Source organism: Populus alba, chromosome 14 (genome assembly GCF_005239225.2).
Source record: "Populus alba chromosome 14, ASM523922v2, whole genome shotgun sequence".
Lineage (NCBI taxonomy): Eukaryota > Viridiplantae > Streptophyta > Magnoliopsida > Malpighiales > Salicaceae > Populus > Populus alba.
This window is the reverse complement of record NC_133297.1, coordinates 15,915,077-15,987,165: the sequence shown is the minus strand read 5'-3', so window position 1 is coordinate 15,987,165 and position 72,089 is coordinate 15,915,077. Positions and strand designations below refer to the sequence as shown.

Here is a 72,089-nt window from a genome sequence, read left to right as displayed (position 1 = left end):
AACCCAACACAGGTCATATATTTTATTACATTTCGCCTTCAGCTATATCCCTGCTACCCAGAAACCCTATTTATCAGAACCCTACATGAAAGCTTCAGGGGAACAACGAAAGAAACATTACCAATAACATATTTTGCGCTCCTTAATATTATCTTCAAGTCGATAAGCAGGTGAGCGGAAACTTCCTTTGTCCCTGACGATTAATCTCCGAAACAGTACAAAAGAAAAAGAAAAAGAAAAAGAAAACACCAACTTTTCCTTATGAAACGACACTAATTTTACGTTCCTCTATGGCACAACCTCATTACTCTGAAACATCTTCATATGGAAGACCAAGCCGAGATCATCTAGCTTAAAATTCAGAAATTTTTAATTTTTTTTCCAAATGGCTTCAAAATCTAATCTACATTGAGCCACAAAAGACTAGCAATAACATGCCTACCGACGTACCACCTATTTGAATCTGTATTATATAAGTAAAATACTCCTAAAGTCTACACAAAGGCTGCAAACTGAAGAGGATGGCGCTTTTTATTTTTTATTTTTTTCCATTATCCTTTAAAAAATAAATGTACAAGAAACTAGTAGAGGTGGAATATTCGAACAAACTTGGTCTACCTTTTTAAATATTTTCAAATTAATCTACGAGTTTGACTTAAAAACCCATATTTTCAAATTTTTAAACATTGTGATATTGATCAATTCAGATAGAAAAAGTTCAATAACGTGACAAGTATTTGGCAATGTTGCTGGTCGTGTGAGGGCCTCCTCCTGAGTTCATTTCTAGTTTTTGCTTTTAAATTTTCTTCTCATAGAATGTGCCTCTAATGATGCCTTCAAGTTTGCTTTAAGCCTATGGGCCAACAACGTGCCTCCACCTACCAAAACTTCTAACCCCACTCTCACTAAAGCCAGTGCCGGCGGACGGCGCAAAAATGATGCCTGAATTGTTGATATTATATGGAAGTACGTTTTTTGAACATTTAAAAAAATATATACAGGGTGTGGCCATTATTATAGTATATCAGTAAATACACATTACTATATATTTTGTAGTAAAATGATTATTTTACTTTGAATAGAAAAAATAAGAGCTTTAGTTGTGTTTTTTTCACTATCTGAGTAGTCATTATGAAATTGTTCAAGAGTATCTATATATTTTCGAGTTTTTTGCATAGTAAAATATGTTTTTATCTCTAAAATTAATAAAATTTAGAGTTATGGATCAAAATTTTTTTTTGACTTTTCATAAACTTTTAAACATTATAAATACTTCTTTATCTCATGATAAAAAAAAAAAATTGAGCTATTGGACAATTTTTTTTCCTTTTTCATGTACAATTAAAATATGTATTTGACCTTAGAAAATACAAAAAAAAAAGAAAAAGTTTTGACTTGGAGGGTGCTTTTGTACTTTCACACGGGTTTTTCAGGTAATTACTAGAGTCAAAGGGGTGTTTTGGTATAATTTTCATGTTGAATTTTTAATTTTTTAATTAAGAAGATTGTTAGCACATGATAATCACATGCCAACGAGAGGATGATGTTTGTATCATTTAGGTGCTGTATTCGACACTACCTAGTGGCCAAACTTGATCTTTTGTTGTCTTTTTGGATGTGCCGACTTGTCCTTTTCCACATGGTATGTTGTGTGACAATGTATGGGGGTCGGATTATCGTCGAAGGTCGTTTCATTCTATTTTTCTTATTTTCTGTCTCCTTTCAAATAAAGTGCACGATTGTCCTATTTGATTTTGGTTTTTAAATCTCAGTCCTTATTATTTTGATCTTTTAATTCGTTCTTATTTTTTTATAAAATTATTATTTGTTTTCAATTTAGTCATTCAATGAAAATTTCTCATATGTTTTTTTTTTTCATTTTGGTCCTTGTTCTTTTAATTTTTTTTTCTTTGGTTCTTTCGTTAAAGGTTTTTTGGCTTTCAACTTCATCCTCCAATCAAAGTTTTTATTTTTTTTATTTGACCATCATTTTTTATATTTGTTTTTCATTTTGTTAAAGCTATTTTTCAATGAAATTTTTTTGCCCTCTAATTATTTTTTTTTATTTTCACCCTCATTCTTTTTATTAAATTTCTTTTTAGATTCTATTGTGTAATTGTTTTTTTTACCTAGTTTCATCTTTCAACATTTGATTTGTTGATGAGGTGATTTTGTACAATCTTATCATTTTATATTATTTTTTTTTTTTATAATATTGATTTTGTGATTATTTTCAATTTATTTTCTATGAATTTATCATAGTCTCTTTATCTAGGTCATAGGTTTCACATGACTTTTTTTGTGTTTAATTTTTCAAGATATTATTTCAATTCATCTATATTGTTTTATACAAATAAATTTTTTTTTTCAAAATAAAAAATATTTATTTTTAAATAATATTTATGATATGTTTAGCCTTGCATAATGTTTTTTAGGGTGTGGCCGGGTTTATTCAATTAATTTTATTTATGTTTCTATTTTTATTATCTTTTATTGTTTTAAATAAAAAAATTTAGTAAACATAATGGGGTAAATGTCTCATTTTCTATAATTGAATATCTTGTTCTATTTTCATCTCTTATTTTTTAAAAAATTGTTGGTTATTGTTAACAATTTTTTTTGTTTGTTTACATAGTTGATTATTGATTTATTTTATTAAATACTTACATAAAATTTTTAATTTACACTTTATTTTTTTATATAAAAAAAACAAATCAAAATAATCTACATACTCGGTGCTTTTTTGAAAACAAAATTTATAACCCACGACTGATTACGTGTTAGATAGCTAATTCTCTGAGAAAGCGTGTGGCTTAGTGCTCTTACCCCGGCCCCCACTCGATGAAATCATGTTTAAATTCTAGTAAATACTTTAGATTCTAAATTCAAGTTGTGTTTGAGATCATCTAGCTAGGTAGCTAAGCTAGCTTTTCGAACGTTAAAGGGTCCAAAGTAGATAATTTATATAATAAGCTCAAAGAGAGCTCACAGATAAAATTAATACATGCATGCCAGCCAGTGGGACTCTCTACCTTCACTCTTATTTCTCTATTCAAAACCCTTTAGTAATACCACATTTTCTTAATTCTTGAAGAAATCAATAACCAGAAATGATGATATTTGTTTTTTTTTTTTTACTATATAGTAGTGTAAGAGAAGATCATAGGTTCCATAATTCGTATTTTCAAGGATTATTATCATATATGTAAATCAATAAATAAAGAAAAAAGGAGAATGCGGGAAATATGTTGCCACTTGTCGGCCAGTTGCAATTGTGAGTTGCAGAAATTGAGGAGGGCCACATGAAACCCTAATTGAGTTACCTTTTGCTCTACAACTTGGCTACAAGAACCAGCAAACAAACGTAATGTTTATTACTCTTAAATAGAAATATAATCACGTTCGGAGAAGCAATTGTCTTGAAAGAAGAAAATGAGATCAAGAAATCCGACCATCAGTGGGGATTGTAGCACAAGGAATGTTTGAGGTGTGAAAACCGATTCATGGAAGTCTACGAGCCTAGGAGGGGACCATATCTAAGTTTTGATGCATGTTTCATTGTTACTCTAAAAGCAGATAAGATAATCTTGCATTGAATCCAGAGATTAGACCCTCTTGTTTTGACCTCTGTATAATTCATACATGTAGTTGTTTTTGCTTCTTCCATCAATTACTTTGAAGAAATTAGGGCAGTTATTACGTGCTTGGAATCTATTTTTATATGTAAAAAGAAGACTAGTATTGTTTGTTTTTTACTTTAAATTAATATTTTTTTGATATTTTTATATCATTTTGATGCACTGATATCAAAAATAATTTTAATATATTTATAAATAAAAAATATTTAAAAAAACAATTATAACTATAGTTTTAAGCAGGCTAGGATTTGTGAAAGGTGGGATTGGGAGCCTTGTAAAGATCCTGAATGGAGTAAAAATGATAGCTTTTATAGGTAATCCAATAAAACAATGTTAATCTAAATAAATGAAAAGAATTTATTCTGAGTTAGTGAGTGAGTGCCTTAGAATTTTATCAAAAAAGAACGGATTTTTTTGTGGTATTTTTTTAATCTTTGTGTGGTAGCTTTATTATGAAAAATGTTATTTTTAACATCAATGCTCCTCAATATTAGTTACCTATATCTTCCACAAAGTCCATTCAAGCATAAGATCCCAAATTAAATGCAACCATTTAATAGTTATAATATTTTGTGCTTTTAATGTATTTTAAGTATTCTTTTAAGATCTGACGAGTGAACTTCTCCAAGATTACTTTGAAACCTACTTATAAGATTTATAGCAAAACTAAGATCAAGTTTTGTGCAAAGCATGTTATACATTATAATACCTACAGCCTGAACATATGGTGCATTTAGCATTTCTCTCTCTTCATCTTCATAAACAAGACACATTTTCTTATATAGTTTCATTTATTTATTCATGGAAGTATCCATTAGACTTAGAATATCCATATGGAATCTTTTTAATATTTCATCTAATATTACTTATGAGTAGGGGTGATTATTTTCGATTCAGTTTTTATTTACAAAAATAATCAAACCGAATTTTTTTTTTAGAAAAAAACCGAATCCGATTCCAACCGATAGATTTCAATTTTGTTCGGTTTGATTATTTTACGAAAAAATTGAAAAAACTTGTATTGTTTTTTGGGCTTTTTGAGGGGCTTTAATTATATTACATTATTAGTGCTAATATTGTGTTCAATATGTTGCAAGCCTTCCTAATTTTTTTTTTTTTGGAGTAAAACTCCTACATCAAAGTTTAAATAACACACATACCAAGTTAAAATTTAAACTACAAAGCATTGCCTTCAAAAGGGTTTAAAAAAAAGTAAAAGAACAACAAATAACCTTATCATAAAACATTTCATGCAAAAAATATAAATCTTCATTGTATACATCATCACAATCGAAAAACATATCAAGAATTGCGATTTGATCCCTTAATACCATAGACATTAAAACCTAAAAAAAAAAAAACATATTAACAACCATACTTTATATGAGAATGATAAATTATAAATCTATTTACACTATACAGATTAGACAGTGTTTTTGCTTATTTAACTCCAATACAACAAATGTTCTTTTCAAAAAGTTACATCCCTATTAAAGTTCAGCAACTATACCCGATTATAATAAGGAAAAAGAGGGAAAAACTAAAAACAAATTATTCTTCTTCAAGGTCAGAAGCCGACTTTAATACCAAATTCACAAACTTTATGCTGTCTATGATTGCTAGCAAATTGATCACTAAAAAATACCTATTTTTTCTTTGAGTTAAAACAGTTTCTTAACGACCCTTTTGGCTTCCATTTAAGGAAAGGCAACAAAGTTTTAACCTTTGAATATCCTACATTCACCCTTTTACTTTTTGCTTCACCTAACCAACAAAAGAACATAAAAAAACACCGAAACCCATAATTCATACTTTGACTCTCTCATTGATTCTTAACAGTTTCCAAGCAACCAAGCAAAGTTTCTAGCTTTAACAAAATTACTCTTAAATTTAAAAACATATAAGGATGAAAAAAAAAATACTTACTCTTGAGGAACTAATTAAAGAGAGGCCTGAGAAGAATATATAGAGAAGCTTTAAAAAGCCTAAGAAATTTCAACGAATTGATCAAACTGAATTAGAAAAAGCTAAACTTGTTAACAAGAACAACAATAATAATATTGATAATCTAGTAGAGAAGAAGAAAGAAATATCAAAAGTAAGAGGGAGAGCACCAAAGAAGTAAAATTGATGTCTGTAAAGAAAAGCAAATTATGAAACCAACAACAGACATAAGGGAGGTGACTGGTTTGCTAGATCTGAAGATTATATATGGTGATGGGTGTGTTCCATACTCGTGTGGGAGAGGGAGGTGGTTGGTTTGTTAGATTTGAAGATGAGGATTGAAGCCTTGTTGAAGGTCTACTAGTTTATAAGAGTTAGGTTGTTAAACAACTAGATCTGGCCATGAAGTTTTGTATAGCGATGGGAAAATCAATTTTTATCAGGCTGAGAGTGTGAGAGATTGAGATTTGAGAGTTGTAGCTTATGAAGGCTGGGGTGGTGGCTTGTGAGGGCTGAGGGGTAAGGACGACTGCTAGATGCGAAGTAAGGAGAAGATGGGTACTGCTAATGCTAAGGTTAAAAATTAGAAAGCGCTTTTATAGTATTTTATTTTAACTAAACCAGTTTGGTTCGATTCAGTTTTTTCGTTTGCAGACTTGTTAAACTAAAACTAAACTGAACCAAAAATTTCAAAAAATATTCTAATCGGTTTTTTTTACGGTTTGATTTTTTCAGTTTAATCAGTTTTTTAGTGTTTTTACTCACCCCTACTTATGAGACTGATAAAGAGTTACATTTTCTATCTTGAATAGTTTGGATACCTAATACATATAATGCTCTACTTAAATCTTTCATCTCAAAATGAAATTTCAAAAAATATTTTAATATATTAATAGATGCAATAATCAAGATATCATTAATATATAAACATAAAAGTATAAAAAATTCTACAACTATTCTAATGATAAACACAATAATCAAAGTTATTAGCTATAAAACCATATTTAATAATAGCATTCGGAAAGTATAATACTATTAACTTAAAGATTGCTTGAGACCATATAGATATTTTTTAAGCATGCATACCTTATTTTCCTTACCTTTAATTTTGTAACCTTTAGTTGTTGCATAAATATTTCTTTTTTTAATTTACCATTAATTAAGAAAGTTGAATTAACATTCATATGTAATAATTCTAAATCTAATACAACAACAATAAACATTAGAATTCATATCAAAGTGAATTTAGCAACTAATGAATATATCACTTCATAATCTATACTGGACTTTTGTGTAAAACCTTTAGTAATTAATCTTACTTCATATTTATCACTTGACCTACTAGATTTATAATTTTTTTTTTCAATATTCATTGACAACATATAATTTTCCTATCTTAATTTGGGTAAATTTACCAACTCCTATACATCACCTTTAACAATTGATTTTGCTTTATATTTATCAATTTACCTATTAGATTTATATATCTTTTTCAAAATTCATTTACAACCTATGAATTTTCTATCTTTGGGTAGGTCTACCAACTCTCATGCATCATTTTATGGAGTTTAATTCTTCCTTTGTAGATTTTTTTTTATAATTTATCGATTCAAATGATGTTAATGCTTTGTGAATAGTTAAATGATATTCTATATGTTTTTCATTCAAGAAAGTAAAGTGATCTTGATGGTATCCTTTCTCTTTGAATTCTACCAACTGTATCATAATGATTTTCAAATGATTAAGCCAAAATCCTTATGTTATTATATACTTCATTTTTATTATTTATTGATTTATCCTCTTTAGTAATCTTAAATTTTCTATATTTATTTGGATTCCTAATATCAATTTGTTCCTTTAAGAATCTAGCATCTTTACTTTCAACCTTATTAATAGAACCATCACTATGATATATTAGAAATTCATATCCTTTTGGATTTTTATAATATCCAATAAAATTGATCTTAATGGTCTGACTATCTAATTTAGTTCTTGTATGTGATGAGATGAGTATAAGAACTAAAGATCCCTACACCCTTAAACTATTTAAGTTTAGTTTTCTTCTTGTCCATAACTCATAAGGAGTTATATTATGAGTTTTAGTAGGAACAAAATTTAACAAATATTTAGTAATAATTATGGCTTCACCTAAAAAATATGAACTAAAAGAAGAATGACATAACATAGATCTTACCATATCAACTAGAGTTCTATTGCTCATTTTAACAACATCAATTTATTATGGAGTATAGGGCATAAAAAGTTGATAAATTATACCATGTTGTTTTAAAAAATTGCCAAACAAATCAAATATGTATTCTCTACCACAATTAGATCTAAAAAATTTTATATTCCTTCCTAATTGATCTTCAATTTTTTTTTTTTATAAACTTGAGAATTTATAAAAACTTCATATTTTTTATGCATCAAATATTTATAACCATAATGAGAAAATTCATCAATAAAGATGACAAGATATTCCAAACACTGATGAGTTTTAACATTCAAAGAATCACATATATTAGAGTGAACAATAGCTAAAGGTTTGTTAAATCTTAATCCATTAGAAAAAGATAACCTTGTCATTTTACCAGAAATGCATGGTCCATAAGCATTAAATTATATGTTGATGTTAAGAATGAAACCCATATTTACCATTTTGTTTTCGTTTCGTCCTTATTAATATGTACTAATTGTAAATGCCTTGTATAAGAATCATCAACATATAAACAATCATCATAAATAAGATTAATATAAGTAGTAGAAAAATTTAATGCATTTTCATTATTAGAAGTAAAAATATTAAGTTGATAAAGTCCATCAATCTTAGCCCCTCAAATAAGAATTGTACCAACCTTATTAAAATGCATATGAATCAATATATGGACAAACATCATAAACAAGGTTAATATAAGTAGAAGAAAAACTTAATGCATTTTCATTATTAGAAGTAAAAATATTAAGTTAATAAAGTCCATCAATCTTAGCTCTTCACATAAGAATTCTACTATATTTTCCAATAGAAACTTTTCCTATATGAAAATGCACCTCATAACCTTTATCAACCAAGTAAAGGACATAAATTAGATTGTGCCTCATGTTAGTGCAAATAACACATTAGTGAAATAGAGGTTCCTCTCTCCATGTACTATGGTCTTTACAATTGTAACACTTAAAACATAACAATAGGTGTTGTTTCCCATATACATATGATAATCACCTAGTTTTACCTCCTTCATATCAAGAAAATAATTTCTTTTCTTTACCACATGACATGATGATGCAAAATCTACCCACCAATTTGTACTATTAACATATGCCAAAAAAACATTAAAAAACAACACAAATTATATGTTTGGAACCTTTATTATTGGGTTTGTTATCATTTTTATTTTTAGAACAATTAAATTGGCAATAACCAAAATTTCCATAATTAATACATTTACCTTTACCCTTTTTATTCTTGACAAAAACTTGAAATTCTTTCTTGAAACAATACATATTAAAACCCTTTCTTTTTTTAAAATACTTTTATAGCCATTTTTAAAAGACTTAAATTTTGGTGACGACATGGACATAAAGATGCATTTGAGTTTCTTTTAGGCCCTTCTTAAGCTTCCACACCTAATAATGTTAATAAGTTTTTCATGGTAATTGGGTGATGTGAGTAATTAAGTGATATGACAATTGATTTTCATTAACTATACAAACTATGCATTATGGTTGAAAACTTGTATCTTATCAGGGATAGGATTTTCTAAAGCAGCCAACTCTTTAAAAAAAACAACTAATTTATTTACGTGTTCAATAACATTATCATTTTCTTTCATGTTGATACCATTAAATTTTTTAATTAAAAGTTGAACATGTTTCTCAGAAACACTACTATATGCATTAGTGATGGCAATAAATATATTTTTAGCAAAATCATGCTCCTAAAAAAATAAAATTATATTCCAGGCTCCATAAAAATAAGCATGATTTCTCTAACAATCCTATTATCATCCATATATTTTTTATAAGACCTTTTAATAGAAGAGCTAGCATTTAATAAGACATTAACATTAATTATGTAATCCAAATGTGATTAACTTGACACTTTTAAATAGAAAAATTTATACCATTCATTTTTTTCAGTTTTGTTTAATTATTGACTGACAACCTTATTAGCCATAATTGAGAGAATTAAAAAAAATAAAATTTTAACCTTTTTGTTGGTTGGAATCATCACCAATAAAGAGTTTTCTCTATCTTTACATGAATCTAATTACACCTCTCTCTCTTTCCATTAAAAAAAAATGGACTGAAAATGATGAAAATAAAATTTGATACTAAAATGTATTTTAAAAAATATAAACCAATTATATTTATAACCACTCCGTTATTTGTCACTATTAAAATTAAATCATTATAGATTACATGATCTGACAAATTAATGTGTATATATTCTCATAGAATTTAAGTTTGTTTGGTTTCATTTTTGGAAAATATAAACCAATCAATACTAATAACAATTTATCATTTCAAGTCATTAAACCATTCAAACATTCTTGAAACCCAGTTTTTACACTTAAAATCATCTTAAGGCGTTAACAAAAGAAATAATCATTCCTCATTTTCTCGGTTCTTCACTCTTCATTAACTCTTCCTCATTTTTTCTCTTTACAGAACCCTAAAAAATTGAAATACATAAGACATGTCTGTACTTTCAACATCTTTTTTTTTTCTATGATGCTTTATAATATTACAAAAAAAAAAAAAACCTTGAGGTGAAAGAGAAATTATTGTAGCTAGATTATTATTCATTAAAATTAATTTGATGATATTGCCTCTGGCTTAAAAGCCTTTTAATTAGGTATTGGGGGCAAGAATGTATTTTAACCATGATACAATTGTCTTTTATAAATAATTATACGGGGTTAGATTAGTCACTTTTTTTGCATGGTAAAAATACAAATTTAACCCTAAAATAAAAAAAAATATAATGCCGATTACTCATAGACATTTTGGTTTTTTTTAATTTTTTTAAATAGTGTAATTACTTTAATACTCTTAAATATAAAAACAACTTAACTCTTTAACAAAGGTTTTTTTTTGTCATTTTGCATTGATTTTATTATAGATTTAAAGGTTATTTAGGGGATTTTTGGAATTGACATATACTACATATATTTAAAAAAAGACTTATTAGCGTGTTGACGGCCCCCACCCTATTCAGGTGGCGTTTGAATGATCTTGACACCTCTAACCTGATGAGACGACATGTGTTCCAAGATTCAAGACATTTTAACGTTAGTGGCAATTTCTTTTTTACCCCCCTTCTTTTCTCTCTATCAACTTAAATTCTCACACTAACTCCTTAAAAAATCAGGAACAATAATTTAATTTATTTTGTTTATTTTCTTTTTATTATGATTTTTTTATCTCGAATGATTTATAAAATTGGTATGCCTTTTCAATTTAATCCCTCTTAATTTTTTTTCATCTTTCAAATTTGTCTTTATTCTTTTAATTGCTATTATTTTTTGTTTGAAATTATTTTTTAAATTGATTTTGTTTTATGATTTCACCATTTTTTGGTTTTTTTTCCTATCAAATTTAACTCATATTCTTTTGATTGCCATTTTTATTACTTTGACAAGTTTTACAATTGATATTTTAAATTGGTTCATAATAAAATTCTTGATTGAACCCGAATTCAGAGTTTCACAGGTTGTGAATTTTTACGATTTAACTAGGTGTAGGATGTTTGCATGAGTTTGCTTGATTTTTTTTCTTTTTATATAAACCAATTGTTTTTTTCATGTTTCATTCTTTAGTATTTATTCAATTAAATACTGAGTTTCTTTATTTTTTAGCTTACTTTCTATAGAATTTTTTGTTGGTCTTGAAAATAAATCAGTTATCTAATGTCCTTTGTTTATTGTTCTTTGTTGGAATTTTTTTAGCTAATTCTTTAAATTTATATTTTCTTTTTATCCATTCCTTCAATATTTGAAATGATTTTTAAAATAATTTATAAGGCTATAATTCGTTTTTCTATTTCATCGCCCTTTATTTTATTTTTCTTTTCAATTTAGTTTTTATTCTTTTAATTGTTATTTGTTTTATTTGAAATAAATTTATAAAATTATTTTTATTTTCTATCTCTAAGATTTTCTATTGATTTTTAAAAATGACTAGAGTTTTCTTTAATTTTTTTAATTGTTGCTATTTTTCAGATTTACTTTGGCTAATAAATATGAAATTGATTAAAAATTGAGCTTCTTGATTTAGTTCAAATTTAGAATTTAATGGATTACGAGTTTGAGATCTTTGTTTAAGTTTAGAAAGTTCGCCCAAGTTTTTTTATGCTTTTTTCCTCCTTTTTTAAAGTTGATAGTTTTTTTGAGTTTTATCATTTATGATTTATATTATTAGAGATTAGACTTTTTTTTTATTTTTTTTATCTGCCTTCTATATGATTTTTTTAACTATGCATTTTTTGTTTTTTTTTTCCGATATACCAGCCCTTTTTTCTCGGTCACATCTATGCTTTGAGTCACTTTTAAAAAATAAAAAAACACACTTATTTCATAAAATTACAAATGTTTTTAAATTGTATCTTTCAAATTCGGTCACCATTTTTTTTATTGCTATTTGTTTTGTTTGGGATCAATTTTTAAAATTTTCTTACAATTTCATCCTCCATGAGTTTTTTTCCTATAGAATTTAATCCTTGTTATTTTTTATTTCTATCTTTTTTGCTTTTGCAAGTTCTTAAAATTGATATATTTTTCATGATTTTGTCCTTTAAAATTAAATTTGTTGGGAAGTAAGCTACTTGACTCAACTCGTATTCATGATTTCATAGGTTGTGAGTTTTAGTGATTCGATCAAGTTCAAAAGGTTTGCTCATGTTTTCTTAGGTTTTTTTACCATTTTTTTAGTTTTGCTTTGTAATTTATTTTTTTTGTTTTGACTTCTATAGGGTTAGTCTTGGATTCATGACCAAAGTCACCGGTTTCAAAGGTTAACGTGGGTTGACTTTAGTTTGTTTTGCCATTTTTAAAGTTATTTATTTTAATTTTATCATTTAATAGTTGAAGTATTGAAAATTGATCTTGGTGTTTTTTTTGTCCTTTCCTTTTATGTGGTCCTTTCTTTCCATGAGTTATCCCAATATTATATCCATTGTCACAACAAAGTTTATGAGTTAACCCAGTTTAATTGTATTTTTTTTCATGCTATTTTTCTTTTGTTTTGGCCTATAACATTGGGTTTATACTCTATATAGGCTCGTTTCAGGGTTTTTTTTTTCTTTTTACTTGTTATTTTATTTATTGTTATTTTATTTTTTATTTATATTATTTAAATTATCAATTCATCTGAGTCTCAAATTGTTTTTCTTTTTTTAAATGAAAAAAAAAAAAAAAACCTCTTAAAGAAAAGCACCGGCCACAAATTTTCTGTAGCTTTTTCTCAACCAAGAACTTCAACGCATGCATGCAGCATGGAGAGGACACCCATGGGCAAGGCTGTTGGAGGATTTGAGTCTAATAAAACTTTTAGCCCGAAGAAGCTGGTTATTAGGCCAAGGGTTTTCAAATCGCCAATCCCTGTCTAAACTATCAATCCGCTTGTGCTTAGCCTAAGGATCATGTTAATTTCCTTATTTGAAACAAAAATGATAAAAATCACTATGTTTCCGTGTCCATCGACCTCCAGTTTCAGATACATATACTTCACAGAAAAATCAAGTCATCATAACCAAGGAATACAATAATATCATTTCTCATGCATATTAAGTTTTCAATATTAAGGAATATCCACCAGACGAATTTAAATGTAAACTAAAATTAAGTTTTTTTTAGTGAACTTAAAGAACATCTGAGGAAAAGTTTGCAGAAAGAAAAGTTTCTGAGGAAATTCATTTGCACGGTCATAGCGAGTGATAATTGTTTTCTCTGATTTTTTAGAATACAAGATAATTGGAAAAATGAAGTGCCCATTAATTATTTGCTTGCTGATGTGATTCCATAGTTGGCCCCCTACCCAGATGAAACACCTTTCATTTTCATTGATGTTACACTCATGGTAATAATTGCAATATTTCACGCTATTGACTTCTCTCTTGACAAGCATATTGTCTCCTATAGCACCTTCCTGCCTGCCTGCCTACCTTGTGTGTGTGGCACTGATGATTCTGAGTGTTACCTGAAAGCTTTTGCATCGGATGGATTAGAAGAACTTTGATAATTATTATGCGTGTTTCAATTTCAAAACGAGCCTCGAACTCGATCGAATGTTTTTCTTTATGGTTTGAACTCCCAGGCATGTGCAATGTATAATCACCGAGGAGGTGATTCTGCAATGACATCTGCCCAACTAGCTCTTTAGACCTCATATTCCAAGTTTTTAGAAGAAATTGAGAGGGGTGCAGATTCTCTTCCGAGGTCACATCTTCACCTTAAGCGATGCTAACATTTAACTACCAACCATAAACCCTCCCCCCCTCCTCTGCACACACTCACATTTTGAACCAACGATCTACATTTCATTGCTTTTTTTCCTTTTGTTAATATCGAATCTCTAGTGTTCTAATCATTCTCAGTAGATTCTCTCAATAGATTCTCGCACCAGTGGCTTCAACCTGGCCAAGTGTTTAGGATCGCCTAACATCAGCATTATTACCCTTTGAAGATTGAGATTGATCACCATGGAACATAAGAAGATGCCCACTTTTCATATATCCTTTTGTTCTCCTACCACCACGCAATCAGGTTCTCGATTCTTGATGTGTGTAATTGGTAACAGGATGGTGATGGGTATTTATGAGTATATATCAAAAATCAATATTTTGTATTTTATTCATTATATATATCAGATGAAAAAAATTCAGATTTCCATATTTGATTTATCTAATCTTAAATATTCCTTAAATTAATTCATCCCTACTTGCAGTGTAGCTAGTAGTAAGAACTAAAAATTCATGTTCATTTGGTATGAATTAAAGCTCTGAAGAAAAACTTATTAATACTATTATTTGCATTGGTGGCAACTTAACTATTGTGGAATAGTACTAATTAAACATTGTTTAGCTACTCATAGCATATTGTTCTCAAAAGAGAGGAAATCCCACATTGCAGTATTGCATATGTGATATAAGGTTGATTCAGGAAAGCAATCTATGGAAGACGAAAAACCAAGTCAGACACAGGAGATGAGTAAGATGACAGAAGGACCTAGCTATAAGGATTCCCTAATAGGAGAGGCCTTCTTAAACCCACAAGATCTTGAGGACTACCAAAGGGAAGAATACATATCGGAGGACGGCGAGGAGGAAGATGATGGAGAGGTTGATTGCCAAGTAATAAAATTAACAGTACAGGGGAAGAAAAGAATCAGAGAACCTTGGCGATAAACCCTAATTGTTAAAGTTATGGGAAGAAGGATGGGATATACCTATCAACTGAAAAGGCTCCAAATACGATGGAAAATCTAGGAAATGACTTTTTCCTAACGAAGTTCTCAAACCAGATGATCGGGACTTCGCGTTGTAGGGAGGGCCGTGGATGGTGGCTGACCACTATCTCACAATGCGTCAATGGCACCTGAACTTTGATTTGTATCAAGCAACTATTGATAAAGTAGCTGTTTGGGTTTAACTGCTGGACCTTGCAATGGAATACTATGACAGCTTGGTGCTTTGGAAAATTGGAAATCACATTGGCAGAACTTTAAAGCTAGATACGACAACGTTTTTGGGCACTCGTGGAAACTATGCACGACGTGTATGTTTACAAGTGGGGATCTAACAAAGCCATTATTGGCCAAATTCAAGGTAAGAAGAAGAATTCAACGCCTAACCTATGAAGGGTTGCATATGATATGTTTCCAATGTGGGTAGTATTTATGGTAACAAACATGTTGGGATTTGCCTATTAATGGCAAATCCCAACAATTATCCTCTTTGACATTTATATGGGCAATTGTCCTCTTGCTTCTTCAGCACAAGCTTGCATCCTGCAGCTCTTCCAAGCTTACCATTCTGAGAGCGTCTGTGGTCAAGTTTACAGGTACTTGCCCAACCTTTCAATCACCAGAGTCACCCAAAAGCACACCCTTTCTTACACAAAAGGATCACTACAACCAGATGGTTTGTCATTTCTCATCTGAAGAGTGTTAACGCTTGTCTCTAGGATACAACATTCCCCTTTGAGCGTATCAACTATGCTCGGTCCGGAATGATTCACCAAGCCTCACACCAAGGCTTACAACACTCCCTCAAACGGATATTCCAAGTGCGACAGTCATTATCTGAGTATCTCAATATGATCACGAGCTCACCACTCTTCCAAAAGTCTACTCATCCAGGAGTTGCGTCTGCCCTCTGTTCCACCCTAGGAACCACGCCTTACTTCTCCGTGAGTCTCTCGCTCTTAGTCTCAAGAGTCCAGGTAGCTATCCACCTTTAACCATGGGGGCAGCCCATTAAAGGTTGATCCATATATGTCTTGATACTGTGAGTATTACAATGCCTTCACCGAGCTCACCACCTTGACAAGAGTCAACTTGTTCTCGGAACCTACACATGCCCTCTACTCCTTCATAGCAGTCGTGTCTTAATGCTCCATAAGTCATCCACTTATTGTCCAAGGTATACTCCTCGCAATCCTCCACCTCGATTTCTATGTTTGGAGCTTCTACACCTTTCTGCCTGACAACTCCACCTACACCACTCTCTTTAGTGTTTTCGCCTTTTATCACAGGCGTTTGCACCCCTTCAATTAGGTGCATCTGCAACAACTCATCTTTCCATCCTTGCATGCATTGGAAAGGTCCTCGCTTGTTGTCTTCAACAAGAGCACAAGAGACTTCCTACTGTACATAGTCTCTGCTCTGAGCTTCATCTGGGAACTCTTCTTCTCCTTGCACCTATTGTCTCATCACAGTACCTTGTTGGATCCTTCGGGTACTCTTGCACAATCTCCATGTGCCCTCGTGCAATTTCTGTTCTCTAGATTTCTCCTTATTCCTTGACAGCAGCTCATCCTGTCACAACACCTGTCCAAGTCAAAATAGGGCGTCAATCTTTATCCCTTTGCTGTATTTCTCTTCCATTATCAGGGTCTTCACCAATTCTCCCCTCGAGAAATCACAGTCACCGAATCTAACTTCTTTGGAGAAATCACCACTTCATCAGATCCTTGATCATACAAAACCCAACAGTTTCCCTTGTGCCATCATCCTGCTAGTCTTCAATAGTTTCATAACAAAATGTTACATATACAAAAATAGTGCTGTATGGATAATCCTTCCACTAAGCAAGTTCCCAGGAAAGATTGGAAGGGTCACACTAGTCCCGCTTAAAACCCAATCTCCTAGCCAGAACTTCTTAGGCCATATATATCCATCGTACTGTCTTTCCGTATATACAACCATTTGCTAGCTTTGTTGCGGCTTTCCTTTACAAGTGATCTGGGTATCCTGGTTTCACACCTGATTTCTCAACATCTGGCGAGACTACCAATGCTTAGATTCGTCAAGATTGGTCTTCATCAATTTTCACTCTCCACCTCTAATTGTCCACATAACCGGGTGCCTAGAGTGTCCCAATTTTGCCTTCCTTCGAGGCATTAAATTTCCCCATTTAACAGTTCAGCACACATAATTAGACAAATGTGTGCACCTCCTTCTTCTTCATCTCCACTGACCTCCATCAAGACCTTCAGATGCCGCTTGATCGGGTAATCTCTCTTTCATAATTCACCACTGTCATTTTTTGTCTCAAATCTCAACGATCGTACCGTACCATTGCATCCAGAACGATCAAATTAGCTGGAAACAAGTATGAAATCGTCCAAATCGCATTTCAGACAGCTAAGATTTGATCAAAACAATTTTGACCTGATCAACGGCTTAGATTCAATCTCAGATCCGGTTGCATGTAGACTTTGCTGCACAGAATCCTATCCCTCGGCTCGCGGCTCGGCTCTAACTCGGCTCGCGGCTGATGACGTGGCAGGTGGGTCCCATCGTGATGACGTGTATGCTGACATGGCATGCCAACTGTACATGCTGACGAAATTATGATGTCATGATGATGTATGTCATCAATATACAGGTCAAGCACGTGGGTCAAGTCGTCCGGTATTCGCGTCGGGTCAGCCCATCCGGGCGAAGAAGACGTGTGTGACGCATGACGCACGTCTGCACGCGTGGCTAACCGCTTCGCCGGCGCGTGATGTCAATTCTGACGTCCGATTTTGACGCAATTTTCACTAGTGGCTTCATCTCTTCCTCCTTTACACGGTAGTATGATCAAAACACAATTTTGAAAGCTTTCATTTTTTAGCAAAAAATCAAACACCACTTAAACCATCAGCTCTGATACCAATTGTTGGAGAAATCCGCGACCGGTGATGTACTAATATTTGCTCAAAGAAGGACAAGCACACTGACATAATATTTAACGTGGTTCGGCAAATAGCCTACATCCACGGGAGAGAGTTCATATTATTTAGAGATAGAGAAATAATACAGCACATGGAGGAGGATCACATCCACTCAACTCTCATCTCTCATTGCTACATAGGGCAACAAGTTGCATAAGGCAGCAGGGCTGCTGGTGGCTGCCCTTCTCTTTCTTTCTCTCTTATTCTCTCTACATGTCTCACACTCTCTCATTTTGCTCTCTAACTTGGTGCCTATTTATAGGCAGGAATGGTGGCTTCTCTTCATCATTCCAGCTGCTGCACATGGGTTGATGCATTTGTCAATGGTGGGTGCAACTACCATTGACAAATGGTAACCCTACCTTTTAGGGTAGGTTGCCCATTTCTCTTTACAATCTTTTGCTCATGAGCTTGCAAAGAACTCATAAGCTCATCCACTATCAACTTGTCCACTTTTTTGGACTCTTTAATAGCGACAACAATAAAATCAAATTTTGGATCTAAGGATCTCAAAATTTTCTCAGTAATTTGAGAATCTGTGATGGCTTCTCCATTTCTTCTCATCTGATTGACTATCACCATAATTCTTTTGTGATAGTCAGAGATAGATTCTGAGGACTTCATCTGCAATAATTCAAATTCACCTCGTAAAGATTGAAGACGAATCTTCTTATTCTGTCAGCACCTTTGTATTTTTGTTAGAGAGCCTCTCATATGTCTTTTGATGTTTCAGCGGAAGCAATGATCTCGAATGTATCTTCATACTCATCATAGCCACTTCATTGGCTATCCATACACCTGTCCACTCATATCTAGCCATCACATTGGCTCTGGGACGTTCTGAACTGGGCTCATATCGTGGCCCACACACCTTCTCCTCGGGTGTCTCCACTCGTTATCATGCGGCGGTCTGAAATGGGGCTCCTATCATAGCCCTCACAACTTCTCCTGAGGTGTCTTTGCCTAATGAGAGTGTTGGGAAATCTGACCGGTGATGTACTGATCTTTGCTCATCGGAGGGGAAGCACACTGACACAATATTTAACGTGGTTCGGCAAATCGCCTACATCCACGGAAGAGAGTCAATATTATTAGAGATAGAGAAAGAATACAACACACATGGAGGAGGATCACATCCACCCAACTCCCATCTCTCATTGCTGCATAGAGCAACAGCTGCATAAAGCAGCAGGGCTACTGGTGGCAACCCTTCTCTTTCTTTCTCTCTTGTTCTCTTTACATGTCTCACATTGATCATCTAGATGAAGTCTGTGAGAGTTGTGTCTTCAGCAAACATCAAAGATCTAGTTTTGCCAAGGAAGTTAACTAGAAAGCAAAGAGGCCACTAGAGTTAGTGCACACAGATGTGTGTGGCCCAATAAAGCCTATTTTGACTGGACAAAATAGGTACTTCCTCACTTTTATTGATGATTTTAGCAGAAAGACGTGGATATACTTTCTGAAGAGGAAGTCAAAAGTGTTTAATTGTTTTAAAGATTTTAAATTGTTTTAAAGATTTTAAAGCAATTGTGGAGAAGCAAAGTGGCTACATGATCGGAACCGTGAGATCTGATCAAGGTGGAGAATATACAGCAAATGACTTTGAAGCCTTTTGTACACAACAAGGCATCAGACATCAGACAACACCAGCTTATACACCATAGTTGAATGGTGTAGTAGAAAGGAAAAATCGAACGATTCTTGACATGGCAAGAAGTCTGCTCAAAGCAAAGAAGTTGCCTAAGCAATACTGGGCTGAAGCTGTTATGGTAAACTCAATCAGCCACTTGCAGCCACCAACTACCACCTAACATCAACCACCACCACCTGCTGCCACCTGCCACTACCTGCTACCTCTTATTTATGTATAAATAAGCTGTTAAGTCTATGTTATAAGGTGTGGGAAAGAGTAGAGAGAAACACAAGAGAGAAAAGAGAGGGTGTGTATTAAGATTGTGGGTTTTGTAATTTGTAAGCTTGTTGTGTAATAAAACCGTGTGTTTTATCCCCTCTGTGTGTTTCAAAGCCACCACAAGTGGTTTCTCCCGCCAACAGAAGTTGTATCATGTGCAGTGTATCTACTGAATCGTTACCTAACCAGAAGTTTACAAGGTGTCATTCCAGAAGAAGCATGGAGTGGTCACAAATCAAGTGTTACTCATCTTCGAGTCTTTGGTTGCGTGGCATATGCAAAGATCCCAGATGCAAGAAGGACAAAGCTCGATGATAAAAGTGAGAAATGCATCTTTGTCGGATATGGTGAAAGAAGGATGGGATACAAGCTGTATAATCCCATCATGAAGAAAGTAATTATGAGTAGAAATGTTATCTTTGAAAAAGATAAATCTTGGGAATGGAATGATGATCAAGAAGAAGTCAAATGGATCAACACTGATTTGATCCTTGAAGGTGAAGAAGTACCAACAGTACTTGCAGAAGAACCGATTGTGCCAGCAGATGAACCACAAAGTCCGGTACACAGATTCCCTGTATTTAATAGGAGAAACACACCATCAACATCAACAGGAGAATCATCATCAACACCACCATCAGCATCCTTATCAGAAGGACCAAGAAGGATTAGAAACCTAGAAGAGCTATATGATGCCACTCAAGTCATGGAAGATACAACTCTATTTTGTTTCTTTACAGATAGTGACCCACTTAGCTTCAATGAAGCTATCACAAAAGAGAAATGGATAAAAGCAATGGATGAAGAAATACATGCCATTGAGAAGAATGATACCTGGAAGTTGACTAATCTACCAGAAAATAAGAAAGCAATAGGTGTCAAATGGGTCTACAAGATAAAGAAGAATGTAAAAGGAGAAGTGCAAAGATACAAAGCCAGATTAGTGGCTAAAGGCTACAAACAGAGAGAAGGCATTTACTATGGAGAAGTATTTGCTCCAGTAGTCAGGTTAGAGACAATCAGACTGATGATCTCACTAGCTGCACAACATAGATGGAAGATCTATCAACTCGATGTGAAGTCAGCATTTCTGAATGGCTTTCTAGAAGAAGAAATCTATGTTGAACAACCACTTGGATACATTGAAGTTGAAAATGAAGGCAAAGTATACAAGTTGAAGAAAGCTCTTTATGGTTTGAAGCAAACTCCGCGTGCTTGGAATACCAGAATTGACAGGTATTTTCAAGATAATGGATTTGAAAAATGTCCATATGAACACGAAATATATATGAAGAAAGAAGCAGATGGCAGCATATTATTTGCGTGCCTATATGTTGATGATTTGATATTCACCGGCAACAACCGTACCATGTTCGAAGACTTCAAACAAAGCATGGTACATGAGTTTGAGATGACAGACATTGGTCTAATGTCACATTTTCTTGGCTTGGAAGTAACACAGAAAGAAGAAGGGATTTTTGTATCCCAAAGCGGTTACGCCAAAGATATTCTTGAAAGGTTCAAGATGGAAAGCTGCAATCCGGTATCAACTCCAGTTGAGAATGGAGTAGAATTGAGGAAGAGTAAGGTTGGAAATGTTGATCCAACTTACTTCAAAAGCTTAGTAGGAAGCTTAAGGTACTTGACATGTACCAGACCGGATATACTCTACGGAGTCGGACTCATCAGTAGATATATGAAGACACTAGACCAGTCTCACTTGAATGCAGCCAAAAGAATTCTTTGCTACATCAAAGGCATAATAAATGAAGGTATGTTTTATACCTCAAGTAAAGATTTCAATCTTGTAGGCTACTCGGATAGTGATTGGGGTAGAGATCTGGATGAAAGGAAAAGCACAACAGGGTTTGTCTTTTTCATGGGAGATACATCTTTCACATGGTCATCCAAGAAGCAATTGATTGTAACATTATCAAGCTGTGAAGCTGAGTATGTTGATGTCAGCTCAGTCGTATGCCACTCAATATGGTTAAGAAATATGCTGAAGTTTTTAGGATTTTCTCAAGAAAATCCTACAGAGATTTTTATTGACAATCGATCAGCAATCGCATTGGCAAAGAACCCAGTGTATCATGAAAGGAGCAAACACATTGATACACGTCATCACTTTATCCGGGAACATGTGAAGAATGAAAAAGTCCAATTTATATCTTGCAAAACAAATGATCAAGTTGCAGACATCTTCACAAAGCCATTAAAAGGAGAAGTATTTATCAAATTAAAGTTCATGCTTGGCATGACATCCCTCGATTGAGTTTAAATGGGGAATTATCGCAGCAGGTGGTGGTGGTTGATATTAGGTGGTAGTTGGTGGCTGCAGGTGGCTGATTGAGTTTACCACAACAAAATAAGAGGTATGCTCACATGTTGTGTAGTTCATGAAATGATGCCAGACTCAGAGCTGCTTAATTATTTAGCTAAAGCCACCAAGGAACAAGCTCAAATAGAGAGTAAGCAGGTTGGGGTTCAATTAGTAAAGAAAGCAGTTGGCTCACCTGAAGTTCACGATGATGCAAACACCATAAAACAAGAAGAGGAAAGATGAACACAAATTAGGCAATATCAAAGAATTCACAATTTCTAACATCCCCGTTCACTTGAATAAAATGTCAAAATCAAGGATTACTCGAGATATATATACAAGCTGATTTAAACATCCACATTACTAATATATATATATATATATATATAGAAATTGGAGGTCGGATATGATGTTGTTAAGGAAATGCAAGGAGACACCGCGTTTATAAGTGAAGATACCATCATAACATATGGTTAGGGGCATCGAGTCTTGAGACTTCCATATGAAGTTGAGGGTGCTGAACTAGGACACCCTATAATTTTAATGATAAGTGCATATTATTGGAATTGTAGAGGAGCACTAAGTAGTAGGTTCTGCTCTATTGTTCATGATCTTAGAAAAGTTTATGGCTTTGATATTTTAGCTTTGGCAGAACCTAGAATGAGTTGTAGGGAGCAGAAAAAATTATTGAGAAGCTGGGCTTTGAGGATAATTATAAAGTAGAGGGAGAGGGAAGGTCTAGAGGTATTTGACTGCTGTGGAAAAAGTCCAGGATCGATATAATAGTTATACAGTATTCACGACATCTTATCCATACTCTTGTTAGCAACATAAAAAGATCACCGAAGAAAGAATGTTCTGCAGAAATTAAGGACATGTCAACATTTATTTCCTTACCGTGGATGGTGGTCGGAGGAGATTTTAATGAGGTATTGACAGTGAATGAGAAAGATAAGGGTGTTCTGGTTGACATATGACGCTGCCTTCAATTCCGCAGATGGATTGAGGAATGTGACTTTTATAGTGATTGATATTGTGTAATGGTTGTTTTTTATATTATTTTTTATTTAGAAATATATTAAATAAAGTTTTTTTTAATTTATTTTTAAAATTAGTACATCAAAATAATTCAAAATCACATAAAAAAAATTAATTTGAAACAAAATAAAATTTATATTTTTAAAAAATATGGTCACGTTGCCACAATACTAAACGAGACCTTAATTGACTTAAAAAGTATAGAACCTAAGATCACCTATAGAGGGAAGAAAAGTAAAGGGTATGGTATGGTGTTTGAGAGATTGGACAAGGGATTTGATAATTAGTTATTCAAATTTAAGTTTCCTTGTATGTTTATTAAGGTGATGTTAAGAGTAAAATCTTATCATCATCATAATTTTAATAGGATAGAAAAATTGAGCCTTGAACGATTAGAAAAGAGAAAGACCATTCAAATTCAAAGCAACATGGACACCATATGAGAAATTTACAGAGTTTCAGCATAACTAGGTTAAGAATTCAAACCTAGTTTATTCTTTTGCTAATTTGATAAACAAGTTGTGGGTATGGAACAAAAAGGTGTTTGGGAATATTTTGACTTGTAAAAGAATATTGCTTGCTCAATTAGAAGGTGCTCAAAGGGCTTTAAATGGGACTTTCAACCTGTTCCTAGTTAATTTGGAAAAAGACTTGAGTATGGAATACAATAATGTATCAAAGTAGAGGGAAGTATTGTGGTTTCAAAAGTCCAATTCTTAATGGATTATTGCATGAGATCGAAACACCATATACTTTCATACAATGACTAACATTAAATGGAAGAAGAACAAAATCTAAATGACGAGTATAATCAGTGGGTTTTTTCAGGAGGATAAGCCACGGAGGATGGTGCTAAAGTTCTTCCATAAGCTTTTTACAAGAGAATATGGTACATATAATGGTCCTCAACTACACACAACATTTCTTATCATTGTTTGGGGAAGGAAAAAAATTATGCAATGTCAGTATTAAAATATTGGCAAATGTCTTGATGAATCGACTCAAGCCCTAAATGCCTGACTTGGTTGCTCAAATTCAAAGTAGCTTTATACCTAGAATGCAGATTGTTGATATTGTCATTGTAACATCCCTAATTTTTAAAACAAATTCTAACATAATATTAAGTCATGATTATTGAAACCAGGATAATTTTTTTATAACTTTACTTTTTTATAATTATCATAATTTTATCAAAATTTCAGCAAAGTTTCCCTTGATATTTGACAATCTTAAAAATTGACATCAATATAACAATGCTCGAATCAAACTCGACCATGCTATTTTAACATAATTAATTTAGTATGCTTTTAAAACAATGCAAAATTAAATAACAAGGAAATGGGCATTAGAAAAACATGGTTACTACTTTAAATACAAGCTCTTTTCTAGTAAAACATTAGAATTCATATACTTATGTTTACATACCAAAGGAAAGTAATTAAAGAGTTATAATTTATAATCCATTGTAAAAAACCCTATAATTAACTAAAACAAGAAAGTAATAGCAAGTGTTTGCTCATGATAACCCTATAAAGGACCTGAAACAAGGATTAACATGATAATATATTAATCTCCAACATGGATTAAACATGATTTCAAATAATCCTCAAAGAATTCTTTCACAATTATAATTTATCCTTGCTATTCTAATCATTCAACAACTAGTCAAGTAAATTTCCACATTCAATATCTTTTTCAATCTTTTTAGCTATCTTTCTTAAATGATTTCACAACTTGGCTATCCTACTTAGTAGCCTCATTATAGATGCTAATTAATCTAGAAATCCTCATTTGATTACCTATCAACATGGAAAAACTTTATGGCTACTAATTATTTCAGCATTCCCATTTAGGAACCAATAAATCTTATAATCCAAACTAAATACCAATCAATCTGATAATCCTACTTGGATACCAATTATTTCAACATTCTTATTTGGAAGCCAATAAATCTAGTTATCCTAACTGGATACCAAGCAATCTGGTAATCCTACTTCCTACTTGGATACTGATCATTCCAATGTTCCTATTTGAAAGCCAATAAATTTGGTAATCTCAACTAAATATTAATCAGTCCAACAATTCTACTTAGATGTCGATCATTCCGACATTCCCTTTTGAAGCCAATAAATCCGATAATCTCAAGTTGATACCAATCAATCTAGAAATTCTACTTGGATGTCAATCATTTGTTTTCATAATTTAACTTCTTACTTTAACATACATATTTTCAACTATTACAATAGAATCTTGAAATTAAATAAATCGAAGCTAATATTGACTTTAAAGAGAAGATTAATAATTATTGAGGTGTTAAACAACTACTTAGGATCTGTTATCATATGACTATCATAGATTGTTGTGAAGCTTTTGTAACCTCTCTTGTATCATTATTATAATTATGATTTTAAATTCAAGATTCTTATCATAAGAGTTTCATTTTTCAACTTTCATATATTTAAGGAATTTCATAATTTTTATATTCTTTCTAAATAATCTAACCCTTTCACCTATTCAAGTCATATTCATATATTTTTGGACAACTCAAAATTCCATTCACTCATATGAATTAACCATAACAATAAATTCTTTCATTTCCTATCCCTAGGCCAAACCAAGTTTAAATGGTTCTAATATGTTATTTCCAATCTTTCATGGAGTTTTCCTCTAATTTCATTTCATTTAACATTATTTGATCATTATATTTTAACTCTTCTTATTAGTTTAAATTAATTTACCACATCATTGCTTCTTCTTTGTTTGGTTCAATATCAAACCAAGGAACCATAAGCTTCTAGTTAAATTTTTCATGTAATTTAAACCAACTCATACATCAATCATATTCTCATCATATAACTGAATCGTTTCAAATCAAGTATTTCAAATAAAATCAAATCTCTCATTGAATTACTATATAGGTTGAACTTACTTCCTATATCTAAAAGTTTTCTATTTTCAACTATTTAACTTAACTCATTCATTTTATATTTATATCAACTCATTAAATCATGAAATTAACATATCTAAATCAAGAAACCAAAAAGACCTTAATCTCTTCTCTTCTCCCTCTAGGTTGAACCCTAGTATGTTAAACCAAGGGTTCTTTTTTTAATTTTCATGCAATTTAGACATATTTTTCTCAAATTCTTTAAAGTCAATGCATTGCCTATTCATTTATCATCTAGCTAACATAATTTTGCATGATTTATATTTAAAAAAGAAATCAAGCAACTTCAACCCTTAAATCCCTATTTTTTGTCAAACCCTACACTAAGGGGGTAGGGTTTTTCTTCTTTAAGTTTTTCAATTAACACATTACCCATTGATTTTTCATGCTTACTAATCCCAATATAACATAAAGACATCCATCTAAATATTTATTTATTCATACATAAACTTTCATGCATTTCCATAAGCAAAACACAACAATTCTCATTAACAATTCAAACAAAGCTCAAATCAAGGTTCTTTACCACTTAAATACAACAATTTGAGAGAATACGAACAAGGATGATCAAGTTTTATTCACTTATCTTTCTTTTTGTTTTCTTTAAAACCCCCCTTTCTAGTTACAAATCCTTTAATTTTCTTGCTTAAATCTCTTCCCAACATTCTTTGATTCTTTAATTCAACTTTATTTGGTGTTTTAGCAAGAATTTTCAATGGATTTTGCTCAAATCCCCTCCCTTTTTTCTCTAGTTTGTAGTCGACCAATTTAGCTTCCTTAAGAAGCCAAGTTTTTCTATTTATATATCCATCAATTTCATATTTCTGACATTGTTATTTTTTTTAATTCAATTAATTTTTTGTTTAACTGGTTGTTCTATCTCCGCCTAAAAGTTTTAATCCATAAGACTTCATTTCTAATACACACACACACACACATCATTGGGTTAAATTTCTAACATTTTACTAATATTTTAACTGGGGTTTTACAATCATTGTAGCACAAGAGATTGTTCACTCCATGAGAAACATGAAAAGAAAAAAATGGATGATGGTTATTAAGATGGACTTGGAGATATATGACCAGTTATATTGTGACTTTATCTGGAAAACATTGTTGTTTACAGGTATGCTATATAATCTGATTGACATTATTATAAAGTGTATTAAGATAGCTTCTCTTAGTGTTTTGTGGAATGGTAATCCTTGATTTACAGGAGCGGGAGGGCTGATCAGAGATAGCACGGGTCCTGGATTAAAGGCTTTGCAATCAATGCGGCATCTAACTTCAGTTAGAGTATAGTTATAAGCGGTAATTACTAGGTTAGATCTTGCTTGGACTCTAATATTATATTGGATAATTTTATAGTCATATTTGATGTTGGTTATGAACTTGATTATAAAGTGTATAGTTAAAGTCGACGCTAGAGTAAAGAAAGCTTTGTCAAGGGATTGGGAGGTTAAGATTCAACATATATTTAGAGAAAGGAATGTTGTAACAGATTGTTTGACAAACTTTAGCTTTTGGTCTGCTTACTAAAGATAATTGGGTTATTAGTTACCCTCTTGTAGGTTTGTAATCAAATTTGTATTTTGACCTAATTAGGTCAACTCTACCACAATTAATTTAATTCTTCTAGAGCTCAGAGCCCTATATTTCACCCAAAAAAAAAAAACTATGTGTTTCTAGCTTTTTACAAATCATGTCTTCATATTGTGTATGCAAAAGAAGTGGCTACTAGATTTTGAAAGAGGATCTTTAGAAAAGGAAAAAAAAAAAACCATTTACCAATAGGCTACAATATAGTTTTTGTTATATACAAATGATATATTTATAGATATTTGAGATCTATTGACAGTAGATAAAATAAATATTTGAAATTTCTTTTGTCAAGAATTGAACTTGGGTAGGCCAATTAAAAATCAAAACATAAACACTTACATATTTTTACACTAATAATACACACACACACAATACATATAACAAGGGTATTTATTTAGATACTAAATAGTATTTATTAAATTATACTTTGCACAATTAGTGTGTTATGCATTGCATGATTAATTTTTTTTTTCAATTGTATCATTTTTTAAATTACATCGTGTGACATATATTTATGAAGTTGATCTTATTATTGAGACAACATTTGGATAAAACTAGTGTTAATAACACTAATGCACCAGTTACCCTAGTAGCCCTAATTGTTCTGTTAGCTAACTTGATTTCTAAGCATGCTTCACATAGGGGGGAAAAAAAAACAGGTGGTGTGAACTTAAATAGAAAGCTTGACGGAGAAATTTTTTTTCAGGGATACTAATAGTGGTGGCAAGGAATAAAAATAGGTTCAAAGGAACCTACTTTATTTGCAACAATCTAGGACATTATATTAAGAATTGTTGTCATTGTGAAATAGAAGAATGCATAAGCTAGTGTGATTGAGATCGTTGGTGAAAAAGCTATAGAGTTTGTTTCTTTTTAGTCAGAAGTAAACTTTAGAAATAACCCTAAAAAGTGGTGGGTTGTTATTGGAGCCACCTGTCATATATGTTTTGACATAAATAGTTTTTTTTTAGTATGCAGCAACTATTGATATAGAACACTTGTTTATAAAAAAAAAACAAAACAAAACAATTGTGTGCAAAATCCTAGGTCATGGAAAGGTGTTACTAATGATGTGAACTTAGCTTCTTCAACACCAAAAGATCATTTAAAGGTTCCATTGGGTCTAGTTATAAGACTTGGAGCAAAGAGATTCAAGGAGGCAATTAATAGACTTCTTCAAGATACATGGGCTAAGGTCGACTTCAAGAAAATATCAAAGAATGAAGAACAAGCCATGATTAAATTTATTCATGTTCAAGAAAGGTTTGTAGGGTAGCATCTAGACATTATAAAAATATTGGAATAAGAAAATTCAAATATGTTAGTTTTAACCTTTCCTATTGTTTTGTCCATAATCAAAGCTAAAAAATGAATTTTGATGTGATTCTCGATGCATTGAAAAGTAGACGTCCATATATTTCTAATGATATATGATAGACCTTCTAATTTTTAAATAAAAAGGAGAACCATTTGTCTAAAATTGGACTTTGATTCTGCCAGGATATTATAAAATTTGACTTCGATCTCGTTTTAATTAGTTGGGTTGTTATTTATTTATCTTTTAGTTTATTTTAAAGCATGCGACATTTAAAAGTTTATTGGGGTTAGGTTTTATTTTATTATATTTTTTATTTTGGGGTTTTAATGTGTTAAGGCTTATTTATCAAGTTTGGATCTATTAAGTCAAATTAGGGTTAGCTTTCTACTATATAAATCAATTGTTATCATTATTTTTTAGTTTTTGAAATTTTCTCTAAAGTTGTCGCATATTGTGTGCTATGTTTCTCTTTATGTGGTTGAGTGATTCTTATATTAAATTCTTTACTTAACTTGCAAACTCTTTGAATGATTGATTAACATCGTTATGATTTACATTTTTCATTCATGTCTCATTATAGGTATATGGTAGGGGTGATTAATTGTATATAACTTTGGTTATTGAATGCAAGGTTTTTGTTAGTTCAAATTGCAAACTTTTCTTTAAACCTCAAATTATAAATCTAAAGGATAATTCTGAATTAGCTAATGATTATGTCTAAGAAAAAGGTGACTTTTAATAATGTAGGTCATGTTTATGATATTTAAAAATAAATAAATTCGGTTCATAGTTGCTATTGAGCAAGAAATAGTTTATGTTATTGTTTTAGTCTAACAAGTTTATCCTCACCAAGAGTGACATGTCTATGTGCAAGGGATATTTATGTGATGGATTATTTAAGGTTAATGTTATAATGATTGTACCAAAAAAAAAAATATTAACATAACTTCTTCTTCTTCTTCTTTTAGTCTTCTAATCTATTCTATAGGAAAAAGTAGCAAGCCTCTAGATTTAATTGACATTGATATATATGATTTAAAATTCAAGCAAACTAGAGCTGGTAAAAAGTATTTAATTACTTTCATTAATGATTACACAAGGTATTGTTATGTTTATTTACTAATAAGAAAATACTAGGCTTTAAATGTGTCTAAATATTTCAAAAGCGAGGTTGAAAATCAACTTAACAAGAAGATCAATGCGATAAGAAGCAATAGAGGTGAGGAATATGATTTGTATTTTGATGAATTTTATAATTATTGTGGTATAATCCATTTAACCATGACTTTTTATTCACTATAATAGAATGATATTGTTGAACACAAAAACTAAACATTGAAAAAAATCATGAATTTTATGTTGATAAGTTCAAGATTATCTTAGAACTTGCCGGGGGGGCTATTTTATCAACAAATTGTATTTTGAATAAAATTCCTCATAATAAATTAGAGAAGACATTGTATGAGTCATTGAATGGTAAAAAAACCTTCCTATAAATACATGAAAGTGGCAGGGATTTCTAGAAAAAATTACGACTCTTCCACTAAAAAAAGTTAAAATATGGACTATTTTATATGATATCCAGTTATACTTGAATAGCTTAATAATCCTAAAAAAATTTATAAACTTATTTAACAAGCTCAGTTATATAGTGATAACCAGCTAAGGTTATTTTTATGCCAAATGAGGTCTAGAGATTGTTTTGGAATTTTTCTTTATTTCCTTGTTATTTTAGGATTCATTTTTTAATTAGGTTTTATATATTTATTTTATTCAGATTTTATTAGTTAGGTCAATCTAACTTACTATTTAAAACAATTTTATATGTTATTGGTATTCAATTATTATCAAAGTAAGTTTATCATAGAGATTTGATCAATTGAATTGTTTAGTAGAAGGCATAATTTGAGTGACTAGATCAACTACTAGATGGAGGCACAAATAAAAATTGTGGTGAGAAGAGGGACATGCTCAAGATAGACCAAATCTTATACATGTTCTTGCAATCTCATATAGATAACCTATTTATTTATTAGGATTGATGTAGGCTTTAATGATTTTACTAATTATAATTATTGCAAGATAAGGTTGAAAAATATTATCAAGAGATGGATGAATTTTGTTTAAGATTTGATATCCCTAGCTTTAATACAGATTTAAAAATAAAGGAATTCCTTAATTGGGTTGTTAAATGCAACTTACTTAAAACAAACATGAATATCTAAAAAAATGATGAAATTGGTCATGTACAGGTTGGTAGGTAGAGCTTTCATATATAGATATATATATATTTGTATGTGTGTGTGTGTGTGTGTGAAAAAAAAGGTGGGGAAAATGTTAGATTATAGACAAGGATGAAACAAATATGGTAAGACAATTTTTTCTTTTAATTTATAAGTAATATTTATTTTAGATGTGATATTAAGACTGTTCATAAGAAAATAATTTTATATATGAGTAAATTGTTGAATTTTAGAGGCTAGCTTAACATAATCACTTACATAAGATAAAGTAATATAGCTTTGAATGCATAAATTTTACTCAAATAGAGAGTAAGTAGTAGCAAAGTATTTAAATCCTTTAAGAGTAAATATAATGAGAATAGTAGATCCAATATTATTAACAAAAGAAAAACACTATAGTTGTAACCTCATATGAAACAAAATGTTGTTAAACCTAATAAAGCCTTGAAAACACAATCTAAAACAAATAAGCCATGTAATTCATATGTCAAACCAGTTTTAGGCATGAGCATTGTTTTAGTTATTGTAGGAAATAAAAATCTAATAGTATGGTTAAGGAATAGAAGAATCTTAAAAAAGAGGAGGACAAGTTGTGCATACATAATAGAGATGAGGGGGGAGATTATGATAATGAAAGTCAAGCTTATGTAATTAGAAAACTCTTATTTAACTTATATTTATACTTGATTTATTATAAATAACAAGAAGTGGGCTCACATTTTGCTATAGGGCTGTATTATTTTTTTAAATGATGTTTAGGTGGCAAGCATGTTTTTAAAAACAAATTCAACAACTCGAGTTATAAATTCAAGCGAGTCAAATATATCTATTTTATTTTATTAGATGATATAAAAATAGGCAATTGATAATAATAATAAAAAAAAAAACATTATATATACACACACACAAAAATGAATAGGGCATTGAACTTTATTTATAAAGGTCTCGCTTTAGCCAAAATGATTCATTAAATCGAAGTGCTATGCATGACCTCAAAATTTGACAATTTAGCGTTATGTGCAAAGAGCCACTAAAATTTACATACCATAACAAAATGAAGTAACTTCTTATATAAAAGTAAACAAAAGACAAGATACAGGGGAAAATGAAAAAAAAAAAGTGTTTAAAAGAGAATATTTATGTTCAAATAATTGCCAGCTAATTAATTTAATTGAAAATATACAATCAATCCTTCACATAAAAACAAGTAAGAAAAGGAAACACAAAAAAACAAACAACATTTCAATCAGTATGCAATACAATGAAAATATGGTAAAGCGATGAGTAGTTTTTTAACATTGGTATCATAAATTTCCTTCAAGGAGGTTCGCAAAACAAGTTGTAATTGACGAGTTCAAGGCTTTTTGTTAACATTTTTTCCCTATAAATTATGGATTTTGATTGGCTCAACAAGCCAACACTTGTGTGTGTATAAACACTTCGTTGGACAAAATATTAAATTACTAATAAAATTTATGTTACAAAATGCATTTAAATTAGACTTGCATTGTTAATTGCATAATTGAAACATATTCTATGTAAGATCCCACATCAGAAGCGAGCGTCCAAAGCCAGTGCCTTATAAGTGCATACTCACATTGACTAGTAAAACGCGTTTTGGGGTCATGCGTGGCTGCCAAGAACAAAATCATGAGGGGGGCCTGGGTGGAAGCTCTAGATTTGGGTGGACTGGGAGGCCCGAAGCGGACAATATCTTGCTAGTGAGGTGGGGTGTTACAATTGGTATCAAAGCCGAGGACGACTCATCTTAAGGTGGGGGGATTGTAAGATCCCACATCGGAAGCAAGCGTCCAAAGTTAGGGCCTTATAAGTAAATGCATGCTAACCTTGACTAGTAAGACGCATTTTGGGGTCATGCGTGGTTGCCAAGAACAAAACCGTGAGGAGAACCGTGAGGAGGACCTGGGTGGAAGCCCTAGATTTGGGTGGACTAGGAGGCTCAAAGCGGACAATATCTTACTAGTGAGGTGGGGTGTTACATTCCATGTTGTTTAATAAATAAAATAAACATGACTTATTGGTATTTTTGAATCATATAGGTTAATTTAATATCCATGTTTCTAGAAAGGAAAATGTATAGAAGCTGGCTAGTGACCTATGGTAATATCTATTGGTTGTTATGAAAATGTAGCAGTCTGTAGATTGAATAAAAGCAAAAACTAAAAAAAAAAAATTTATAGATGAATGATTGATAATAGATATTATTATAACAAAAGTTAAATGGTGTGAGAAAATTACGATAGATCAAGAGACTTATCTTTTTTAGAGATGTTTCTTTAGTTGTGTATGTTTTTTTTTCTGTTCACTATCATATCAACTAAAATACATAATTATCCTTTTTTGTTTGTTTGTCAAATTAAACATGTTTGGCATATGCAAGTACTTTGGGTCTGACATGACTGTTGGACCCAATAGCCTATAAAAAATAAAAGTTAAAAATTAAAAAATTATTTAGGAATTGTATTTAGGATACTTCAATAATAGTTTAAATTTTTTTATATAAAAAATAATTTTAATTAATTAGGATTTCTATTTATGATACTTTAAGAATCGTTCAAATGTTTTTTTTTATAAAAAATAAAAAAAATATAAAAAAACATTAATTATGATTTCTATTTAGGATTTCTATTTAAAATACTCGAAGGATAATTTAAATATTTTTTAATAAAAAAAATTCTAAAAAAATTACTTAGAATTTATGTTTAAGATACTTTAATATACTTTAAATGTTTTATATATATATAAAATAAATAAATAATATATATAAATTAATTAGAATTTTTGTTTAGAATACTTCAAGATAGTTCAAATGTTTTTTTATATATAAAAAAATTAATTAGAATTTCTATTTAGGATACTTTAAGGATAGTTTAAATGTTTTTTTTATATAAAAAATAAAATTAATTTATAATAAAATTAATTATAATTTCTATTTAGGTTACTTTAAGGATAATTTAAATTTTTTATAAAAAATATAAAAAAAAAAACTTAATCAGGCATGGCTGCTAAATTCAAATCGCTTGGCTCTGTCATGATCATCACACCTAAGGCACGCCAGACCCAAGTGTCTTAGGCCTGCTATAACCATCATATTCAAGGGTTTATAAGAACATTAATTAAGATTTTTTTTTAGAATACTTTTATGATAGTTTAAATATTTTTTTATAAAAAAATAAAAATAATTTATAAAAAACCTTAACTGAGATTTCTGTTTAGAAAACTTTAAAAATAGTTTAAATATTTTTTTTATAAAAAAATAAAAACAAATTATAAAAAAAAAAAATTAAAATTTCTATTTGGGATACTTTAAAGATAGTTTAAATATTTTTTCATAAAAAAATATAAAAAATATAATTAGAATTTTTATTTAGGATACTTTAAAGATAATTTAAATATTTTTTTTATGACTCAAGGGATTAAAATATTCTCTATACTATTAATAGTTTTTTAATATCTTAAAAAAATAATATTTATCTGGAACGCTGGTCAATATACTATTTACTATCTATGTGTTGATTTTTTTATTTATTTTAGTGTCTTGAAGTATTTGTTTTTAATACATATTATACTTATATTTTGTTATTATTATTGGAAAAATTCAATTATAAGTAATATATATCCAAATTTGTTATTTATTCTTTTAGTACTTGTTTTTCATTTTTTATTGGCAGATCATATTATGTTAATTCTATTGTTGTGTGTGTGTGTATTCTAGGCAAGTCTAGAATTTCTTATTAATTTGATAGATATTTACATATGATTATTTCACAATTATATAAAGATATAATTTTATATTTCAAATTTCCCTTTTCAGTATTTTTTGTGTTCAATGTATGTTAGGAAAAATAAAAAAGTCACGTCTATTACAAGAATTTATTGTTTATTCTTTACTTAGAAATTCTACAATAATCAGTAACTTCCTCTAATTGATTGGTTAATCGGTACCTAATCCACAATCTATATGTTATCTTAATATTTCAATTGAATGGTTAATTAATTTCAATTGGAATACTTTTAATTTAATACATAAATAGTTTTATTTCGATATGTTACATATAACATATTATTTAAGCTTAACGGTGCAATAAACTTAATAATACTAAACTTATCATACATGTAAAAAAAATCACAGATTTAAATCCTTATCTTAAAGTATTGAAGCTTAAGAATATATATATATATATATATATAAGCTACAATAATTTTTTATAATGGATTTAGTTTAATACAACTTCACAATGATTTCATATAATTATGTTTTTAAAAAATATTTTTCACTTGAAATATATATTTAAATAAATTTTTTTATTTTTAATATGAACACATCAAAATTATAATAAAAAACATTGAAAAACATTGATTTTTCAGATTAAATGCACTTTTAAAATAAACAAAAATACAATTCTAAACACAAAAATAAATATATATAACAATACTAGGGTGAGCACCCATTTTATGAATAATGTGGTGGATGGTGGTAGTGGTAGCATGTCATTTATATACGTTTTTATTTGTTTTTATCTTTCAAAACTAATTTTGAAAAAAAAAAAATTTAATTTATTTATTTGCTTTAAGTTAACTCTTTTGTTTTCTGAATTATTTTAATTTATCGATATCAAAAATAATTTTAAAAAATAGTATTTTAATGTGTTTGTAAATTAAAATATTTTAAAAAATAAAAATTATTAAATTTTCAAACAAGTATATAAAGTACAAGATTTAAGAAATAAAATTGGAATATATATGTCATCTTTGTGTTTTATAACTCTATTAAAGTAGTATTTTTATATATTTTAAAGTATTTATTTTTTTATTTGAAATATATAAAAATAATATGTTTTAATTTATATTTAATATTAGTATATTAAAATAAATAAATTAAAAAGAAAATTAAAAAAAAAGAATTAATTTTTATCATACACCGCGTTACCGATCGCTACGGAAATGTAGAGAAGGAAAATCAAAGAAAACTGTTTGAAAAACTAGTGATATGATGATATTCTAAAATAGAGGGCAGCAACATTCTTTTTAAACCAACCATCATTAGTACAGCAGAGTATCTTCCAAACTCATTGGAGATTAAAAACCAGTTTTTAGAGAGAGAGAGAGAGAGGTTCTTTAGAGTGAGAGAGAGAGGTTACAAATTGCACTTTTCATTAAAAAAAAAAAAAAAAAAACTAAAGAAAAACACCAGCAATCAATCAATCAATAAAAAGAAAGAGAGAGAAAATAAAGCTGCCAAAAAACAATAGGCTAGCTTGCCTGTTTTCCGCCGAGTTAATTATGTGTTTGTTGCTTGCTTTTGCTTGTGCAATTTGTTTACAGACATGGGTAAGTGAAACACCAAACCCCACAACAACTTTTACTCACTTTGGTCTTGTTTCTCTGTTTTTGGGTCCGCTTTCTTTTCTTGCTCTCTTTCTTTCATTTCATTTCATGGGGTATCATAAATTTTCTTCCTTTTTATTGTCTTGATGGGTTTTGTTTGAAAAGTGATTATCTTTTGATGATTAAGTTGAAGATTGTTTCTGGGTTTCGATTTTATCAGTGATGGGCAATGCTAGTGGAAAAGGTGATGGTGAAGGCACTTCATCATCAGGAGTTAAATATGGAGGAGAGGAGGGTTATGAGCAGGAGGACGGTATGGAGTTTGCTGCACATGGTGGGGTCGCACCTATTAGCTATCATCACAGTCAGGGTGTGTATGCAGAGGCAGAGCCCATGGTTCACTCTCCTCCTCATAATCCTGTGGGATACTTGCAGCCTCCTCCCTTGCTCACGCCACAGGTCTTCTCCTTGTCTTCTTATTTATTTATTACTTTTCGACTTCATGGTTGCCAAATTCTTCTCTTTTTTATACATGTTATTGAAGAGTTAAATAAATATTTCTCTGATTAAGTAAGGTGGTTAGACCTTTTCTTTTCAAGGTTTCTTTGTTGTTATCTATCATTAGGCGTTGTTGCTGCATCTTTCAACCTTCGAGTTGTGTTTATTATCAAGTTATGGAATTTGAAGGTATTAAAAAACTTTGCTTACCAAATTTGGAATAGAATTTGGTGAATTGTACTGATTGTGTTTATAAGCAAGTTCATATCCTGGTTATTTATCTTAGATGCAGCAATTTTGTGGAAATCTTTTTCTTGAACTATATGGGTACTTCATTTTGTGACATCTTTTGGATTCATACCTGCTAGGCTGAGAAATTCATCCTGGCCCTGCATAATTGTCTTTGGATACTAAACACAGAGAAGATTTGGACATGAAAAAGAGGTTGAAGTCAAGGTATCATGCAATGTATGAAAATTTGATGCTCAGTTGAGAAAGGGCTTCCTGTTTGAGTATGCCTAAAGGGGATATTGCTTTGACTTTCTTCATGGTTTAATGTAATGTATATAAGGAACCTTTTGTTTATGTATAAACTTGGAAGAAAATAAGCTTGCATTTTTATTTTTTTTTTGAGAAATTATGAATCCAACTATATTTCAGGTCCCCATGGCTCCATTACCAAGATCTGGTGAAATGACTCATGTGCCAAATTATGCTTTGGTGCCTAATACAACAGATTTTAGGGGTGTGGTTCCTGAGAATCTGAGAGCTGTGATGATAACATGGAGTTTTGATGGCAAGCAAGTAGCTGTGACTGGATCGTGGGATAATTGGAACAGGAGGTGCCATAAGCTTTTGTGTTTCTCTTTAAGTTCAATCTTCATGTATGCCTTTTCTCCCACGATCTAGCTAATGTTGTAACTTGCCTTTCCTTTCTATCAGGGAACCCTTGCAGAGGATGGGTAAAGATTTCATTATTATGAAGATGCTACCAGCAGGTGTTTACCACTATCGCTTCATTGTTGATGAAAACTTTAGGCATGTTCCAGACTTACCATGGGAGCATGATGAAACGGGTACTGCTTACAATATTTTGGATGTGCAGGTAATTTGTAGTTTTTAGTTTTGTCCTTTTGTTCCTAAATGAAAGACTGAATGGATGAATTTCCTCTTGTAGTTATGCTATACATCAAGTAATAAAGGGAAAGGAAATAAGTACAATAGTTAGCAGATTATCCAATTGGCACTAATTTATCCACTTGTTTTAAGAGCGTAGCATATTGCAAAAGTTTGTTGGTCTGAACTGGAACCCTGATATGATAATATAACTGTTATAGCATCTGCTCAGCCAATTCTCATAAATCCGTTTAATTTGTCTATGTTTATGTTTAGTTCTTCATGTAAGGGAAGAGGATTTTTTGTGTAAATACATTACCGTTATTGCATATGGGAAGCTATGCATACAGAATGAAAATGGAATTCAAGATACTCTATGCGCCCCTATGTGTTTGACTAGCTTATATAGGCAAAGATGTATAGACAGAAATAATGCTCAGGATAGGCTACCTTTTTCAAGAAGGAATTCCCTGGGTATTGCTGTGTTTTATCTAGCAAAATGACGCCAGTAATTATATTCAAATGCAGAAACAATGTCCAGGATAGTATAATGTTCTTCAAGGAAAAGCTAGTGTGTGCTTGACTTTCCACTGTTAGTCATGAGTTGACAACCAGCATGTACACACATTCATAGTACCTGTTGTCCTTGTGACACATTGAACTTGATTCAAGCAGAAATGCACTTCTATATTATTTTTTTTCCACAGAACAAATCATACCCAAATCCTGTGAAAGAAACATCTCAATCCAATAGTTAAACTGTTAGGTGAGGTTCCAAAATATGATTTATATTATTCTCTAACACACTCCCTTGAATAAAAGCCTTTTAGACTTGAAACTTCCACAGGCTCACGCTACCTTATGCTTAATTTTTATCAAATAAATAGGGATGGTGAGGTTCAAACTCATGACCGCTTGGTCATTAAAGCTCTAATACCATATTAAAGAACCAATTCAACCCAAACTGTTAGGTAAGGTTTTAAGATATGATTTATATTATTCTCTAACAAACCTTTCTCCTTGGTGTGACAATGATCTTTCTAAAGCAACTGGGATGCAAGGGATCCAAATACTCTAGACCGGATATATGTTGTAGCCTAAACAATAAGGATCTATACCTCCAGTACTCGGAGCATGCAAAGAAACTGAAACCAAAAAATATATCATGCAACCAAACGGAAATGAATCATAACACTTAGTCACAAGTTTGTTGATTTTCAGTGTATTTATTATGCACAAGGGCAGCTGAAGTTGAAGTTCTAGTTTTGATGTCTACCCTCCCAGTAATAAAAGAATGAAGATGAACAAGGTAGTGGCTTAGTCACTTAATTATTTTAGATTTCCACTGTGTCCTGCTTCTAACATCTCCATGACAACCCATGTTATTGCAACATGCTACCTATTGAACAAATTTGTGGTCTTAATATCTTATTGCTTCACCCTTCTTTGATTTGGGAGCAATTCAGTGATATTGGACAAGATAAGTTCAATTATCTATTCATTATTAATTATCTCATTACCTCTGAGTTACATTGCACATAAACAAGTCCATATATACATGGTGCATGCTGTTGCTACAGCTACATTTCCTCTTGTCATTTTTTTGTGCTTTTGCATGTTTAGTGTTTCTGAGGAATATAGTAGCCGAAGCGCTTTCTACAGTTGCTGTTTTTCTTAACTGTCTTTGCACACTCAAATTAGCACATGGATTTTATCAAAAAATTTGGTCATGGTGTATGAAATGAATGTCACATGACGATCTTTTATGGACATTGGAAATGAGAATTGCTGTTGTCTTTTAACCAACCTCTACTAATTTTGAGGCTCAATTTCCATCTAGATGAAAAGAGATGCTTTTCCAGCCACGATACTCAGCACAAGGCGAGAAAACTTTTTATCCTTGAATTTCTATCTCTTGCTCGGGTATCTTTCTAGCATTTCTAATTATACAACCAAAATCAATGTATTACTGACATTTCCGGGTATGTCTCAAGTCGCTGTGATTTCAGCATATCTTTGAATAAATTTATCAACGGGACTTTTGAATCCATTCCACAAATCTTGCTTAATTGTTGCTTCTCTTCTCGCTATGATAGCTCAAGTGATATGCTAACTTTACCATTGTTTGTGTCCATAAACTTTATGTGCTCTTTGATTTGTTTTCGTTGTTACAATGTGATGTGCAGGAGTATGTTCCAGAAGCTCCAGAAAGCCTGTCTGAGTTTGAATCTTCTCCTTCCCCAGTTTCAAGCTACAATAATGAATCTCTGAATGACAATGATTTTGGCAAGCTTCCACCTGATATACCTCCACAACTGCAGTTAACACCATTAAGCGAACAATTTTCTGCTATGGACGGTTACCAATCACGGCGAAGGCCTCGGCATGCAGTGTTGAACCATCTGTATATTCAAAACAGCCGAGGTGAGCCCGTTGCACTTGGCTCAACAAATCGCTTTCTCCAGAAGTATGTAACAGTAGTACTATACAAACCCACAAGGAGGTGAAGCCATACCGTATTCTTTAAACTTCTAGATGCTAGAGTTGGATTTTGTTTGATGTAAGTATCATTGTTAAAAAGAATTAAGATTTCCAGCCCATGGAAATAGTTAAGTTGAGGAAAGAGTTAGCATAGTAAAAGGTTGAATTCTTTACCACAGGCTTGCTTTTTTAGTTGCTGCTCATTCTGAGAATTATATATTGGTAATGTGTTTGTGTGCCTCTTATTCTAACAAGTCTACTTTTTTCAACACCCATTCACCTTAGGTTTCAAATACTAGAACGTGTGTCTACCATTCTTAGCCTAGCTTCATGTTACAAAGAAGTTTGAGCTCTACAGTTTAAGTTTATGAGCATTAAGTGTTATCGTAGCATTTTGAGTGCCCAAAAACAAATCTCTGAGGTAACTAATCTGCTCATATATGCAAGAATTGACAAGCAATTACAAGAAAAACCCATCGTCTAGTTCTCATTGTGAACTGCAGTCACAGTATGAATGCTCAAAATGTGTCTTACAAACAAAGTACATATCTGAGAACTCTCAAGGATTGGGAAGTGTAAATAAACTCAATCAAACCGAACAACTATGTCTGTAGTCTGCTTGCTGCTCTGACTCTCACCTTACAGGAACCTTAATCCAGCCATTAGCAAAAGCAATGGCTAAGATCACAAAGGGAGTTGACATGCCAAATATAATGATGTAAGGAAGAGGTGTCTTCATGGGATTCTCTCCTTCCCTTTCCCCTGCAGTCTGCCAATACCTGCAATTTAGCAACACCACAACACATGTTTTGATAGAAGCACAAGAACAAATCGTCGAGACAGGGGAGCAGAGAGAACTGAGTGCTTACTGTTCTGGTTCTTGTTCTCTGGTTATAAATTTCTTCTTCCCTTTAGGCTTGAGTTCTCCATCCCCTTCGCCTAATTAAGAGGGCCAAAATCATCTCCTTTTAGTCAAAAATCATCAACCTCATTTTTGGCCAAGCCAAACTCGACCAACAAATTGAAAAATAAAAACATCTAGAGATAGAAATGTACCCAAGTTTGCATGGATTTTGAAATGATGAACCCTTTTCTTCGGTGAACTGAGAGTGAAAACCACAGAAGAGAATGATGATGGCTTGGATGGGACGGGAAAGTGGGTGTTGAGAGAAGAAGAGAGAACCACCTTAGCAGCCATGTTTTCACAGGGCTAAAAAGCTGTGTGTGCCCATAAATTCCTTGACTATCACATATATGTCTTTAGATTTTTTTTTTTTTATTTTCTGATAATATGGATATGGTGCCATGCCAATTATGTTTTCACTTCAGGATACTAACCTTATCTAAATTCCAAACAACATATATGCCAAGTAAAATGCCCACGTGGCCAATCGTTCTTTTCTTCACATGTGGTGTTGAATCATCAAAATATCTTGTGTTTGGGTTCTGTTCATAGACAAGTACAATAGTAATATTTTTTTTTCGTTTTTCTAAAAAAGAAAAAACAATAAGTTCAAGCAATTGCAAAGCAAAACAAGGGAGATTTTGAATTCATATCCAGTTTTCAGACCCAGTTTGGGTGGTCGGTTCGGTCTAAAACCCGGGTTTCAAGTTTTAATCGAGTCATTAGATCGCTCAGATTGTTATTTTTTTAAATCAAAACGATATTATTTTAGTAAAATAAAATACAAAATTAATAGATTACGATTGAATTTTTTATCAGGTTTCGCCGGGTTAACCGGGTCACACCGAATTTTTTTTTTTTCTTTAACTCGACCTAGTTCCATTCTTGAGTTAGCTGAGATTTAAATTGACCCGTCAGAACGACCAAGTTTAAAAATCATGCTCAAATCTCATTTTCATCGATCCATCATTAATTAATCTCAAAAGGAGAGAGAAAAATAGAGAGGGTGGAGAACAAACAAAGCCTAATTAATAAGAGTAATGTTAAGAGAATTAATACCCTTTTCACTAAATATTGAGAAATGAGCTCAATCCCCACTTATATTATAGGATTTATCTCAGATATATCCACACATGTATAATTGCATTTATTATATTCATAGCTTTTTCCTCACCATTTCAATACAAATAAAAACCAGATAATATTTTATAAAGTATATGCTTTTCTCAAGTAACATTTCTTAACGTGGAATACTATTTTGAAAAAAGTATGGAAACTATATGATATATAACATGATATATGCTTTTCAACGATAAGAATACAGACAGCGAAACAGAGGTGGACATCATCTAAGCTACTTCAACTGTTTCGGTTAAAGCGAAATGTATTTACATGGAAGAAATTACGGTTTCCATTTCTATTATTGATGCACTCGGCTTTTATGGTGATAATGTCCAAAATTCCAGAATGTTCAAGGAACAGATTATTTTGTATTTTGATAATAATTAATCACAATATTCATGTAATTAATTTTTTTCTTCTTATCTCAGGAAATATCAAATTAATGATAAAAGCCTTAATGCCTATAAAAATAGTCATTATCAGTAGGATTTAAAAACCCTTAATTATAAAGTTAATAACTTTTATGAAAAAGATAATATATGAAAGAAAAAACTTTAAATTTAAAAAATAAGAGTTTTTTGTTCTTGTTCTTGTTTATTTTATTTATTTATTATTATTATTATTATTATTTTGTGGTTAATGCTTTCAAATATAAGCTTTTAGAATATGAAAAGTTATAAACATTTTACTTGTGTGATTCAAGTGATATTTATAATCTCTATATTTTGTCGTTTTCAAGAAAAGAAAAGATTAAAAAGTTATTTGCTTTTAATGGCATTAATAAGGGATAAAGATCTCTTACACTTCATTAATCATGAATAAATATTTCTAATATTTTATTAATGAGGGGTAAATATCACTTACAAGTTATTAATAAGATGAAAATATGGTAGGTTCATGAGAAGACCTTTCCTACATCTATTTTTGTTGATCACGATAATAAATAAAATGTCGATGTCATAACTACCTGCTATTGTTAACTAGGTTGTTGCCCTACTTAGTTAATCGAGTTACTAATTTCAAAATTAGGTAAATCATATTATCTCATTAATGGCTAAGGTGTATAAATATATAGGCTATCAACACACTAAAAAACTGATTATAATCTCCACATTCATAGATCAAAAACATTTTTCTTAAACCTCATCTTCTTTCATTTTTTTTTAATAATCCTTATCCTCCATTACACTAGCTTAAGCATCAAAGGTTCCCTAGAAACACATATGAGATTGTTTTGCAGTATTCCTAGCTCATCTAGTCTAGTCTAGGCATTCCAAGCTCATATAGTCTAGTCTTTTTTATTCATTGATCCATCATTAATCATGAAAAGCCCAATGATCTTTAAAGTTTTATGCAGCTTCATCAATAATATTGTTTGTGGAAATGTCTCCCACCATTTCCACTAGGCTGGGAAGTTCCTGCTCCCCTGTGGTATTTTGTCCTAAAGTCATCTTGCCTTTATTTGCCCAAGGTTTTCCTAAGCTAACTAAACAATTTTAAAAGAGTAAATTATAGATAAAAGAAAAGAGTGTTCTATCATGGTTTTGAGTTTAGCACTCTCTAAACACATCAATGTTTCACCCTTACTTAAAATTTTAGTTTTACTCAAAACTATAAGTCTTTTTTACTTTGGTATTTGGTGCAACTAACTTCAATTGAATTTTTGCAAAATAAAAAAGACAGAATTCTTATTTAGAAAAAAAAATGATAATCTCATATGTAGTTTTATCCACTCTCATTAACCTTTTAACTATATATATATATATATATATATATATATAAAGACTCCACCAAACAATCATTCAAGTTAAAGCTCCCCTGGTCATGCTCCCCATGCCATTTGCTAAGATATCAAGTTAATGGTGACTATTAAATTATTAAGGCTACAACATGTTAATAAATTTGTCCCATATATGTCAAATCATTTGCCATGCTAAGACAGCTTTCCAAGAAGCCTTCTTCCATCAAGATTGATAAATAATCATTTAATGCAAAGGTTGGAAAGTGAACATAGTGTTCACAGGTAATAAGCATGAATAAAGAAGAAGCAAACCATTTAAATTCATATTTAAGGCTTTAAAATAAATTCTTTTTATGTTACCATAATAAATTACCAGAAACACATAGGAGACTTGTTTTGCAGGTATTCCAAGACCATCTAATCCAATCTTTCTTATTCATCAATCTATCATTAATTGTGATAAGCATATTCCTTTTTTAAATTTTTTTTTAGCTTCATCACTGTGAACATATGATCTATCTAGGAAAAGTTTATTGAAGAAGAAATTAATAGGTTTTCTAAAGTGACTAAGCATAAAAAAAGTATGGCTTTATACTTTTATTTATATAAATGGATAGATTTGTAATCTTGAAATAAAATCCCTTATATTATTAATAAAATAATGTATTATTAAAATTTACAATATTTTAATTTGTTAGATTTATGATGAATTTCATTAAAGAAAATTAAGAAAGACTTCTATATCTAGCTTTGAAGTCAGTGAGGATACAATAAAATTTTGTATGTAAAGAGAAAGAAAAACAATCTTACATGCCATCATAAGAACAACTGAGAGTATACAATGAAAAATTAATAAAGAAACTAAGATCTAGAATCTAAAAGAAAACTATTCTATAAATTAATTCACCCCATAGCCACTATTCTTTCCAAACTAAACCTATACTTACTATAAAATCTTTGATCTGACTCTTAGTTCTCTCTCATCTCTTTCTCCTCTCACTTTTATTCTCTTTCTTCTCATTTTCCTCTCTTCTACAAACATCAATAGAGAGTCGGCTTAAATTTTAATATAATTGTTGTTGTGCATTCTTTATTTGATAAAATGCATGTGAGAAGTTGGCTTATAGGTGTGTTAATTTTTAAAGCTAACCTTTTTTATTGTCTTATTTTTTTATGCTAGATTTTTCATTGCTACAAGATCTAGAGCTTGATGGGAAGAAAATTGGAAAACCACCAATGTTGAAACTTAAGGGCTTGATGATTTGTAGTGGTTGTTTTGATGCTAGTAAAGGTTAATAGTGTTTGTGAAAAAGGTAAGAGCTAGTCGATGATGAGTTTATTTTTTGAAAGCTAATGATTGTAATGGATGGAGTTAGTTTTGTTTCGCCCATGTTGAAATCAAGGGCTTGATTGCAAATAAGGAGATGATAGTTTATAATGATGGTTTTTATGTTAGTAGAGGCTCTTGATGTTTGAAAGAAAGGTAAGAGTTGGTTCAATGATAAGTTTGTTTTAAAAAAATGATGTTTATGATAGGTATTAGGAGTCTATTTTGTGGTGTTAGAGAAAATTATGATAAATAGAAAGAATATTAAAAAAAAAAAAGTTTTGGATGATCATATATTTAATTTCTAAAACCTAATTTCATGTAAATGACTTTTGTTGTGTTTTAATTTTATATTTTTATGATTAATAGTTGTTGTGGGTTTATTTAGAATTTATAGCTAAGATGATAATTCCAATTATAAGGGAAAAACCATAACACATGCTAAATGGCAAATCTTTAAAAATTTTAATGTTTTATTTGGACAATAACCAATGGTAGTAAACGAAATTAAACATGGAAAGTAAATTGACAATAATTATATAAACAATAGGATGTAAATTATAACTTATAAAAAGTTAATATGCAAAGTATTCCTACACTTAAACTATATGATGCTTTTAGTAATTTTCCTTTTTATAATTGTTTTTGGAGAATTATATCTTCATAAAATCTATATCATTTCTTTTGAAAAATTCCATTAATATTAAAAAAAAAAAGAGATATTTTTATCCAAGACTTTCTACTCCTATCTATAACATTAATTTCATTTCACTTCCATATATATATAAAAAAAAAAACCCAAATAAAAGGATTATAAATACTATATTATTCATTATTATACTAAAAGTTAATAAGGCATAAAACAAAACTTTTATTCGTTTTGGATTTGCCCCCAAATAGTTATGATTTTAAATTTTCTTAAAATTATTGAAGATTTATATAATTATTAACTTAAAAACATGTAAAATTAATTAAAATACACGTAAGTTGGTTAGGACATCTATATTAATAAAAAAAAAACAATTTTTATTGGCATAATTTATTTATTTTTTTATCGGCATAATTTATTTATTTTTTTATCATATAAATAGATTTATTTGTAGAAGAAGCTTTCAAACAAACAAATTTATAAATCTTGTATAGATATTGTGATTTAAACAAAAAAACATATAAATGGAGTTGTATTTATTTTCTCAAGTCTTTTAACAGTTTTAAGTCATAAATAAAAATAAAGGAACATACGAGGAACAAGACTTTGATTCTAACTTCCAAGTATTATTCAAAGACTTGGCTTGTAATTTCCGATTCTTTGATTACGAGTTGAAAAGTCCCTAATTACCAAGAAAAACTCCCACCTCCACCTCCAAAGCCAACCCCAAAAAGTCTTCCTTTGCAGCAAAATGTACTTCCTAAGCCTTTGATCTCGAAACACATTTTTCCTTTGAACCAATCGACATCTCCTTATCTCTATACTGGGTCTCTGTTTTTTGATCTGCTTATACCTTTTTCATTTCACTATGAACCCTTAAAGGGTTCCTTTTTCTCTCTGGTTTTACGCATGGGTCTTGCACGTTTTGATCTCTAATTTGTGTTGATTTGATCTCCAGAAGAAGAATAAGGAGCTCTGTATGCTTCAATCTCAGCGTTGAAGACTATTTTTTAGGTTTTTGACACCTGCTTGCCGTTTACTTCAGTTTATCTATCTGTTCCCATTCTGTTTGAGCTTCAAGTTTTGATCTTTCTTCTCTACATAGGACGTAGCACGTAGCACGTAGCTATCTTAGATATGTTGTAGCTGTAATGAAATAGATGTAGTTGATGTGTTGTCATTGCATTATGGCTGCAAATTGTAAGAATCCTCGCCCCAAAGCTGGGGCTTATCGCAGATTTTTATCTCTAGTTTTCGTTACTTTGGTAGGGGTTTTGCTGCTGGTTGTTCTACTTGGAACAAACTCAGTGTCCAATTTTGTGTCACGTTCTCCGATTGAATCATCGGTTAAGGATTTGAGACCTAGGTATAATAACTCTTCAGATTATAGATTAATTCTCAATCTCCCCAAACAGAGTGGGTTATCAATTCAATTGGAAAAGCTTAACCAGTTGCGTCCGAGGAATACAGATCTATATCCGAAGTTAGCTAAGAATCATATAACCATTGTCCTATATGTTCATAATAGGCCCCAGTATTTCAAAGTGGTTGTGGAGAGCTTGTCAAAGGTAGTGGGGATAAGTGAGACTCTACTTATTGTTAGCCATGATGGGTACTTTGAAGAAATGAACAAGATCGTGGAGGGTATCAAATTTTGCCAGGTGAAGCAGATATTTGCTCCGTATTCACCCCATGTTTTTCCTGATAGTTTCCCCGGTGTTTCCCCCAACGACTGTAAGGATAAGGATGATGCAGCAAAGAAACATTGTGTTGGGAATCCTGATCAATATGGGAACCACCGATCACCGAAGATAGTGTCACTAAAGCATCATTGGTGGTGGATGATGAATACAGTATGGGATGGGCTAAAGGAGACAGAGGGGCATACTGGCCATATTCTTTTCATAGAGGAGGATCACTTCATTTTTCCTAATGCATATCGCAACTTGCAGAAACTAGCTACATTGAAGCCTAAGATATGTCCAGATTGTTATGCTGCAAATTTAGCACCTTCGGATGTGAATTCAAGAGGAGAAAATTGGGATAGTTTCATTGCTGAGCGGATGGGAAATGTTGGATACTCCTTTAATCGGACGGTTTGGAGAAAAATTCATACGAAGGCCAGAGAATTTTGCTTGTTTGATGAATACAATTGGGATATAACAATGTGGGCGACAGTCTATCCTTCTTTTGGCCATCCTGTTTACACGCTACGAGGGCCAAAAACTAGCGCAGTTCATTTTGGCAAGTGTGGTTTGCATCAGGGTCATGGGGATAAAGGTGCTTGCATTGATAATGGTGCAGTGAATATTGCTGTAGAAGATGTGGATAAGGTGGTCAACATCAATTCAAAATGGGAAGTGCGGTTCTCTGAGAATCAGCCAGGGTATAAAGCTGGTTTCAAGGGCTGGGGTGGCTGGGGAGATGAGAGAGACCGTGCACTGTGCTTGAAATTTGCTGAGATGCATCACTTCAAAAGCACTGATTCTGTTCCGTCATCTGATGATTGAGTTTATGGCATTTTGAGTTCCATGGTTGTAACTGGTGAGGTCTATATTAGTTTATTGAGCAATTTAAAGGGAAGTACTAGAAAATATCATATGTTTGTACTATCATACGATGTCATGCTGAACTCACAACGTAGCTTTAATGAAATCTGGTTTTTGCGCTTTCTATAGTCCGTTTTGCTAAAACTTTCTCAAGCGTTTTCCAATTCTAAAATCATCTGGAAGAAAGCGGTCAGAATTCAGGCAGAATATAGAGCATTATCTATATGTTGATGTTAAATCTGCTCGCTATATTGTGCCTTTTTTGGTGGATCAATAGCGGTCATTTTTTTTTTCTTGTCTATATGATAGAAATGCATCTGCACGCACATTACAGATGTTTCTGTATTGCATCTCCTTCGTTTTAAATGCTTGAAGTGGATGACTACTTGAGTTATATTCCTTAAGAGACTCTTAAGAAAAAAAAAACTTCAAATGGTACTTGCTTGTGGATTTGTTGTATGATTTAGATATTAATTTCTAATTGGTCGCCCTTCATTTGAGAAATGACTTGAATAGCTTTCCATCTTTTCTTCAACGGTCGTCCCAAATTAAATTTATGGTTCTTTCAGATAGATGATAGGCATTTTTGGATGACTAATCGCTAGGTGGGCAATGAACGAGGCAATGGTCTGACTCTTTTAAACAAGGATCAATCGAGCATTCTTAAGGTTCCTTCTACATCTTGCTTGTACATAACTTGAGGAAGTATCGAGTTACACCGTATACTAATCAAGTGTAACTCTGTGGCTTTTATATACAAGAAGGAATTACAAGGAGTAAGGCATTGTGCTTCTAGAATAGAGTTAGAACTTTGAGGTTGGTCTAGCAAACACATATGATGTCTATGATTTAGATTTGTTTCTTTTGAAATACTGTGAAAGCTATTTCTTCTTCAACTAAGTAGAAAGTTTGAACGAAAGAAATATTAAAGAGCTGCCCGGCAAGCCATTTCTTGAAATTCAGAAGGTTCATAAACTTCTTACATGACTCCTGAAGTTACAATCCATGATGGTTTTGACTGTCGATTAATGAAGCTGGAGCCAGATGTGTTTCGTTTTTTCCGATCACCTAAATTACAAGGTGACTGAAAATTTGTAGGGATGAGAATTCTACCGCTAGTAACATCTATCATGGTGCTTGGAGCTTGATACGAGGGTTTGTTTTGTGTCATGAATTTATAGAGCAGAATCTTTGTTTAGATTAGACACTCGTAAGCAACAAGCATCGCCTTGATTGAGTTGATATGGTTCATAGTTTTGAAGCCTATTTTGGTTCTTATGATGCGCAGCACTGGCAGAGAACTTCTGTCCTCCAGTATTTAAGCTGGTCAAGTGATGAGGTGACCTATTTTGCATCAGGCAATATCTGAGAGACGAGTGTTGCAAGGAACTTTAGATTTTCAGCTATAAATTACCATCCTCGTCAATTTTGCGAAGAGAAAGCTGAAACCTATGTAGAGTTTTGGTAAGGCGCGACCTATGGGGTAGTGTATCAGTTGTCCGAGGAACCCATGTTGTTAGGGAGGAGAATTCCTCTTCAAGTTCTTCATTTGGCCCTATGCCCATCAGAACTGAGCTTCTTGATTCTAGCAGACAAGAATGGTATTTGTCATCATAGGTTCCAAATACTTTGTTAATTATCATAGAGAAGAAAGAATTGACTGGAGTTGTACAATTATGAATCCTTTCTCTTTTGGAAAAGTCTAATTTGTTCGTGAGAGCATCCAAGAAAGGTTTTGAAATGCGAGGAGTTTTTATTTTGAAGGAAGATGTTAAAATAGGTGTTTGAGGTGGATTAAACACAATTTTCTTCGTGTTTATCTTGACGTTTGAAGTTTTGGCAGAAAGAAGTTAAAAGCATAGTTATTAAACTCTGACTAATCCGACAAGTCAGCCCGGGACTTGGTCGATCTGGGAGCTAAACCGGTTCGAGTTTGTCAAAAGACCAGCTGGTGCAACGACCTAACCAAACCTTATTGACCCGGCAAGTCAACTCGTGCCCCGAGCGACCTGTGACCCGAGTGACCTGCATGACACAAGGACGAGACCCCTTTTTTTTTTTTTTTTTTTTTCTTTTTATCTCAAATGTAGGATTTGAAACCAATCAATATATATACTCTATGTTTCCAATAAAAAAATTATGTTTTTTCAATGTGGAATAAAAAAACTTTTTGATTTAAATACTTCAACTTCAAATAATAATATTAGTATATATACTCTATGATTCCAAGAAAAAAATGATTTTTTTTTCAATATGAGATTTGAAACTCGTTAATATATATACTCTATGTTCCCAAGAAAAACATTATGTTTTTTTAATATAGGATTTGAAATCTATTAGTATATATACCTTATATTTTTAAGAAAAAAGTTTTATTTTTTCAATGTGAAATAATAATAAAAAAAAAATTTAAATACTCCAACTTAAGAGCTTAACATAATATCTTTTTAATATACAGTAATTTTTTTAAAAAAATATTCTTTTAAATTTTATTATTTACAGTATATATAACTTATATTTACACGGATTTTTTTTTTATTTTTTCATATAAAATATTAAAACTCTAATTTTTAAGAAGTATTTCCGAGTTGACCCATGAAATTTAGAATCCAATCCTTTGACCGGATCAACCCCAAACCGGGATTAATAATAGATGTTTAAGGTGGATTTAACTTTTATATCTAGAATAATGTGATAACCGGAGAATTTGTCTGAATGAATATCTTCAGACACGCCAGAGTCAGGGGTATGTCTGGGATTGTTGTTTCCCCTGGATTCAACGATTATAACAAAGATGTTTATTGTCTCAAGGTTTTGTGCTTTCTACTCCTGTAAGATTGGAATGCCGAGCGGGTCCAGCCCAGGTGCTGCAGAAAACAAGCTGTGCGCAATGGACCGAGTCCTCTCAACAAAGGCAACTCATAAGTCATGAGTCATGAGTTGGACTGGCACTGATAGAAATAAAATAGCATCATAATTGTGGACTGAGGAGCTTCCGTACACAACTTGCAGTCTAGTTGCGGTCAAGAAGAGACTTGATAAGAGAAAAAAACGTGATATTTGAATAACTGATATGAAGATGTCGTGAAAATCAAAGCTGGTTGATATTTTTCCACACCATAGTCGTACTTTGTAAAAGAGGTGGGAGAAAATTAGCAGATAAGCTTGCTTCACAGTTCCTTCAGCATATTTTCTACACCGTCGAATGAGTGGCAGCAGTTAAGTTTGACGGTGGGTGCTTCCATTGACGGGCAGCGACTAAGCTAAAATCATCAAAAGTTTGTGTGTGAAGATCCCAATTAACCTGGTTTAGTACTGCTGTTAGGTCTGATGTCCCAACAGTGAGATACCGCAGTTTTCAACGCTTCGTCATCATAAACTTGTCCTCAAGCTCGAACTGGCCGCCTCCCTATATCTTAATTTCTTGCAATAAACCTTTGAAATATAGCATCCTAACAAAACAACAATCCGTTCTTATCAACTTCTTTACAAGTTAATTAGCTAATTCTCTAGTCTTCTCCTCTTATATATATATGCATAGAGAGAGAGACACGCAGACACACACCTGCTTGTAGAACCTGCCTTGCCTACGAAGTCTGCACTCTCTAGATTAATATGAGTTCTCAAGCACTGACACGAACCAGGGCTCACCAGCCATGTGCTGCTTGTAGAATGCTACGAAGGAGATGCGACAGCGATTGCATGCTCGCCCCATATTTTCCAGGTGATGAAGCTGAGAAATTTTTTGGGGTTCATAAGGTGTTCGGTGCCAGCAATGTTATCAGAATGATTCAGGTTGAACATCACATATACTTGTCATCTAGTCTAGCCATGAAATTACTTGTTATTCTCACCAGTTTAAGTTTCCTAGAGGAACATTCTTTATTTTGATCCTCTTTTTTGTTACAACTTTCTGTTTCTCTTCATCACTTCTTGTCTCATTATAAACTGTTTACAGCATAGTCCACTGGATGAATCACAATTCACCTGGTATCACCAGGTTAAAACAAATAAATCTGCTCAATCGCAAGTACCTAAGATACTTGAAAGTTTTAAAGGCTGTTTTAGGGCATCACGAATTCATGGTCATCTAAGTGAAGTACACAATATATATATATATATACACACCCTTGTGTTTTTTTCTGTCCAGATGCTGGAGGAATCAAAAAGAGAAGACGCTGTTAAAGCAATCATCTATGAAGCTACATCAAGGCTCAGAGACCCTGTATATGGAAGTGCTGGAACAATATTCCACCTGCAAAGGATGGTTGAAGAACTCAAGATGCAGGTGGAATCCATGAGAGCTCAAGTTGTTCAGCTGCAAGAACAAAGAAACCAGTTGTTGGGCATTCTGATGAACGTCCGTCACCTTGATTCCACCTCCTCGGTTCATGACAGCAAGTTTGACGGTGGCAATTTCATGTTGGATGAAGATTCAATGGCTTATGATCCCATCACATATTTCACAGAAAATGACTGGACTTTCTGAGGGGAAATAAATAGTTTTTGTAAAGTAGTATTAAACATTTTCTTTCATTCAGCTAGATCTCAGGAAAAATCTTTTAGCACTGTATTAGGAGTATTAAATTAAGAAAATGGGTTTGGAAAGTTATGAGGAAATTAATTTATGGGAGCATATATTGAGACTTGGTGTCCACTATGAAACAAGAACATTACATGGAAAAAAATTAAAGTGGGAATTAAAAAACAAACCACCCCACCGTTTTCTTCCACAAAATAGACTTGAAAACTGCCAGTTCCTAACTAATGCTTGCTGATCTATGTCCCATCTAAAGATAATTGTATAAATTAACAAACCGCTTAGAGAGTTTTATACACAAGTTAGATATTGCTGCTATAAATTTATTTATAATTTGTTCTTAAGTTGAAAAATATAAGCATTGATGCTTGCGTTCTTTGATCTTTTTCACTTATTCATTGATTATTAGAAAAGTTCTTTGATCTTTTCCACTATTCCTTGATGAAAAAATTGTTTGAGGATATATGTATTTTTTTTTTGTTATAGAATTAAAATACTCTTTTTACTTCATACACAATAAATTTTAGAATTATTGGGTAAAGATTTTCTTGACTTTTCACAATTTTTTAAACAGTAAAAATATTTATTTATTCCAAAATTAAAAAGTTAGTGGGTCAATGGACAAGGGTTTTTTTTTTTTTTTTTTTGTCTTTTCTTTATCTTTAAGCAATAAAAGTTTGCATTTAACCTTAGCAAATGAAATAAAAAAGCTTTGCATTTGGAGTAATTTTGTAATGTCACATGGGTATTTTATGCAATTAATAAGCTCATGGAGGCGTTTTGGGATTTTTCATGTTTACTTTTGAGTTTTTAAATAAAAAAAATTGTTGGACCGTGTTCAATATGTTTTTGTGGATGCGTGGGGTCAATGTTATTTAGACGGCGTATTGGATGTTATTCGGTGGCCAAATCTAACCTTCTATCATCTTTTTAGATGCAAAATCGTGTCCTCTTCCACACATAGTGGTGCACCATGGATTATGATGGCTAGATTATCATCGGTGATCATTTGTTTCTTCTTTTTTCCTTCTTTTCTCTCTCATGACAAATAAAATATATTATTATCCTTTTTATATATTTTTTTTTTTTTTTTAATTTCAATCCTCATTTTTTTAATTTCTTATTTCATTCTTATTCATTTTATAGTTTCAGTCTTCATTCTTTTAATTTTTTATTTCACTCTTATTCCTTTTATGGAATTTTTTTTAGAATTTAGTTATTTAATTACAATTTCTCATATGTTTTATTTTTAATTTCAGTCCTCATTCTTTTAATTTTTTATTTGTTCTTATTCCTTTTATAGAAGTTTTTTTTTTTCAATTTAGTCATTCCTTTACAATTTCTCATATGTTTTGTTTTTTATTTTGGTCCCTTTTTTTTTTCTTGGGCCTTTAATTTGTTGAAGCTTTTTATTATTATTATTTTTATTTTATCATTCAATCAAGGTTTTTCTGGTTTTATTTTTTCTAGTTTAACACTCATTCTTCTGATTTTTTTTATTAAAGCTATTTTTTAATTCAATTTAACCCTCCAATTAAAGATTTTAATTTGCCCTCCAATTATTTTTTTTTTCATCCTCGTTTTTTTAGATCCTTTATGTAATTGATTTTTTCCTGGTTTCATCTTTTGACATTTGATATGGTAGGGATCCGGATTTATGTTATGTTAACATTCTACATTATTATTTTGAAAAAAAAAATATTGATTTTGAGATTATCTTTAATTTCTTTTTTTGAAGGTTTATCATGGTCTCATGATCTAGATCATGGGTTTTCCATACCATTTTTTAATATAATCTTTTTTAGAATTGTTTTGCTTGTGTTTGATTTTCCAAGATATTATTCTAATACATTTGTGGGTTTTTTTATTTTATATAAATGAACTTATTTTTAAAAATAAAAAATATTTATTTTTAAATAATATTATTAATGTGCTAGGCCTTGTGTAATATTTGTTTAGAGCATACATTTATTCAATCAGTTTCATTTGTGTTTATCTTTTAAGTAACGAGTTTTTAGGGTGTGAATTTATCTTTTATTGATTTAAATAAACAAGTTTAGTAAATAAAATTGGGTGACTATCCCATTTTGTGTGATTGAATATCTTAATCTACATTTATCTCTCTTTTTTTTCAATTTCATTTTCGGTTATTGCTATCGATTTTTTTAATCTATTTACATAAATGGTTATCAATTTATTTAATTAGATATTTGCATAGGACTTTTGATTTACATTTTGAATTTTTTATGTAAAGAAACACATTGAAGCAACTTACATACCCGATATTTTTTTTGAAAAAAAATAATTTATAACCCGTTGCGGAGTATGGGTTAGATAGCTAGTAAAATTCTAAAATGTGTAAGGAAATCAATATATATACAAACAAACAAAAAATACTATTCATTGTGACCATGAAATTACAATTTAGTTCTTGGAAGAAAAATTAAGAAGCCATAGTGTTGGGTATAGTTTAGTCTTTTTGTTTGACTTATTATTTATTAATTGATTGTGGGTATATGTGTTTTTTCAACTTTCTTAAAAATAATAAAATAACTAAATTTCCCTCCAAGTAAAAAAAAATAGAATTGTTGAACAATCATGTTTTAAAAAACTTTAAATAAACAAATTTTCCCTATATATAAGAAAAAGTAAGTTATATGTCTAAGCATTTTTTTATCATTTCAAAGTGGTTTTATTGTTAGTTCTAAACTAATGGAGGGTATTTTGATCTTTTTATTTTAAATTATTAATATAAATATTGAAAAACAATTTTAGCTGATTGGAGTTGGCAATGCCTTTTGGGTGATGCGTATAGCCCTTTTTGGTAGCCAAACCTATAATTTCACAGTGTTGTTGAAAGCATCTTTGTGTCCCCTTCCTCCTCGTGTGGCGCATATCAGTAGAGACGGGGTGATTTGTCATTGATAGGCCTTTATATTTGTTTTTCCTTTTTTTTTTCTCTCCTTAAAAAGTACTAATTAGTCCTCTTTATTTTTAGTTTTTTATTTTAGTCCTATTCTTTTGATTTCTAATTTTATTTATTGATCCTCTTATAAAAAAATTTATTTGTTTTCAATTTAATCATTTAATTATAATTTTTCATATATTATTTTTTCCAATTTGTTTTTCTTTAGCCCTTCTGTTAAAGTTTTATTATCATTCAATTTCATCCTTCAATCCAAGTTCAAGTTGTATTATTTTTTTTCAATTTGGTCCTCATCCTTTTGGGTTTTTTTTTTTCTTTTGTTAAATTTTTTTTTTCAATTTAACCCTTCCATACAAAATTTTAGGTTGCACTCTAATTTATTTTTTATTTGGGTTTCACCTTCATTCTTTTAATTATAACTTTTTTTTATAGATAATTTTCAATATTTGTTTTTTTTCTCAGTTTTATCCTTTAGCGTTTGATTTACTGGGGATTGTACTTCATGGTTTTTCCATTCATGGTGCTTTTTATCTAATGATCTAGGTCACATGTTTGAAAAGTTAACGCGAGTCAACATTCCTTTTAGGGTTAAAAATAAAACCAAAACCAACTTATTATGCTTTTATTCCTTACTATCTTTGCCTACTTTTTATCATCTAATTAAAATAAAACCAACTTATTATACCTAATTGGGGTTGTAACCCAAGTCCTTTTTCTTATTTTTTAATTTCAATTTTGGTTTTTATTTTAATTAATATATTTTCTTAACATTTCTTTTTTAAAAATAATTTTTTTAATTTATTTTTCAATTAATATCCTTCCTTTATGATCATTAATATGTCTTTACATAGATGAAATTTATTTTTAAAAATAAAAATAAAAATATTTATTTTATTTTATGTTGTCTAGAATTATGTAAAACAACATCTTTTTGAATAAAATAAACCATTTTGGTCAAAACACACCGTTTTATTTAAATAAAACATCATTTTGGTAACCATGTGTTAATTAGGGTTTGAATTTTCCTTTTAATGATTTTATATTTCAATTTTTTTAATTGATTATAATTTTAAGAATCAATTCAATTTTTTAGTACCATTTCAACAGGGTCCCTAGTTTGGATATTTTCAATTTATCTTTAATTAACTTTCAAACTTTCAATTTATTCAAATTCACCCCTATTGTAAACCAAATTTAGTCCCTGAATATATGGGCCTTTTATAGAGAGGTCTTTGGTCTTGAATTTTTTAAACTTAGCCTTTAATTGAGCCTCAAACTTTGATTTTCTTGCAATTTCACCATTGATTTCATCCTATTAAGCTTGTAAAAGTTAAATTTGATCCTCCAAAATTCTGATCTTCTCAATTAAGCCTAACTTAGGTTTTTAAATTTAATTTTTTACCAATTAAGTCCTTATTAGAATTAATTTGATCCATTAAAAGTCTAATTAACTCCTTACACTTAATTAATTCTTTTAATTTTAGCACAAATTAATTTTTAAACTTAATTAAATCTTTAATTAGGCCCATGATTAAATTAAATCAACCTATTCAAAGTCTAATTAAGTCCTCAAACTTATTTTTTATGCAAATTCATTTGATATTCACTTAAATTAACCATGAATCTGTATTGTGCTTCACATAGAGATCCTTCAAGGGTGCGATTGAGTTTTCAATTTCATCAAAGATTCATTTTGGTTTCTTCATCTCTCATTTATTCATTTAAATCCTTTTTCAGCGTGTCATTTCCACCAAGTCACTTCTTTCTTCTTCTTTTTTCAGTAAAAGATAATTTTTAGGGAACCTAAAATTAGGTGATGACTATCAACATTGTAGTCATTAATTCTTTGAATAAGATTTCAAAACTCAATTCACATTGACTTATAATCTCATAATCAATACTATTTTAAAATAGATTGAACATTTTTTCTAATTCACCTAGGTGATGAATCATCTCGTGATAACTTAAATATCTTCAAATAGTTTATGTTATATTTAATATCTTTTTATTTGTTACCCTTGATTAGGACAATATGTGGTCAAGATCAAAGCATAACACTCCATATATAAGATAACTTAGTAATCTCAAGTTTAAAAGTTACTTACACAACTATCACATGAGCCTTTCCATAAAAATAGGTGATCTCTTTATATAGAATTCTCTTGCGGATTAATTCAGTGTATATGTCATATGATAAACACCTGTATATTAGCTCCACGTATCCTCCATACCTTAGTTTTTTTCTATCATATTTGATCCTAATTCTTTTGATTTTTATTTTTTTTACTACAACAAATTTTCTAAGTTATTTTTTTTATTTCATCATTTAATATTAAATTAGTTGAGAATTGTGCTTCTTGATTGAGCTTAGGTTTATAATTTCATGAGGTGTAAGTTTGAGAGAATAATCCAGATTTTTTTTTAAGCTCATGTTCTTTCAGTTTCATCCTTTAATATTTATTTTATTAGAGATTAAGCTCCAATATTTTTTTTTAGTTTCTTTTTATAGGATTTTTTACTAATTTTAAAAATAACTCGGGTTATCTCAAACCTTATTATTTATTGTTCTTTGTTAGATTTAGTTTTTTTAAGAAAATTTGTTTTTGAATTAAATTAAATTTATTGATTAAATATGAAGATAGGATGCTCACTTTATGATATTTTGTTTGGACGGCTTTTCAGGCCGTTGCTCTGATGGCGCTTGTGGCCTTTTCTGTGTTGTCATACAACCTTTTACAGTGGTGTTATAACCATCTTGGTAAACTCTTTTTTTGTTATAGGGTAGTGTTCATACTGGAGCAATATTGAGTCTCGAACATATTTCTTCTTATTCTTATTTGAAGTATGATATTGATAACTTATTTTTTATAGTTAATTATTGATATATTTTTTTTTGCTTTATTTATTATCAATGCTATTTAATTATATTATTAAATAAATCTAGCTTATCGAACTCGGTTAAGTTAATGACTCAAGCCTTATATTTTTTTTTTAAATATTAGTTTCGCCTGAATTTTTTTTTTTTTTTTATGATATTAGAAAAAACATGACCCCACACATATGAGTAAGGGTCACCTATATACTGATTTCACTAATCATGGAATTCTAGGCTTACAAAATGGTTAGAGTTGTGTCAAAGCCCATTCAGGCCCACTTAATGCTGACTTGGCCCATAAACTAGGTTACTAGAAGTTTAACAAATTGGGCCCTAATATTTTATTTTTTTAAGGAAAATTGAGCCTTGAGACAAACAATTCATTCTTTGTGTAGCATTATTATATTTTTGCAGAGAGAAACAGCTGAAAGGATGTCAAGTGAACTGCTGAGAAACTAAAAGGGTTTTGTAATAAAAATAAATTACTTCTATTTTATTTCGATAATTCATGAATTCTCCACATCATCATCATTATTAGCGATATCAGTAAGTGATTTCTGTTTAGTAAGTATGTTTAGCTAAATGTTTAGTACTAATTTCTGTTATTAAATCATACTGTTAATTGTCTTGTCCCCTACTCTCTCTTTTTTCTTGTTCTTGTCACTGTCCTGTAATTCAGAACTGATTGTATTTGCATCACTACATTTTGAGAAATTCTGCAAATTCAGCATCGGTTTTGGAAGGATTCATTTTGTCTACTGGGTACGTGCTATTTTCTGCAATTTTTTTTCCTGTTCTGTTACGTGGAAGAAATAAAAAAAATTTGGGGCTTTCCCCTCGGATTGTTTTGTTTCAGTGATAAATTTCACTTTCTGGTATGGAATCGGTCACTGCAGTGGAATTTTGTTTAATTTTAGGTGAATTTTTATTTATTGATTGATTAATCAGCTTGAATTCAAACTGTTAGCTTTGACGTGAATAGGGTCTGTTTTGTTTTCGTCAAAATATATGTGTCTAATTTTGTTCTCGTTTTTCCCCTCTGTTATGCTGAAAATGGAATGTATGTGGTGTGTGATGGATTTTTCTATGTTTTCTTTTTAACTGTGATTTTTGGAGCAGTTTCCCTAACTCCAGAATATAATGACCCAGCAGCAGTTTTGATTTTTTATTTGATATTGAAAACTATGTCAAGCGTACGGGGGGGGCTTTATTCTGTGTTCTTGGTGGAGCGGTCTGATTCTGATACTGTCCTGGCCTTCCACTGTTTTAATTAAAGAGGCACTGACACAACCTGCTAGCTTGAATTGATTTTGCTGCGGTTAATCATAAACTTCTTCTTCAACCACGCATTTAAGTAGTTTGGTTTTAAGATTCGGCTTTCAATTTTTGAAACTTGCTCTTAAGTTGGATGAATAGAGAGGGGAAGCATACGTTTATCTTATTTCTAGATGTTTTTTTCAATTGACAAAAGATTTAAGAACTGAAATAGAATGTAGCAATTTACTTTCTTTTTTCTTTTTTAAAGTCTTATTCTTCAGAATTCTGAATTGCAGTATTTTTTTTTCCTTCGCTTGCATTCATTCAGAAACCAACCGAAGGCTAAGGAACTGAAAGTTGAAATATTTTTTGGCCACTGGTGAATGAAGCCATCAAATAACATATGGATTCGGCGCCAGCAGTGCCCATGTGGAGATTGGAAATGTTATATTAAGTATGAGGGAGATGATCAGACTTCAGCAAGCTCTCAGCTAGGAAAGAGTGAGACAACATCAACAGAATTAGTCTTCACTCCTTACGTGGGTCAAATTTTCAAAAGTGATGATGATGCTTTTGAATACTACTCCAATTTTGCTCGGAAGAATGGGTTTTCAATTAGGAAAGCACGGTCGACTGAAAGCCAACATTTAGGGATTTACAGACGAGATTTTGTTTGTTACCGTTCTGGATTTAATCAACCACGGAAAAAGGCAAATGTGGAGCATCCCCGAGATCGGAAATCAATACGATGTGGATGTGATGCAAAATTGTATTTGACAAAGGAAATTGTTGATGGTCTTGCCCAATGGTATGTCTCACAGTTTAGCAATGTTCATAACCATGAACTGCTGGAAGATGACCAAGTGCGTTTGCTACCTGCATATCGTAAAATACAGGAGGCTGATCAAGAGAGGATTCTTTTGCTATCCAAAGCAGGGTTTCCTATTAATCGGATAGTGAAGGTGTTGGAGTTGGAAAAAGGAGTTCAACCTGGACATTTTCCCTTTATAGAGAAGGATGTTAGGAACTTTGTTCGGACTTGTAAAAAGACTGTTCAAGAAAATGATGCTTTGCTCACTGAGAAGAGAGAGAATGATACATTGGAACTCCTTGAGGCCTGCAAGTCTGTGGCTGAAAGGGATCCAGATTTTGCTTATGATTATACCACAGATGAAAATCAAAAGGTTGAAAATATTGCATGGTTGTATGGGGATTCTGTTCGTGCATATACGTTGTATGGCGATGTAGTTACTTTCGACACCACATATCGTTCAATTACCTACGGCTTGCTCCTAGGAGTCTGGTTTGGCATGGATAACCATGGAAAAGCAATTTTGTATGGATGTGTTTTGCTGCAAGATGAAGGTTCTCATTCTTTTACATGGGCTTTACAGGTTTGTGGAAAAGAATTCCTGTAATCATTCTGTCCCATCTTCATGTCCTTTTTATGATTTTCTTCTTTTGAACAGACTTTTGTCCGCTTTATAAGAGGAAGACATCCACAGACAATTGTAACAGATATGGAGTTGGCCCTTAGGGATGCCATAGCAAGGGAGTTGCCAAATACAAAACATGTTGTATGTATATGGCACATTCTATCTAAGTTATCCAGCTGGTTATCTTTTCCCCTTGGATCGCAGTATGAAGATTTTAAAGCTGAGTTTGACCTCTTGTGTCATGAGGAAAATGTAGAAGCCTTCGAACATCAGTGGAATCTTTTGGTTTCCAGATTTGAACTTGTTACAGATAAGCATATGGCTCTACTCTTTTCATATCGAGGATTTTGGTCAATTTCCTACATTAGAGGTTCATTTCTGGCTCGCACAATGGCACCTGAGTTTTCACAGTCTCTGCACACATTCCTGAAAAGAATCTTGGGTGGACAAACACGTCTGCAAGCATTTTTTGAGCAGGTATACGGGTCAGTTGTCTCAAAGATTTTCTTATCAAGTTTCTGTTATTTGATAGACTGCATTTTGGATTTTGTTTGTGGGTCTTGCAGATTGGTCTTGCTGCAACCATTGGAAATCAAACCAGAGATGGGATGCGGTATATGCATATCAAGACATGCTTGCCAATTGAAGAACATGCACGCAGTGTTCTTACACCTTATGCCTTTAATGTGTTGCAGCATGAAATTGTATTGTCGTTGCAATATGCTATACAAGAAATGGCAGATGGATCATATCTTGTCCAACACTTCAAGAAAATGGATGGCGAATGTCTTGTAATTTGGATGCCAGAAGATGAGCAAATTCACTGTTCTTGCAAGGAATTTGAACATTCGGGAATATTATGTAGGCACTCTCTTAGACTGCTTGAGGTGAAAAACTACTTTCAGCTCCCAGAAAGATATTTTCCCCTTCGCTGGCGACGGGATCAATCACTGGTTCCTCTGGATGATCAAAATGCTCAAAGCAACAACGATGAGTGTGCTCAAGCCTTCCATGCTCTTGCTGAAGCTCTATTGACAGAGTCCTTGATATCGAAGGAACGTTTTAATCATGTTCAAAGAGAAATTACGGGGCTCCTTGCTGAAGTTAGAAGTATGCCAGTGGCTGAAGAATTATCTCTGAATATACCCCCTAACAATGTCAGTGAAACGTAGTTTTGTTGATGTAGCAAACAGTGGTATATGACTGCAGCTAGAATTTCATTCAAAGTGTTGGATATATTTGGACAAGGGAACAAAAAAACAAAAGTATTGAAAGCATAGAAAAGAAAGTTACTGTCAATTTTAATATGCCTATGGATTTTGGCAATCAAAATGGAGGTGGTGAAAAACGCCATTTTTGCCCTGCTGTTCTCTTGAATTTCCCCCAAATATGTGAGGGGTTTTTCTACCGTGTCTTTAACCAAAGGCATTGGTCTCGTCGCTGTTGAAGCTTAAAAAAGGTTGAACCAGACATGAAATAACCGGTTCAATATTATGTGATTGCATGGATTTCTTTTTTTAGTTTGGAGGGCGAGGCAGAATTGCATGGTTTGCGGTGGGATTAGGGAGTGAAGAGCCAAGATGATTTTTTTTTCTTGCTTTTTTAGCTATAAAGAAGTTCTGTGATATTTTGCAAGAGAGAGAGAGAAAGAGAGAGATTGATAATTGATCTGAGCGTAGCATATTTATCAGTCAGGGAGTTCATATGGTCCATAACTCTAGTTTTGAAAAACCAATTTGATGTAATTTTAGAAACTAATTAATTAGTCTTTTTCCAAGTGTTAATTATACTTAATTTAATATTATTCTGTTTTAAATAATGTCTTCTTTTTTCTTCAATCACTTAATATTATTTATTTATTTTTCCTTTTTCTATTTATTAAAAAACATAAATTTGAAAAAGAATATGAAATGAATGGATATGACTAATTAATTAGTTTTTAAAACTAGAGAAGCTATTTCATTCGTTTTGCAAAACTAAAATAATTAAATTATAATGTTCTCGGTTGGTGGTGGTGGTGTTATCATCTATCATAAATACTAAGGGTATTAAAAAAAACCTTATAATATTTTTATTATTTGATCCATTTAATCCAACAAAGTTTGATAATGTAGATATTACAAATAATAGTAGATTAAAAACCCAAGAAATGAATACCAATAATCAAGTGATAGGTCAAGATTTATGAAATCCGGTCAACTTGACTCAACTTGCATGCTCTATATTCCTTTTATTTTTATATTTGATAATTTATGGATTAAACATTTATTTAAAAATATTTTGGCTCTAAAATTCTTGTTACTGGGTTTCTAATTAAATTTCTTTAATGTAACAAAAAAGATCATGTTTTTTTGCTGAAATGAAAGGGAAGGTAACTAAAATTTAATGGCGGTTTAATATATAAAAATTATACCTAACATTTGGGATACCATGACACATACTGTCATAACCCAATTTTTGACCATTATTATTATTATTATTATTATTATTATTTTATTTACTGAAAAGGATAAAAAATGATGATGAAAAAATAATAATGATGAAAAAAAGTAAAATGAAATAAATGAAGAATGAATTAAAATTTGGGTTAAGAGCATCATGGTTGGAAGTTTTGGGGTTTAATCAAACTTTGAAATTAATTCAATTAAGGGCTTAATGGAAGAATTGATAAATTTTGAGACTTAATTGAGCTTGGAATTAATTTAATTAATCCAATTAAGGGTTTAATTGGAGAATTGATAAGTTTTGAGACTTAATTAAGCTTGAAAATTAATTTAATTAATCCAATCAAGGGTTTAATTAGAGAATTGATAAGTTTTTGGACTTAATTGGCTTGGAATTAATTTAATTAATGAAACCCGGGGACTTAATTGAAGAAATATCAAAGTTTGGGGTTTAATTGGGATCTAAATTGAAAACATTAAAATCCAAGGACCAGCTTGAAAATGGCACGGAAATGCAAGGATCCAATTACGTTTTAACCAGGGGCTTGATTACAAAATTATAAGAATCCCGAGGACCAAATTGAAAGCAGCCTTTAGACATAGAAAACGGGGTTGTTTTGCAGCGACTGTTCCCCGTCTTCTTCCTCTGCAACGACTCTACCATTAAAGGCAGAGACGTTTCATCCGTTGGCAACAACGTTTACTCATTGAAGGCGGCCAGTTACAGGGCGTTGAGGAGGCGACCGTTACCACTGATTTTGGCCTTATAAAAGGAGAGGGAATCACAAAACCGCGGGAGAAAAAAAAAAGGAAGAAAAACTAGGGCAAAGCTAGGGAATTAGACTGAAAAGAGAGACTAAAACCAAAGGAAAACAAGGGAGGGACAGAACCAAGGGGCAGTGTTGGTGGGATAGCCCTTCTACACTTTCATCGTCTTCTGCAACTACCAGGAACAGGAACCACAGCGTTTCTTTCTTTCTTTGAGAACGGAGGCAGAGAGGAGGAGACAAGGGATCAAAGAACAGGGGAGATAAAGAAGGAGCCACAAACGGCAGAAAATAAAAAAAACACAGAAGGAGAAGAAAAGGCCAAGAACGAGAGAGGAAGGAACAAGACAGAGGAGAACAAACTTTCTGCCCCTGTTTCTTCTCAATAAAACAGAGGCGTTCGTGCCTCACGATCGTGAGGCACGAACGCGTGAAGAAAGGCCATTCTCTGGCCACAACAGAGGAATCACATAACCGAAAGGGGCAGAACGGAGGATAGAAAGAAGAAAACAGAGAGCACGAGAAAGCCAGAGAAAAAGCATAGGAAACAGAGCATGCACAACGTAAAAAAGGGAGGAGAGAACAAAAGGATAAAGAAGACAGGGGAAGAGGATAAAAACCGAGAGAGGGAGCATACAAAAAGGAATACAGGAGGGAAATAAAATGTGAGAGACAAGCAGATGGAGCAAGAGAAAATTTGAAAGCAGGAGCGTCTCCCTCAGCATTCTCGCGCGAATTATCTGCAAAAGAACCAGGCAAGTCTTTTGCTTTGTTCTCCCTGCTTTTCATTAATTAATTATCGCCTTCTGTTTTTAAAATTAGCTGCTCATGCACGCGTGAGTTGGTTCGCGCGTGCTTCATGTGGCCCAGCCGGGTCCAGCCCAGCCCAGTCCCCATGGGCTGAGCTGGGCCCAGCCCAAAAAATAAAAAAAATAGAAAAAACAGAAAAATAGAAAAAATAGAAAAAAAATAAAAAATATGTATGCATGAATAAAAATAATGTAAATTTATTGGTTTATTCACTGACGCCAGAGTCAGTAATAAACATACCAGTTTAAATTTATATTATTTTTATTCGTTGTATTTTTATTTTATTTAGCTAGAAAAATAAACAAATGTGTGCATGCATAAAAATAAATTTATTTTTATTTATTTATTCACTGGCGTTAGAGTAGGGAATAAAAAAAAATATTGATCTAATTTTTTTTCGTAGCTACGAACTTTTACTAACGCCAGAGTTGGAATTATTCGAGCTCGGATATTCACTGGCGCCAGAGTCAGGAATATTATAAACAAACCATCATAGCATAAACTAATAAACATTTAGCAATTTAAGACAAAACCAACAATGCAGTCTGCCTCAGGCAGAACATTTAAGGGGTGATAATATCTTCCCTTTTACATAACTAGTCCCGTACCATAGAATCTCTGCTGACCAGTTGGGGTTCCTAGTGACCATAATACTAGGTGGCGACTCCTTAAACAAGACCTTTTTTCCTAAAAGAACAAGATGCCAGAAATCTGTTCTTTTTCCATAATTCAAGAGAATTATTTTTTAGAGTCGCCGCGATGTCGGGTGCGACACATACAATCCATTATGTAGGTCCACCTCTAAATGTAGACCCATGAAAAGTAGCAATATAAGCCCAAATTGTGGATATTTATAATATTCACAAAAACTTTAATCCAACCTTATATATCCAACCCGCTCGGGTTCAAAAACTTAAAATAGATCAGATTTATAATTTGTAAAATATTAAAAGTTGGATTGGATATAATTATAGACTCAAATCCGACTCAAATAAATCCATGAATACCCCTAATATATACAACCCATTGGTACATTAACAAAAACTAATTGGCCTAGGCAATTCAATATTGCAATTATTATGGCTATAAACTCAATTGCTCCGGATTCATATAGTGTAAATTTTTTTCTTTTTCATGTTACTTATTTTCCAATTTGATCATTTTCTACTAATTTGTTTCGTGATTGGCCTTGGTATTTCATTTCCATTATCTTGCTATGGCCTTCTCTCATAATCAGAAAACATATCATCATTGGGTTTGCACTCAATCATGGAAAAACAAAAATTGATTGGGTTTTCTGTTTTCAAAGAAATTTAAACTGGAGGGACTAAAATTGATAAAAATGAAAAACAAAAGGCGATAAAGTAAGAACAAACAATCAAATTTCAAAATCTAAGGGAGGAGAGAGAAAAAATGAAATAAAAAGGTTGTCAACGTCACACCATAGAGAAGCATCCTATGTATGCCACCTAGGAATAACGAGGATGCCAAGATGATTTTAGGGACATCAGAGAAGACTCCATTTGAAGTTGAAAATAGACTACATGTGCCACTTACAGCCAGCGACACCTATTCAAATCCACCAACCTTTTTTTTTTTTTTTTTTTTTTTTTTTACTTTGGTTCTTAATTTTGTCATAGTTCTTCAATTAAGCACCACATCTCTTTTAATCCATTTGATTTAATCCATATTTCACTAATAACTCTTCAATTAGGGCTCGAATTTCATCCTAACTGAGTCAAGCTCTCTTCTTTCAATTTAACCCTTTATTCTATATCAAATCTTCAATGTAAAATCGATTTTCATTTTATCCAAGCTCAAATAAGACTCGATCATCGATAGAATAAGGAAAAAGAAAGGAAAAAGATGATTGCCTAATCAAGTTAGCGTATTATGGTCATCTCCATGATCCGAGTTGCACATTTAACGTTTCCATTGATTAACTTTGTGTGATCTAATATCTTGTCATCTTAATATTAAAGCAACATGAAAATATCATCTTTTTTTTTAAGTCGGACCGTATTTATCTTGATTGTCTGAGTTGGTTTTGGACCTGCCAAATCAATTGGCTCATGTAATAGAAACTCCTAAACGCAAGGTTGTCAATTTTGTTTCGATAGGTGTTTTGTTTTTTCAATTGGAATAGAATGTTTCAATTTCGGAGTCCCTTTTCGGGGTTGTACTGGATATATATATATATATATATATATTGAACAAACATATTTTAAATTCAAGATAAATTAATTATAAATTATGCAATACAAACACAATGTCAGACAAATATAATTTTAAAATTTAAAATATTTATAAATAGTCAAGATCTTTAACTTAAAGTAATTCAACTTAAATAAAATATCAAAATATTATGAAATTAAAATGTTTTAACACAAATATTTTAAATATAAAGTTAGGTCAATGTTATCAAGGCTAATGGGATCTAAAGCATCCCTTATTTTGCTCAAATTCCTACAAAGTATAAACTTGAAAAAAATAACATGAATATAAGCAATATATATTAATGATAAATCTAATTTTAAAAAATCAATATCATTGTTAATGAAAATAGTAATAATAATTTTCAATATTATTATTAGTATCATTGTTATTGAAAATAGTAATGAAAAATAACTTTTTATACTTAGGTGGTTTAATTAAATCAAATTGAACCAGGTTTAATTTGATTTAATGGCTTTTCAAGACCAAAACAGAACACGTGGAATGAAACTGGAACATTCCGGATGGAATTTAGCCGAAAAATCCGGAACGGACCAAGATTTGAAATGAGATGAAAATTGTTCCATTTTGTTTCTTTTTTTGAATTGGTATAAAATGTTTCGACCATTCCAGATGAAACAGAATAAAATTGACAACCTTGCTAAACTAAACGTTTAATCTGAATCTCAATCTATGCAAACAATCGAGTTAAAAGGTTTCAAGGTTAGCTCGTTGGCCTAGGTTTACTGACACTATCAATGAGTTCTTCATGGCCTGCCCATTTTTAAATTATATTTTTCATACTAAATGGAGTTTTACCATCATCAACTAATGGTTTTTTTTAATCATACCGGTCTTTAACCTTATATGTTATGTCTTTATGTTATTTGTTTTAAAAACTAATGCTCACAAGTTTGTTTGTTACACCTCGAATTCGTACCTGCAACGACATTGAAACTAGTAACAACTAAGATTTAATGTTAATAATTAGTAGTTACGAAACATAAAAATCATATTATTACCATAATATGAATCGTATTAATCACCACTTCAAAGTTAAAAACAACTCTAACACACTCTTACATTTTAGCCTCTTTTTTAGGTTGACTCCCCAAATAGAGGATTTGAACTCATGTTCTCTTTCTAAGCTCTAAGATAAATGTGCCACAATCTAATGGGTGATCTAAAATCGTAACAAATGTTTAGAAAATTATGGATAACTTAGATTGGTGGGGGGATTGTATATCCCTTGTTGATGAAGGATCATAATAGGAATTATTTGTAATTGTTAGGGTTTGATCCTTCATTTTAGGGAGTATATATTGTTTAGCTTTTTGTACTAAATGAAAAATCCAAGATCAAGACTCTTTTTGATTCATCTAATGTATTTTTCCTAAAAGAAGTAAGATTAAAAATATTAAAGTTGCTCTAGTTCTTGTTCTTGATGAAATCTCACAATCTTGCTATCAATTTCCATCCATTTAACTTCCAGTTTAGCCGTTGCACTTCTAGTTTTGAAGGTTCGGCTTCTTTCTATTATACATAATTTTATTGTGGTTCAATTGGTTTTTCTTTTTTCATGGTCATTTTTTTTTTATTTTACTACTTAGTTTAAATTATTTGATCAGTAACTAGTTTTCGTTGTCTAACAAAGATTTATGAAATATTTGGCATGTGTATAAAAATTATTGATAATGATGGGGACTCAATATTTCAATCAATATTTAAATTAAATATAATAAAATAAATAAATAATGTATTATAATGGGATCCATTTATTAAGTCCACGTCGAAAGAAGGGAAAATAAAAGTTGGATTTTAAAAAAATAATAATGTGCACAAATTTCAAAGTTTTTACCCCATTAATCTACACCCCTCTAGGCATAATAATTACTAGATTAATGACACGTATTATGCAACATGCTAGGCCTAAAAACTTTTAATGCAAAAAAAAAAAAAAGCTTAAGCACTGCTAATGTATTTTAAATAAGCAAGATAAAATATGTTACTCAGGTCATAAACCCAACTAAGTTTAATAAGAAAGCTTTATTCAATTCTATGATTAAAAAAATATATATATACAAGTAAATCGAATGAATTAAACAAAAAAATAATGATCCTGATAACATATAAAAAATATGTATGATAATATTTTGAAAAGATTTCTTGTCAATATTCTCAAAAGTTTTCTACAATCCAACTTGTTAACAATGTAAGAACTAAATGGAATTTTAAAAAATAATATCTAAAATACATTTTTCAATTCATCTAAGAGTAAAAAACAATATCAACCAATAAAATGTTTAATGATCATAATTTGAAAAAAAAAAGTATCTAATTTGTTTTTTTAAAAAAAAGATATAGAAAAAAAAAACTCGGATCAACTCGGAATAACCTACTATCTAAGATAAAATTTTCAGTTCATCTAAGAATAAAGAAAATGTCAATCGATAAAATTTTTAGTGATTAGAATTAAAACAAAAGGGTATCCAATTTTTTTTTTTTAAAAAAAAGACCTAGAAAAAAATACAAGCTAACTTGGGTTAATCTATCATACTCGTGACATGGGTCATGAGAACATGATAATCTCATAGAAATCAAATGAAAGAAATTATAAAGTTCAATTATAAGTTAAATGAATATCAAAGGATAAAATTTTAAAACTCAATTTAAGAAAAGATAAAAATAACAACCCAAGTTAACTCAAACTAGCTTGCTAAACTCGAGTCCCTAGTTATGAGTTTGAGATAATGCCATAGAAAAAAAAAAAAGCATTATAAATTTCAATTCCCAACCAAACCCAAAATAGAAGAATGATACAGGGAAAACAATCAATTAACATAAAGGACAAATAAAAAAAAAAAAACCAACCCGATTAAACCTAGGCAAGTCAACCAAATCTTATGATTCAAGTCCTAAGAATGAAATAACCTTAAAGAAGATAGACTGAAAAAACTTACAAAGTAAAATTTTCAAACTAACTCTATGTTAAATGACAAAACTGAAAAAAAAAAAAAAAAAGAGGAAAAGAGGAAAAGACTTAAGATAACTTAAGTCAACCCAACAAACCACGATTCATGTCATAAAATTATGATAACCTTATAGAAAGAAAATAAAACAAATACAAAGCCCAATTCACAACTAACTCAATGTAAAATGTTGAAATAAAAAATCAATTTAGAAAAAGGACAAAAAAAGCTAAAGTCAACTTGGATTAACATTCCCAACCTGTGATCCAAATCATGAGACCAAGATTACCTTATAGAATACAAGCCAGAAAAATCACAAAGTTCAATTCTAAACCAACAAAATATTGAATGATGAAATTGAAAAAAAAAATCAACTAAAGAAAGGACCCAAAATAAATAATAATAAGGACTAAATTTGATTTAAAATAAAATGACTAGCCACCTTGCTATTTTAGATGATTCAGTGCAGAAACCGAAAAGATGAGAGAGAAAATAGGAAAGAGCAGAAAAAATTCATAGCCGACTCATCGATCAGCATCCTCCATGCACCACCCCATAGACAAGACCTTGTTGAGTTGCTTCCAACACCAATGTGAAAGGCTGGATTCAATGGCTAGAAAAAGTCACACGCACCACTCGAGCGTGGTGGCTTCACCTACATGCTAGTACACTCGTCAGCCAACCATACCGACCTACCCATTTCAATCCCTCAC

At 31.3% G+C, this 72,089-nt stretch overlaps 5 protein-coding genes across 9 annotated transcripts in view; 3 read left to right on the top strand and 2 right to left on the bottom strand.

Moving 5' to 3' along the window:
- The window catches only part of LOC118046048 (uncharacterized), a 2,285-nt gene extending 1,839 nt beyond the window's left edge, over positions 1–446 (bottom strand). Inside the window, exon 1 of the mRNA XM_035054841.2 lies at positions 122–446. The gene's annotated coding sequence lies outside the window, so the exon portion shown is untranslated. The remainder of the gene's footprint in view (positions 1–121) is intronic.
- A 36,022-nt stretch (positions 447–36,468) lies between these two features.
- LOC118046120 (SNF1-related protein kinase regulatory subunit beta-2) lies at positions 36,469–41,086 on the top strand. 3 transcript variants are annotated; one of them, XM_073404547.1, is made up of 6 exons: positions 36,478–36,754; positions 36,972–37,210; positions 37,910–37,966; positions 38,021–38,091; positions 38,192–38,354; positions 40,552–41,086. In XM_073404547.1, the coding sequence occupies exons 1-6, from the start codon at positions 36,751–36,753 to the stop codon at positions 40,870–40,872; spliced, it is 855 nt and encodes a 284-aa protein (XP_073260648.1). In that variant the 5' UTR covers positions 36,478–36,750; the 3' UTR covers positions 40,873–41,086. The 3 variants fall into 3 exon arrangements, with proteins under 3 accessions (XP_073260649.1, XP_073260648.1, XP_034910830.1); XM_073404548.1 differs by having other exon boundaries at positions 36,469–36,754; positions 37,910–38,091; positions 40,206–40,801; XM_035054939.2 differs by having other exon boundaries at positions 36,480–36,754; positions 37,910–38,091.
- A 220-nt stretch (positions 41,087–41,306) lies between these two features.
- LOC118046251 (uncharacterized) lies at positions 41,307–42,131 on the bottom strand. The gene is made up of 3 exons (XM_035055109.2): positions 41,903–42,131; positions 41,716–41,785; positions 41,307–41,625 (listed from the first exon to the last, which is right to left on the bottom strand). The coding sequence occupies exons 1-3, from the start codon at positions 42,042–42,044 to the stop codon at positions 41,481–41,483; spliced, it is 357 nt and encodes a 118-aa protein (XP_034911000.1). The 5' UTR covers positions 42,045–42,131; the 3' UTR covers positions 41,307–41,480.
- Positions 42,132–47,205: 5,074 nt separating this feature from the next.
- On the top strand, positions 47,206–49,266 carry LOC118046332 (alpha-1,6-mannosyl-glycoprotein 2-beta-N-acetylglucosaminyltransferase). Its single transcript, XM_035055216.2, has one exon. It carries the CDS (start codon positions 47,759–47,761, stop codon positions 49,097–49,099), a length of 1,341 nt encoding a protein of 446 aa, XP_034911107.1. The 5' UTR covers positions 47,206–47,758; the 3' UTR covers positions 49,100–49,266.
- A 10,604-nt stretch (positions 49,267–59,870) lies between these two features.
- Positions 59,871–63,535, top strand: LOC118046485 (putative protein FAR1-RELATED SEQUENCE 10). 3 transcript variants are annotated; one of them, XM_035055641.1, is made up of 5 exons: positions 59,871–60,025; positions 60,159–60,241; positions 61,065–62,130; positions 62,206–62,649; positions 62,739–63,535. In XM_035055641.1, the coding sequence occupies exons 3-5, from the start codon at positions 61,120–61,122 to the stop codon at positions 63,342–63,344; spliced, it is 2,061 nt and encodes a 686-aa protein (XP_034911532.1). In that variant the 5' UTR covers positions 59,871–60,025; positions 60,159–60,241; positions 61,065–61,119; the 3' UTR covers positions 63,345–63,535. The 3 variants fall into 3 exon arrangements, with proteins under 3 accessions (XP_034911532.1, XP_034911606.1, XP_034911420.1); XM_035055715.1 differs by lacking the exon at positions 60,159–60,241; XM_035055529.2 differs by having other exon boundaries at positions 59,871–60,241.
- The last annotated feature ends 8,554 nt before the right edge of the window (positions 63,536–72,089 follow it).

Bases quoted from the DNA above. Each gene is read 5' to 3' on its own strand.
- LOC118046120 (XM_035054939.2), top strand. The intron at 38,092-38,191 runs GTGCCATAAGCT...CCTTTCTATCAG, and splicing joins TGGGATAATTGGAACAGGAG to GGAACCCTTGCAGAGGATGG. The intron at 38,355-40,551 runs GTAATTTGTAGT...TGTGATGTGCAG, and splicing joins ACAATATTTTGGATGTGCAG to GAGTATGTTCCAGAAGCTCC.
- LOC118046251 (XM_035055109.2), bottom strand. From the start codon at position 42,044: ATGGCTGCTAAGGTGGTTCTCTCTTCTTCTCTCAACACCCACTTTCCC. The intron at 41,786-41,902 runs GTACATTTCTAT...CCTCTTAATTAG, and splicing joins CAAAATCCATGCAAACTTGG to GCGAAGGGGATGGAGAACTC. The intron at 41,626-41,715 runs GTAAGCACTCAG...GCTAAATTGCAG, and splicing joins AGAGAACAAGAACCAGAACA to GTATTGGCAGACTGCAGGGG.
- LOC118046332 (XM_035055216.2), top strand. From the start codon at position 47,759: ATGTGTTGTCATTGCATTATGGCTGCAAATTGTAAGAATCCTCGCCCC.
- LOC118046485 (XM_035055715.1), top strand. From the start codon at position 61,120: ATGAAGCCATCAAATAACATATGGATTCGGCGCCAGCAGTGCCCATGT. The intron at 62,131-62,205 runs GTTTGTGGAAAA...TCTTTTGAACAG, and splicing joins CTTTTACATGGGCTTTACAG to ACTTTTGTCCGCTTTATAAG. The intron at 62,650-62,738 runs GTATACGGGTCA...TGGGTCTTGCAG, and splicing joins TGCAAGCATTTTTTGAGCAG to ATTGGTCTTGCTGCAACCAT.